The sequence below is a fragment of the Neopsephotus bourkii genome, unplaced genomic scaffold, assembly GCF_033783945.1.
Source record: "Neopsephotus bourkii isolate Nb327-2 ecotype Australia unplaced genomic scaffold, CSIRO-AGI_Nbou_v1 NB_363, whole genome shotgun sequence".
Classification (NCBI taxonomy): Eukaryota; Metazoa; Chordata; class Aves; order Psittaciformes; family Psittacidae; genus Neopsephotus; species Neopsephotus bourkii.
In genome coordinates this window covers 150,402-222,490 of record NW_026900869.1, presented here as the reverse complement: position 1 = coordinate 222,490, position 72,089 = coordinate 150,402, and the positions used below count along the sequence as shown (strand labels likewise).

The 72,089-nt window shown below is 40.9% G+C and overlaps 1 long non-coding RNA gene across 2 annotated transcripts; it reads right to left on the bottom strand.

Annotated features, from left to right (window-relative positions):
* Nucleotides 1-41,854: 41,854 nt before the first annotated feature.
* Nucleotides 41,855-54,054, bottom strand: LOC133209779 (uncharacterized). 2 transcript variants are annotated; one of them, XR_009724764.1, is made up of 2 exons: nucleotides 53,990-54,054; nucleotides 41,855-42,968 (listed from the first exon to the last, which is right to left on the bottom strand). It is a non-coding gene; the product is annotated as an uncharacterized LOC133209779 (long non-coding RNA). The 2 variants fall into 2 exon arrangements; XR_009724763.1 differs by having other exon boundaries at nucleotides 41,855-42,965.
* Nucleotides 54,055-72,089: the final 18,035 nt, after the last annotated feature.

Below are 72,089 nucleotides of genomic sequence, written 5' to 3'. Positions count from 1 at the left end.
TACTGATAAAAATATAGAAGTTTTGGTCATTTCTGCACCTAGCCACAGAGAAAATCAGCAACGCTGAGAATTTCATATGTTTTTGGTTAGCTTTTCCGGCTCATTCTTCTTATTAAAGTTCATTTTGAGGTTTGACTGAATCTCCTTTCGCCTCTGCTCTTTTGGTCCTCCCTCAAAATTTGGGTGGTTTGGGAAGCCTTTTCTTGGGAGCCCTTACTGATAGAGTGGTGGGACCTTTCCCAGGGTGGATGTAACACACAGACCTTCACCCCGCTCCTTTGGAGATCACACAGTGCCCTAGGGAAGCTAGAAGTGTATCAGTTGCTAGTGTCACATGTGGAAAGTAGAGCACAGGGTATAAATGCTAACATAAACATCCCTTAATATCAGCTGAATGTTTAATGCAAAATGCTTTAAAAGTTTTCATGTGATTTTTTTTTTTTTGCTGGTGGTTTTCTCCCCCCCCCTCCTTCTTTCTGACAAGGTCTGTTGATAATCTCCAGGAGAAGCAGAAATGAAGGGAGAAATGAAATTTTGCATGAAAAAACTTTCAAATTGCAGAATTGAATTTATATAAGATTTCCACTTCCTTTTAGGTTAAAACCCCTTTTAAACCAAGGAGCTCCACTGTCAGTACTGGATCCAAATTCAAATAATTTCAGCCTGGCCTAATTAGAAAAGAAGTCTCCAGGGCTGGTGTCAAGGGACCATTCAAAAGTCTAAGGACAGAGCCTATCCCTTCATCAGAAAACAAAGAGAAACCCTGAATATGCATGAAGATGGTCAGGAGCTTTCCCAAGCTCCCATTCCTCTCCTTGGGAAACCAGAAGGTATCAGCTTTAAATCTCGTTGGTGCATTTGTGAGACACAGGCAGTCATTGTACGCAAGACCCTCGGTATTAATCACCTCTAGATTTCCCTTTCCTCTTTCTAAAGAGGGGATTTTCTTTTTTTTAATGTCAATAAATAGTCCTGCCTGAGATTAGACGGTCAGGGACATAATGCCAGGAAAAAAGCTGAAATGTCCCAAACTGGAGGACTCTGACCTGTTTCCAGAGTCAGTGCTCTGTAGGTGCAGGTAACCACTGTGGTTTTGCCCCATATGCTACAAGCCCTGCTTTATGGCACAGCTGAAGAGAGTGATGGTCCCAGTGGTCGGAATATGCAAACAGCTCTAGATTAAAAGAAGCCAGATCACCTCCCAAACCAAATATTGAATTAGGTCTGGGATATTTTTTTTTTCCATCCCCTTTTTCATCTCACATTTGTGCTGCTCAAGTCTCAACTGTGTCACTGGCTTCTTTGTCCCCATGTCCTGCAAAAATACTGAGTATCTCAAGCTGTTGTTTGTGCTCAGATTTCTGGTCTGTTTTACCTGTAACATTAATTCAATATATCACCAACAAATAAGTTTCTGACTATAGACTGGTGAGTGCTTAAGTGTCTTTTGGACAGTCCTTCACAGTAACATTTACTTTGTGCTTGCTTAGTATGTTTTGACTCTATGTCTTGATGAGAATAGATGTTTCTCCTTGCTTATTTTTTTCACATGGCTGTAAATCACAGTCTCTCACATATCCGAGTGGTACCTACAGAGATTTTCATCCAGAAATTTGAGTCTAATCCTGCTCCTGCTGTCCATTTTACTGCCAACCAGAAGGAAGAATTATGTGACATGGGAAGAAAAAAAGAAAATTAAAATGTATTTGAACTTCCCAGAAATTGCAGACTTCTGTCTAAAGGGGGATGAAAGGGAGTGTTTCTTCTGATTACCAGAATTTATCCTGTGTATTCAGTAACTGAATTGTTAAGGATATCCAACCTGGGACAATATTATTTCACCTCGTTGTGATTTTCTTTGTTTTATGTTATTTATTTATTTTTTTCTTCATGGGACATGAATTCAAACTGGTCTTTTCAAATATGACAGCTCTGTGATGGGACATCATGTTCATACTACTGTATTTTAATATCCTTCTCAAAAATGCCATCTTCTACTCATTAAAGGTAGGTCAGTGAGTGAACCTAATAACATATTTGAGGAAACATAAGGAGCTGAAATATGCCCTTGGCTTTTCAGGAAACAGAGGTCTTTCAGACATGCCAGAGAAATGAGATTCTATTTTTCCAAGTCATCAGTTTTTTTTTTAAAGCAACCCAAAACGTGCATAATCATATTATAGGCAATCAGGGTGCTATTCAGCTACTATATCAAACAGGCATGTCATTAGCACACCGGGCTAATTGCTTGAGCTTTCCTTGACCTGGGACTTCAACATTAAGGCTCTGGGTGGCCAAGCGATTTTCATAATTTTGTCTGTACTCCATGAGTCTAGAGGAAATCAAGGTCTGTGATTGCTTTGGTAATTTTCCTTTCAGAACAGATTGCTTGATTTGACATTTTAAGTACAGTATCTTGTAACTTGCAGGCAGGGGAACCTTTCAAAGGAACTGCTGTGAGTGCAGTCTCCTGTTTTCCTTGCTAAAACACTCTTCTGTGTCTTTAGAAGACTTATCTTTGTGAGAACACAGCAGCAGATCATGAGAATTGAGTTGCCACAGAGATAAGGTCATGTTATGTAGAAATATGAGCTCCTTAACCTCTGATCTTTCCCCCCATTTCCAATTTTGTAACCTTTCGCTGCGTGTAGTTCACAGTGAAGTCAGGAGAAACGCCTGGATTCCTCTTGGTTTCTCTATCAAGAACAGGACAAATATGCTTTTTGAATATCCGCATTGTGCTGCATTACAAGTTTCTTACTGGCTTCTACCAAAGAAAAAGCTTCTTCCAAGTCCTCAGACATGATGATGACAGCCATCTAAAATATCTGCCATTCCTAAAGCCATGCTCAGAAGATAATTTAACTTCTGGCTAGCTCAGTAGCCAACACAGGCAGCTGCTGACATTTAAGCAGAAGTTTGGGATGGGATATTGTGAAATGGGTGCAATCCTGAAAACCAGGGAAGGGAGCAGAAGTCGACAGGAAACTTGAATTAAAAGGGGTGTTTTTTTAACCAGGACTTCAGCATGAAGTCCCAAGTCAGGGGAAAATCAGTGGAAGAGGTTGTGATAAGTATCGCACCTCTTCACACAAACCGATTTGAACCCAGTGCTGGATCGAGAGTTTCTGTTTTCCCCTAGCCACCTTAGCTCCCTGTGGTAGATGCAGAAAGGGAGGAAACCCCTTCCAGTTGGCTGACGCTAGGAAGGTGATTTGCAGAAGCAGAAGGAGTAGCTTGTCCCCAGGTTGAGAGTTGCTTCTACCCATCTAATATCTCTGCTAATATGGAGTTGACTAAGAAATAGGAAAAAAAGGCATGTGAACTGAAAACATATCTAACAGATACTTGGCTTTAAAATTACCTTGAGCAGCTCTTCAGCCGATCACCCTTTTTCCTGCTTTCCTCCCCCAAGCTCTGAGATTTTCCAGGGAAATGGGAAAGTTTGGATCCACACTACGAAATCTGAGGCTAGAACTAAATACATATAACACACATGAATCAAATTTTCACCTTTTTTTTTGTTTTTAAATTTCATTAGTAGAATAATTTTAATACCTGTTATAATCTGTTTCTTTTTTTTGATATTCCCTAAGAGGAATTAGATTGGAAACTGCACTGTGCAGACCCATATTTTGAAGTGATAGCATAGTAGGAGGAAAACTTTTCTCCTGAAAGCTTTGTATAAGTTGCTGGCTACAGAAAGATTGGTTCAGTGCTTAAAGCTGTATCATAAGGTCATACAAATACACTTACTGTATTGGATTAAATCTGAAACTTGTATTATAATGTTATACTGTTATTTCATAGCAATATTTTGAAATTCCTGATGTGATTCTTTGTGGTTTTACCAGTTTACTAATAACTTCTTGAAGAGGAAAAAGTGTTTCTAGGAACTTTCCATGAGTATACCTTGTATGGATTTAATTTTCATCAATGTTTTCAAAATATCACTAATGATTAATAATGATTAATACCCTGTGGTGTTCCTTGAATCAGGAATTTTCTGAACTAATTTGTAGAGTGCAACACTGGAAAAGGTGTGCATATTGATCCAACGAAGTGTGAAGTGGGCATATTAAAAGTTTAGCAGAGATTTAATTACAGCTGGACCACTCCAAAGAACTGAATGCCAGGAATGACCATAGGAAAGTTTATACTATGTTACAGGAAACACAAAAACTAGAAAAATTAATGAGAGTACAGCAAAGATGACTGGATGCACAAAAGACTTTGTGACACAGACTGTGAGGAGAAATATTACATCATTTGCATGGTTACTTCCCCTATATACATGAGTTTAACTGGCAGCTATATTGGACCTGTGACCCTGACTAGGGGTACAGGGATGGGTATCACACTGTGGTCATCTGTTAGCATGTGTGCACAGCTGTTATGTGAGCATCCCTGGTGCAGGTGGAGGTGAGCCATAGCGGTGCCTCATTCAGTGTTGCAGTGCCTGAAAGATGTACAGAGATGCAGAGAGGCAAGTCTCCCCAATCCTGCTTCTCAGTATAAATATGTGCTTCAGATATTTAGTTCAGCTGGTTCAAATGAGCCATGGCACTATCAGTTATTTGGTCTTTTATCCCATGAGAGGCTCAGGTTGCGCATAGTGAGAACGGTTTATCCTTTGGTCTAACAGGATAATCTTACAGCTCAAGCAATAAAATCTTGCAGAGCTGGATCCAGAGGTATAAGAGGTCTCCAGCTCTCAACTGGAGCTCTCTTTTATGCAGAAGGATATAAAACCAAGCACGTGTTTGCTGTGCCTTGGCAAAGGGAACACACTCTCTTCTCCAGGCGACATGTGAGTCTGCTGCTCTTGCCACTATCGTAGACAGTCATCTTCTCTGTAGGAAGAATGGATTTAATTATATCACAGTTTCCAGTTTTATTAATGCTCAAACAATACAAGCATTAAAGTGAAATAATATGCCAAGTACTGTAGAGGCCACTGAAACGTTTCCTGTTATTGTGTTGTAATGGAGATTGCAGTAACACAGAGCTGTTCCAAACGACTGCAGCAGAAAATGTCTCTAACCCTCTCCAAGATCCGCAGCTCAGCAGAGCTCTCAGGATTATCACTCTTGACAATAGAGTTTCTAGGAATTAACATCTGAGGTGGCAAAGAATTTGCCTAGGAGGACTGGGCATGGCTTAGGCACTTCCTTGCTTTCTGCAAGCCTTGCCAATGAAAAGCAGACCTCATCTGACAGGGCTGAGAGCTGCCTCTGATGAAGGGCAACAACATTCCCTACCCACAGAGAAATGACTTCGCTGATGAACAGAAATTATTGACAAATATAGGATACAGAAAAGCCACTACTGTTACGAGATACCTCAGCTGGGTGGCAAATTTCTAGTAGGAATTGGCAATTTTACCCACTTTCATGAAGCAGCCGTGCTCCCAACGCAACAGCATTACTAAAGAGAAGAATGACATATAGCAGAGCCTGTTATTCCCAGCAGTGTTCTTGGAAGACGAAACCAGCAATCCATATGACATTCCTATGAATTTTTATACCAGCTCACAGAATTCTTTATTCCATATGAAATGAGCAAGTTTGTGTATAGCTGTTTAAAATCTACTGGCTGTCACTGCTGGATTCATATGTGCACCCTTTCCGGAGGACGCTTTCTGAAAGACCAGTATCCTTTTAGTGTAGGTGTGGAACCACCCATAAGGTGGATCCTTACCATCAAATCATCTCCAAAGTAGGGGCCATGCTAATGAGAGATGCAGATGCATTTCACTGACTCCAATGGCAAAGCTCCATGAGGATAGGATTTCCTGAATTGCGATTTAAACAAATTCACACACAAAATGTTTAACAGAAAAAAACATCTCTTCTACATTTTAGTCCTATTCTTCTACCAGCCTTCAATCTTAACTTAATCTCTGCCTCCTATCTAACCTTCTTTATTCATCCACCTTTACTGCAATGAAAATGAATCATTCAATCATTTCAGTTCAATATATTGTTCTGGAACAAATTCAGGGAGACATCTATGAAGATTGTTTCCTTCCATTTGACATCGATTGGTTTCTATGTGCACACTCGTGATGGTTTTCCAAGCAATATAAATTCAGTTAGAATAAATTGCAAACCTTTGACTATAGCACTGGAATACAAGTGGAAATTACAATGTTCTCATCTATTTACATGGAGACTATATAAATAATGAGTCAGCGGTTGCTTTATCATGAATTGCCTAGGCTACCTGCAAATCCTCTGGGTTTTTTTTGATTTGCTGTCACTACTTTAGCTGACAGGCTCTAGGGATGGGTTAAACCATAACTTCATAGAGTGAAGACCCCAGTGACAAACAGAAACTGAGCTGATTACAAAAAGGGGGCAGCTTGAAAACTTTTATTAATAATTTCATTTTGCAATAGTTAGCCCTTCGTCATGTGGTAAATGATGTCTGGTCTATACTAGTGAATTTGCTATCACAGGAGAAAACAGCAAAGGGCTCAGGTTATATGCTTATTATAGCATGTTCTAGTTAAAAGATGCTTTGGAATAGTTGGAGTAAAACCAGACACCTGAGACATCCCAGGGTCCTTGGACACTTTCAGAATATCAGTAATCTACACTTCATCAGCCTGGGGAGATGATGGGATGTTTTGTGCACCTGGGAAAATTGGTGATGGGCTGTATAAAATTTGTTTTCTGTAATAAAAGTAATTTAATTGCCTGCAAGCTGAGGTGCATCTCATTTTTGCCATTTCCCTTCTTGTCCTGAAGTACTGCAGAAATGTTGTCTATGGAAAAACTGTGAAGAGTTAAGCACTCAAGCACTGAAAACAGGGTGGGGATCTATCCTGTTGCTGGATTTTTGCAAGTTGTGGGTAGTACAGGAATTAACTCCACAAAATACACGTTTGCAAATGAGTAAGACTGTATCTTTATGTCTTCAGTAAGTACAAAGAATTAATTTCTCAAAATTGTCTTTCCTTCCAGCTGGACACTAACACAGATTATGTAGTCAGTGCTGCACTTCAGGACAGAAAGAATTGGAAGTAAAATCAACTACAGACAAAACTGGCAGAAAATGAGATAGGCAAGCACATGGGCAATAGAAATCACATGTAAGAAAAAGGGGGAATAATCGTGAAAGAGAGCCAGACTGCATACAGTAGTCTTAGTGTTTGCACTGGTTAAACCCCTTTTATCTCACATTCATAAACACAGGCTCTCTACATGATATAAAACACATTTAGCTGTCATTGAAATGCTGTGATTTATGGAACAGGGCTGTCCCTAAGAGGGTAACAACACTTGGTGCTTATTTTGGCAGGTGCACTAATTCAAACTGCTGAGCAGCTCAAAGAACAGCTAATGCTAATGACAAAAGGTTAATGATTTTCTTTTTCTTTTTTTAATATATATATATATATTGGAAATATTTGTTCAGTTTCGGCACTGCTTCATATACGACCCCAGCTCTATCCAAGCAGATGTCAGCTCACGCTGCATCTGGCAAAGGCAGCATTTGAAGAAAATATTATTCTAGTTTCAAACATGACTAAATAGCCATCAACAGTGCTGGGCTAATGAAGAGATATCTACAGACCTTTGCCTTTCCTTTATGTTTGCATTTAATAGGTGATAAATGATGATCGATTTCCTCAGTAAATCAGAAGTGACATGTCCAATAATAAAATTAGCATTAAATATTTTCACTTGACTATCTATTTGTCTGTCAGTTCTGGCTCAAGTTTTTAATTTCTCCATGATCCTCTAATGCACCTGTTACTTGAGGTTCTTCTGGCTTAACAAATGTGTAGACTTGTCTGTAACATCTTAAATGAACCTATGCTCTCTGCTGCTTGCTAACTCTGTAAGTTACCCCACGACATATAAGTGTTTGTGGTCATGTTTAGAAAGATGGAAACGTGTATAGTCAAGTCCTGAACCTATTTTCTGATTGCTGAAAGCAGGACAGAAAATAATGGCTGTCCAAGCCTCCCATCAATGCTGTGTCCCTGTTACACCCTGTCTAAGCCAAAGCTTTCCATAGGAACAGCAGCATCCTCTGCACGTATCATATTTATTGGTGCAGGAGATACCTGGGGTTCAGATAATCCATCCTGGAGACCAACAGCAGGAGTGAAACAGGGATTTTACCCTTTCCAAAACTGTTTTCAAAATTATGGGATATAGTTTGGCATGGTGTCTGAAGCTGACCTGTGAGGGTCTGAGCACTGAGATGCCCACTCTGACCTTCCCATGACATGGAAAAACAGAGCTAAATCAGGTAGCCCTGACCATGGTCTGGGGATCAAGAGGGAGGAAGAGGACACATTCCTGGGCAGTATGTCAGCCATTCATTAAGCCACATGTCTGGACCAGGTTTTGCGGGGTACAATCATCTTTCACTTCCTGCTTTATGTTGATAATGAAGAACATCAAACATCTGCCCATCTGCCCTGGGAGCAAATAGGTGTAGGAGAAAGCACTAGGAACTCTGCTTAGGACTTACTGGGCACAGCACTGTGAGAATTAGAAAAAGAAAATAAGAGGTTTTAAACCATTTTAAGAGCTTCAGAGAACAGATTCCTTAAGATGTAATGCTTTATTATCACTGTCAGCACGTGAATGCTCACAGGAGTCCTGTGCTCAAACACAACAAGGCCAGTCATTTGCCACAGGACAAAAAATCTCAGGCGCAACACTATCAAAAGCGGCAGAAAAGTCCAACAATAACAACAAAGCAGCAAAATCCTGGGCCAGCAGTGAAAAGTAGGTCATTTTGAACTCATCCAAGAGCCGTATCTCCACAAGGAACTGGACAGAAGCCAGAAAGACATTTGTCAAATTAATCATGGGGAATTGGGTGCCTGTACCCCTCCCTGCCCTCCTCATTAACCTTTGGCATAAAAGCAGGTTCGAGACAGACTTCTAATAAGTGTGATTTTTCCTAGATAGTCCAATATTATTATTATTATCCAAACCACAGAGTTACTCACAGTGAGGGCCACGTCCCCCTTGCTCAGCCAAGTTATCTCTGATACGGGGAGGGGAACTGGGGAATTGGTTACACCACTGACTCTTCTGGCTCTTGCTATAGCTCAACACATGCAAAACTGCTTAAAGTTCATCTCTGGTCCCAGCTGGACCATGCTGAGGACTAGCAGAGGATAAGAGTGTCTGTTCACATCATGAACCAAACCTGTCTCAGGACTTGTTTAGAGCTGGAAAGCCATACAAGCAATTTCAGCTGGAAACTCCCTACAAGCAATTGCAAGTGCTTGGTAAACGTCTCATGCCAGGAAAATTCTCTGCCAGAAAAATTGTGTTACATTATCCCTTTTCAACGCTCTTTGAATAAGCTTATATCTGCATTAGGAAAAGCAGAACTGAACAAAAAGTCCCTGAGATTTAATGAGTAGGTGATCAGAAATCTCAAGTCCAGCAGCTATTTACTAGAAAGGAAAGAGGAAACCTGGAAAGCATTAGGGACAGAAAGACCACCAGACATGAAAAATGGTATTTTTAATACTGAAGTTATCAGTAGAAGAGATCCATAAAGTTTACAAGGAGAGTTTTAGCAGTAATATCACAGCAGGAGTTGATAAGTAAAATGTGTGTAAATTTAACATTTTTTTCCTCCAGCACAGGTCTGTATTTCCCTCCCACCAAAGTCAAGGGTTCTTTTGGCTTTACTTAATTTTTTTTTGAAGGATTCCTCCCTGAGAAAGATGAGTAGATGATAAAATAGGTAAGAGGATGACTAAAGCACTGGATGAAAAAATGGATTATGGGCATGAAGTGTAATACCTGGTAATGCTGGAGAATACGGATGCCTAGAAAAGAAAAAGGCTGACCATTTTACTCAAGAGCAAAGAGAAGGATGGAAATCTGGATACTGTAAGTGAGGCTTGATCCAGGAATCAAAATCCATAAAACACATTAGTTCTAGGGTGAACATAATAAGGAGTAGAGTCCAGGTTAGCCAAATATCTGTGGCTCCAATAGAAGCCTTTAGGAAAATATGCAGCCACTAAGCCATTTTTATTCAGTGTCTTCTAGACATAAAATACTCTTTTAGCTGTTTAAGGCTAGTTTTATACTCCCACACCTCCTGACCTGCCTTACAGGGCTGAGTCAGGAGCAAAACAGAATAATGAAAATTGCCACCTGCTTTTGCAGCCCCTGTGGCCCCAGTACCAGCTGGTTTTCACTGGGGACATTTCTTCCAGCTTGTCCATCTAGGTAAGAAAACCTGTGCCATTGAATTCATTCTGTGTTAAAAAGAAATAAAGAGAAGGAAAAGAAAAAAAAAAAGAGTGGTTTTCATGAAGCTTTTTGCATGGAAAATCCTGGAGTGAAGTGTTTGTTGCCTCTTTGAAGGCAGATACATCACTAAGTCGCTGTAACTAATAATCGTGTGATATTGAAAGACTGCAGAATTTACTGGTGCAGTGGGATTACTTTTGTTAAAGCAATAATGCTTCATTTGTTCTTATGACAGAGCTTTACAACAGTTACACAGGCAAGTCTTTAACATCCATCAACATTACTGTCTGGATTGTATTATCTAGGAAATCCCAGAGTCACTAGCCTACAGGTTGAATTAGCTGCAAATTCATTTCAGATTAGAATCCCTTTTGTAAATGCTGCAGTCACTCAGGCAATACCTCGGAGAAAGCAGGGGGATGTTATTGAATTTTGTGTTAATAACTCTTTCCAAGCCTTCAGTTTTTGGGTTTTTTTTTGGTAACCGCTGCTTCTTGAAAAGCATTAAGGCATTAAAGCTGACTTTAAAATTAAAGCAGCAAACACTTTTCCAAAGAAAACCTTCCTCTGTATCCTTCCTGCAGGAATTAAAACCTTTCAAATACAATTTGTAGTGTATCTGTCCCTCATTTCAGGTGTTTCAATAATACATCAGCATACGGAGCCACAGCAAATCACCCAACGATTCATTTCATTTTTTGGACATGCTTCTTCACTGGCTTTCTCAAGAAAGCTTTGCCCAGGAGCATTCTTTGTACACCTTAGCTAGACTTCACCTTGCAATGCATGGAGGAGTGCAACTGTTCTTTCCTCCGCAGGGTGAAAAGATCTCAGGAGGGATGAGATGATCTTTTCCCTTCTGACATACACAGTTCTTTGCACCATAAAAACATGTTTTGGAGGGACCTTGCTTTTTTAGACATTGCTGCAGTGCATATGAGAATTAAACCAAGAATAAGGGTCTTCTTGTAGTCTTTCTGGTGTAAATGTAGAAGTATTTTGCTGATCAGATCTGGATTTCCCCTGGGTTGCATTTGGATCTCTCTTGAATTTGCTTGTAAGTCGTATTCCAGCAAAGAAGCCTGCAGGCAGAAAAGAGTGTATGTGAGAATGCTTGAAGAGAGTGAAGTTTGAACTCCAAACCACAAATATTTACAATAGGATCCTGATTCAGAGGATTACACTGAGCCAACCTCAGGGCAGAGCCACCACCAGGATTGCTCAAATGTCACCTACAACGTTTGAATTTCAAATCATCGTTGACAAACTCTTCTCAGGCAATCCTCAGGCTGGTGTATTTTTGGCTAATAATTTTGAACAAAGGCTTTTACTTGAAAATTCACTTTTGCCCATGTTACTCATGTGGATTGCTTGCTTGGCATCTTGTTACAGACAGAACAGTGACATCCAAATTCAGGAGCAGATCCTTACCTTTGAGGTTCTTCTTAAGGTATCCCTTCTGTGCTAGACAGCTAGAGCTTGGTTTAGATGCCCCATTAAAGTCTGTGTTGAAAAAATCTAGACTTTTGATTCTTTAAATTTCTAACCTGCTATGTTAACATTTTTTATGTCACGTAAACTGCTGCTCTCAGAGAAAAAAAGGAAAACAAACTTCTCTCTTATTTAGAAATTAGTTTAAAGCTTTTTGGAACAATTTTAAGTGAAGAAATAATTTTTAATGTGCAAGAAACTATTGAAGCATCTGTTTAACTCGAAACCTTTGCTGAAGCTCCACTCCATTCTCTCCAGGGCTGTAGACATCATATGGGGAAATATGGGTGAAATCACTATTTTTCCTACCAAAAATTAATTCTATTTTTCTTAAGAGCAGGTTTTATTTATCCTGCAGATTTCCTTCCACAAAAAGCATTTTTCCCCCTGATTTGGTACGTGCATGTTTCAGGTGAAGCACCCTGTTTTCTGGGGACATAAAGCACCTATTCCCGCTCAAGACAGGGAGGTCTTTGCAACTGACCCCTCTCCCAAGACACACACACTTGCAGACACAGAAATAGTGGCTAGTTTAGCCTGTCATTCTCTGCAGCCAAAACCTCACCTCTGTTCACTGGGGTCTTTACATAACCTGACCTCCAGAAGCCAATTACATCTGTTTTCTTTGTGCTCATGTGTTTCTAGTATTGACACCAACTTCGCTTTCAACAAAGGGTGGGTTCCCATGAACTCCGTCCTTTATTACCAGATGGTTCTTATTAGAGATTAACCAATAAAAAATGAGTAATACAGTCAGCAGTGTGTTCCTACATGTAGCACTTTTCCATGTGTTTCAATTTACCAATCAACCAATAAAGCCCTGCCCTCCAATGAACTGCATTCCATACCTCACATTTTTTGCTTATTTTGATAAATGTAGCTTTTCATAGATAAAAAGGGCAAGAATCTGGCTAACACTGTCTACTGTTAGCTGGAACATTGATGTTGGTTAGATGAATTAGGGAATGCTACTTGATCTTTTCTCTGACAGCTTACTATGCCTTGGTTCCTGGGCTTCTAAAATTTCTCTTGCAAAGCTCCTTGTCACTGTGCTTAGTTAAAACTTGTAAAAAAATTAACGAACCCAATTTCAGGCTTGTTTTGCTTATTTCCGTCAGCACCGAGCAGTCAAGGGAGATTTTGAAAGGATACATTCTCTTTGCTGCTGTTTCAGAGATTTCTGCAAGCTAAAATTCTTTATCTAGCATTATGTGCAGTATTAAAGGGTTCAAACCTGAAAACAGCAGTTCATAAAATGGGTCATTTCTAGAACAAACTTTTGGGAGGGAAAGTACAAAAAAGCAAACAGCAGCTTAATGGATTCCTCAGTGACAGAATCCAGGTGCACTATTGTGAGGTTATTCTTTGCACCCTATCTCCTCTCCAGAAAACCCTTACGCGTGTACTTTATATTGAGCATTAAAACCCCTGCACTCAAGCCAGCAAATAGGTGACATGCTTAAAAATAAGCACATGCATAACTGTTCATTAATTTTCATTGTTTAACAGGACTAATTGAAGCTCTGTTGCGTCTCTGGTGTCAGTGGAGAAAGATCATGATCCTCCCTGGGATCAGGCATGCAAGCAATATCATCAGGACTCTCTTGCATTTCACAGGCAGAAGAGCTTTTAACATAACAATGCTGAAGTGTTAAATCTACAAAGTTTTATTTCGACTCCTTTGGTATGTTCTGAAATTTTAATTTCAGCAAGTTAGTTTTCTCATTGGCAGAGTTTTAATAAAAATGCGCCCTACTTGTACCAAACTGTAGTCCATGAAGGACTCTCCCACCCATAAAGCAATCCAGGTGGCATGAATGTTATAGACCTTTTAATACTCCTAAATAGACCTTCCCTTTGACACCGAATTCTGAACTTGGCTTCATTATCACTTTTCAGCAGGAGAATGAAAATACAGTAAATCTTTCTATTAAACCAAGCTGCTGAAAGGGGAACTTTATTGTTTTAAGGTAGTTCAAAGTAAGCTCAAAAACTCCCTGTGGAAGCAGGCAGGAACTCCTTAAACCCCCCTAAGGTATAAATGTGCTAACTCAATGCCTCAGTGCCTCTGACTCCTTAGCTACCATTTTCCCATTGCAAGAAGGGAAGGTTGACCCTGTAGGTGCACATGATCCAGAAAGTCACTGGAAGTTCATCATGTAAGATATGGAAACCTGACCTTGATGCCACCCAGCTATCAGCAAACCTGGGATTTCACAGTAGAGGTATCTTAATTCTGTTAGATCTTCAGAACTCAAGACACACAAAAACACAAGCCATGTGCTCTCAAATGACAATCAAACTAACAGTTACAAACCCTCACTCAGTCTTTAAGACATGAGCGCTTTGCACCTAAATGTGTTCTACAACAGTTAACTACAACTTCAGAAAGCGTTCATCGGAAAATATAACTGAGAAACAAATTAAATACATTCAATGGTGCCTTGAGCTTTTTATTTTCCTTTGGGTATTTTAAGAGGAAGTGCCAGTCCTGTTGGACTTAAGGACAAAACTTTTACTTCCAAGCAAGCCCCAGAAAAGCAGGGAAAGGTGTGGATTTATGTCCCTACAATTATCCTATATAAATCACAGTGTAGACATTCATTCCAAAATAAGAGAATTTTGGCTCTGCCTAATGCACTCCCTTGAACTGTCAGCCTTGAAGATGAGATTCACTTGCTGTCTTCTCTTCCATTGCCTCCTCCTAAGGCATAAAATACTATTTCTAAGCGTTTTCCTTTAGGGAGCACAGCCTGATTCCCAGCTGTTGATAAAATACATAACGAAAGCCAAGATCCTCATAGGACATAACAGATGATGAACCTATTGCAACTTCTGCAGGCAGTGAGTTCCCCTGCTGCTTATGGGGTAAAGCAAGCAAGATTGGTCCATCTCTCTGGTGCTTTTCAGAGGCAGGTGATATGTTCTAGGAATCAAATTCTTCATTTCTAGTTGCAATTAAGGGAAGAGGTCAAGAATGAGCTATTTCCCATCCAATACTCTTTCCAGTGCAATCCTCAATGGTGAAATTGCATCCTGTGCCCAGAGTGTTGCTGCAGCTTTCCATGAACCATGCGCTTCCAGCTCCCTCGCAAGCGTGCTGAAGCACTGTGCCATGGCTTCCTCCAACCCACAAGAGTAGTTTAACTTAAGTGCAGCAGTTATGTGGCAAATACATTCCATTTAATAATTGATTAAGTCTTATGTGAAAAATAGAGAGTACTGCACAAGATTCATTTCCAGAAAGGGATTTTTTTTAATAATTGGAATTAGATTCTGGGCTGGAGAGAAAGCTGGGAATGGCTGATAACATTTTGACAATGATGAGTGAGGCTTTAGGAAATAAATACAGCCAGGATTATTGAAGTCTTTTCAGCAGCAAAGCCTCCAATTCAGTGGAAGCATATGAAAAAATATTTGCCTTTTTCAAGTCACCTAATCACTCTGGAAAGCTGGCAGAAGTTCAAGTGATGTACACTTAAAATGTCAGGCTAAATTATAGTTTTTGACCTTTAGAATGTGCTGTAAAGAATAATTCATTTGTGTTTTTAAGCTGAAAAAATTTTGGACCTTAAGCTTCTTCCCGTATTACCTCTTTTTGTTCTTTATGTCAAGGAAGTAATGAAATAAATAAATAGATGAATAACAGGCAAATCAGAGGAGAAAATGAAGTGACCCCACATTTTCTAGAGATCAGCAAATATGAAGGAAGGAGAAGGAAATGAAGGGAGAAGGAAAAAGGGGCAAAGTTCTGCCCACAACGCTTAGGACGTGAAATAAGTCCCAGGTAAATCCACAGCACAACAAAGTGCTTCAGGATACCCTCGACTTCCAGAATAAATCTTTTCCATTTCAGTCCATGAAATCTAAGCATCTTGCTGAACTGGTCTGGGAGAGGTAGTCAGTTTAATAAACTCTTATCAAGGGTACAGAATAGGAGTATTATTCAATGAGTTGGTTCATGTCCTAAGGGATGTTAACACCCTCTCTTTGAACAGAACTAAACACTTTAAAATGTTGTTTAAATCAGGTAGTTCTGAATTAGTGTGAGCTGTTACTCAGCAGTGGTGGGGGAAAATATTGATAACACATTCACATGTTTGCTCAGAGCTGCACAGTGACTCTTTTCATCATTTTTCAGTACCTCCTGTGAATGGATCCTGGTACCTCCTTCCCTTTCCTAACCACTTCGCTTGCTTCAGCCTTTATTCCAATTTCTTCCAGTTGCAGGAATATGCATGCTTCTACTTGCCTACAGCTGAGGCACACACATCTCTATCTGAGGTCCTTCATTGCTACAGTCCAATCTGTACTACTACCTGAATTCAAACACCCATCCAATGGCTTGGTGGTGTCTGCTGAAGTGCTATATCTTCCACAGAAAGCACCTAAACTGGTACCAGTGCTACCTCACTTTTTTTGGCTTCCTGTTGCAGTCATTGCTTCACATTCCACTCTTTGTACTTTCCCCACAATCCCTGGTCCTGAAAAACCGTGTCAACCACAAAGACTTTCATTCCTGATCACTTCCATTACACACCCTTGGTTGTGGCAACTGTTTGTTGTCATTGTTATCCAACCTTGTTCTTCCCCACAAAGGGAACAGAATTAAATGAAATGCTTCATTTCCAGTTTCAATTTATTTAGCTTTTTACTCCAGCCATTGGAATTCAGCTGTCCTCTCTCAGCCAGATTAAAGAGGCCTTTAATATATGTTATTTTTCCTTGGTGAAAATACTTATGTGCTGTAATCAAGACTCTGTTTGATCTTTTTAACAAACTAAACAGACCAATTTCCTTAAGTATATCCCTATGAGACCCCTCCTATATTTTAAACAAACACTTTTTAATAGGAAAGCTGCTTTTTTGTGAAGCAGCCTGCTCTACTTTCAACACCCATTCAAGACTCTCAATATATGCTCTCCAAAATACTAACCCAAATGCCCAAAAAGACATTTTGAGGCTAGATTGCCTCAGCTGCTCTCCATCCTTTCTGCCTTCAAGCTGAAGAGATGCTATCTGGCAATGGAGTTTTGGGCAATGAAGTCATTGCACACCCTTTTGGGATTCGCGAGATGGGACTAATTGTAGATGTGCGCACCCTTTGAGTTTTCATCAGCCCTGATGCCCATGATGGCCACTGCTTCCCCAGCTGCCCCACTGGATGTGCCACTGGAGGTACACACCCTGTGCATCCCCAACTTAGGGGTCACCAGCATCCACCACCCACAGTCCTGCAAGGAAGGACAGCACAAAACACCGACACAGCACAGACTGTGTCACCCTGGAAGCGGTGTCACTCCTTCACACCGATCAACAGCAGGGTCCTGTGACAGCTATAAAGAAAGAGAGAAGGAAAAGCCCTGGCGCCGCCAGGGTTTGTGTAGGGTCACCCCACAGCTGTGTGCCCGAGATGCTGGTGGGGTCCCTGGTCCCAGATAGGCTGTGGGGGCTGTGGGGCAGGCTGAGGATGAAGTGCGGGGGAAGCGGAGGGCTAGCAGAAAATAAATCACAACGCCTTGGTGCTGTCATTCTCTGCCCCAACTGGTTTCGACAAACAAAACTTCACTGTCCACTGACAAGAACAAATAAACCGAGTCAGGAGAGACTGAAATTCACAGGGGATCTAAAATATTTACCTTGATACCTTATAAGGCTAATAACCACTTTGCTGCTTTACAGCCACTGACAGAAGGAAAAAACCCCACAACCAAACAAAAAATCAAAACAAACCAAAATCCTACCTAGAATGTTTGGGGCTTTTGACTAGTCCAACCTGTCCTGGCAAAAGCATCAAAGCAGGATTAGAACAAGGTTTTAATTATACACGCTTTCCTCCATCTCCCCCTCCCCTTTCCCGTTCTCCCCTTCAAATCTCTTGTGTTTGATTGTGGAGATCAGTGGAGTCAGCCAGATATCGAGGCTAATATAAATGATTTCATTCAAGCTCCTCCACCAAAGACACAACGAGCATTTTAAAAGCTGCAGTGCCTGTTCACCAAGCTGCTTTCTTTCATATTCTTGCAAACCATGTTTTTCAAAATTACCTGTAAGAGTCAGAAACTCATGCATGCCAACTGCTCCAGACAAATAAATAACCCACCCTGGGAGGAAATATCCGTCATCTCCTGGATATCAAATAAATCTTGCTCCCCAGTGTTTAGTTGGGTTCTGTACTGGTTTTGGCCAGTGCTCCTCAGCAATAAAGTAATGGTAAATAAAAATACTGGATACATTCGCTTATTTAGTGAGTATAAAACAAGCAAATGCTACAGTAGGGAATAACTAAATTTCTTTGCTTTTTTTCCTTGGCTGCACAATTACATCAAGGCTTTAAGTAGACAGTTGAAATAGCTTGAATTTAAGTTCTTGAAGCAGCGGTGTGATAGATTTGCGTCATCTGTGAATTGGACACAGTGGGTTAATTGTAGCACTGACACACCAGGGATTACTTACTTGTGTTGATCAAAGGAAACTCATCCAAAATGGGTGAGGCTGGAAGAGATTTAAATCGTGGATGGGTCTGACAGTTCAGGCTGATCTCAGCGGAAGAAACTGGGTGTTTCACTGTGCTGTGTATTAGGCAAATATTCAAATACGGAGCCTTATGCTGAACTCCGGATTTTACAGTTGGGGTCATATTCTCCATTAAAAGGAAGTAAAAGACTTTAATTTACTGGGGGTTCAGCTCGGATTACAAACTCAAAACTAGCTTTGCCAAAATGCCATTTTCTTTAAAGATAATTTCCCTCCACTTCCGCACCAAACTGGTTTGGTATCATGTTCATGAGGATGAGGAAAAGGAAAAATCCTGTCTGAATAGTCCTTTCAGTGTCAGGTGACCCTGTTTTCTACAGCCACAAAGTATGCCTGATTAATAAAGGGTGAAAAATATGCCAATTTGAAGCACAAAGCCAAAATCAGAATTAAATAAATCTTTTGGTTTGCTGTTTCTCAGACCTCTCATGTATTTTTTTAAATCAAGTTTCTTCCTCATGTAGTCTCTCCTATTATTTTAAACTGTGCGTGACTTATAGATGTGCTGGACTACCTTCACCCTGAGCGTGAAATCGTGGATTATAGGGCTACTGTACATGGATTTATTGCTAAAAGTACCAGCTCTGCCTATGTATCCTGTTTTCATTAGCAGTTAAAAAGAAGCAATTGCGTGTGTGTGTAAACACATTTAAGAAAACCCACTTATTTTCCTTCTTTGTTTTTATTTTCTTTCTTAATCAGAGATTAAAGTTTTGGTTGGCTTCCCATCCCCAAGTCTCTGTAGATTCACTATAAACCGCTGCCAGCATGCTGGAGGTTTGTTACTGCCGTTTGTCATTACCAGTCATCCCAGATTAGAAGAATACCCTCCCACGTGTCTTGAAGGCGCCCAGCCCAAGGGTCTTAATTAACACCACAGTAATGGGCTGGGCAACCACATATTTTTCCCACTTCATGATTTTCAAATGCTCGACTTCTCAGCCTAATGACATGACCATAGTACATTTAATCCATTTTCTTTCTGCAGGAGGACAGTTTTTTAGATGGCATTCTCTTACATAAAGGATAATGCTCCTCCCACTCCTGTCCTCTCCCTTCCAGCCACTTGTGTTTATGTTGGTGCTGTTGATTACACCCTTAAATCCTAAATCCAGGTTTTTGGGGGTGTGTGTGAAGGATGGCTTTCAAATTTCTACCTTTATGAATACAATGAGCAGCAAATAATGATATTATTAAAAATAACAATAATTAAATTGTGTATTAATGGTGAAGGCAGAAAGGATCATGAGGCTAACTATATTTTTAGGGCAATAGAAGACTTACAGTTTTTTATTTAACTAAGTCACTATTGTACATCTTGAATACACGGTATTACTGGAGTAGGCAGCAAAGTCAAGAATTAACCAAGGGGAGTACCTGCATAACAGCTTGTTTGGGGCATGAGGTTTTACTGCTGTCAGTACAGCACACTCACCTACAGGTTGCATGGGAACAAGTGATACTGAACACACACCCCCTCCCTCCCCAAAAAAAACCCAACTCAAACAGGATTCCTAGATTTAAAAAGGATGGAAAATATTTTGTTAAATAATTTTATTTTGGAAAATAATTTTTTAGCAAGAGATGCTCTGGGAGGAAATTCCTCTGGGGAAATTTTAAGAACAATTTTTCTTTTGTTTTCTTTTTCTTTGGTCTGCATCTGCAATGGAAAACACTGTCACTGGAAGATGGCATCTGTGCTAGCCCCAAATGTCAAGCTGAAAGGTAAAGAATGTGCCTCTAATTCCAGCAAAAGGCCTCAGTGAAAAGGAGATGTTTTCATTTCCCCTGAAGTTTATAGGGTGTATTTCATCCCCAGTCCACAGGCCATTAGGGGTCATTCCACAAGCCCATTCTTTAAATTTATGATCATTGGCTGGTATCTGTTACATGAGGGCTGAAAGCCAACCTTCTCTCTCTGGAGGCTCACGGTGTGAACATCTCCCAAGGAAGGCATTGCCAGTGGCCTCAGGAGCACCCATCTGCCTTTAGTATTTCATTTTCCTCTACTAATTTATTTCCCTTCAAACCTGTTGGGAAGGCTGTAATATTGTTCACTGAGAAGGTTGGGAAGCCAAAGGGGACAAAATGTTCTGGGGCAGCTGGCGAAGGGTGAAGTGGGGACAGAGCAGCCCTGTTGCACTAAAGAAATAGGACCAAAACAGATTCTGCAAGAGTCATCAGGAGGAAATGCAATAGATCATGCTCAGTGCCAGATATCACTTCCAGCAGAGAGAAATGATAGTTTGTATTGTAGAAATCTTACAGGTTACTTTAGGAAGCCTTAGGAAGTGACAGGGTGTTTAATAATGACAGCTTATCATATGATTAATATAGATGAATTGCTGGAGTATGACCTGCATTTACAGAAAACCCATAGCATGATGGGCAGACTGCCCATCTATGTCACTGCGTTTCATGTGTCTACAGAACAACATTCCTTGGGGGCAGCTTTTGGGTCATGTAAAATATTACTGAGGACCATCAGAAGAAAAATTCCAGGATCTGGTATATAGGATATTTGGGTATTTGCTGCTGCTGCCAAACAGTACCACTGGCTGCTCACAGACAAACAGGGACACTTGGCCTGTGATGAAGATCTGGGTGAAATTTAACCTACAAAGGGGTTAAATTTAAAACCAAGTCCATGTCTTCTTTGAAGCCTGCCTGGCCCTTTCCTTTGTATCCTTTTGGTTTTCCACTGATAGGGCCCTTGGGAGCAGGGGGTTAGGGCTCTGCCAGGTCCATGGCCCTGTGATGGAGGCAGGGGCCAACTCATTGTTTGCATGGTCCAACTGGGAACCATCTTTCAGTTTTCCCTGACAAGGTTCCAAGCAGCCTTCTGCAGACACAAGGAGGAAAACAGTCCAGTGGTGCAATTTGTCCATCAGTGCAACCGGTTATTAAGTCATCCATTGCGCACACTGCTCCTCCTCCCTTGCTGTCATGTCACTGCTAGTTTTCATGCCTCTAATTTGTCATTCCCAAGGAGGCTGAGAATGCTGGAGAGTGGGGACTTGCTTACTTTTGGGGTTTTCTTGTCTATTTTCACCCCAAAGCATTTCTGCCATCGCCACTTCCTCTGGGAAATACCACCTCACTCGTTTTTGTGTGCCAAATAAAGCTGGATCTAGCTGTGTTGGCTTACACTGCCCTGATCAACCAGCTGTAAGAAAGCAGCATCTAGAAGCAAACTACTTTGTTGTAACAGAGATAGCCAGAGACAGTCAATAAGAGGAAGTCTGGATGCCTTTGCTGCCCCAGAGTTTGCTTCCATTATGTACAGCTTCAGATCACTGGTCTGAAAAAGGGCCTAAGTCTCAGAAGAATTATGTTTCTGCTACCAACATTAAAAGATAAAACAATAATTCTACCTAATTCTCTTTTACCCTTTTTAGTCTATTAATATATCCATCTAGGTACACACTGCACCCATCTTTTTAGATTCCCTGATTTCCCACAGTTTGGAATGGGAGGTAGATAATTTGACTTTACAATGCATACTTTTGCTGTAACAGACCCTCATCCTACAAACACTCATGGGAGCTTGAATTTAAGTATGTATTTGAGGGAAGAATTGAAGCAGAAATTATACAGTCTCAATGGCAGTCTTTATCCCTCATACTTAGCCTAAAACAAGCAAGAAGGTCAAAGTGACTAACGGCAACATACATTTTCTAATAGCTCTGCAACATGTCATCATCAATTAAAAAAGCTGAGTGACATTTTACAGGGACTTTTTTGGCAAAAATATCTGGATGATTGATAGTTTGAAAATGCTACATTTGATATGCCCCCTTCCATGATTTTAAGGAACAGCAAATGTCTTAAGATATGAATAAACTCTTTGCATAAATTGAAAAAACCCAGACAATTAAATAGCAGGATCACATCCTGAATGGATTTCTAAGGCTAAAATCAGTGCTTGAGAAACAGTCCAAAATTCCATGATCATTTACCAAACGGCTGGAGCTTCAGACATCTGGAATTTAAAACATTTAGCTTCTCTTCTCCATAAATTTTAGCCACCTCAAGGTCTTTCTGCCACAACTACAACTTTCCTGACATGTTTTAGTGCTTGAGGTTAAAAATCACACTTTACCTCAGCTCTGTCAGGGTCAGATTTGTGGAGGGTAATTCTGTTGGACAAGATATCTTTGAGATTGCTTAAAAATCTGTCACTTGGGGAAGAAATAAGGCGTTTTCACAGTCCCTTTGAAGAAGAAGCTGTTTAAGTGAACAAAAAGGGCTGTCTCAGCTTGCAACTGGGGAAAATAAAAGTACATCTAAATTACCTAAACAGCATCTCAGATCTTTGCAATACGGCATTGCTTTGCAGCCAGATTAAGTGAGTTGATTAGAATCCTTGCCAGGGTTAAGACCAATCACACAGTCTTGAGCAAAAATTAGTGTGTAAGCCAATTTTCCCAGAAATCTCCAGAGACTAGCTTTAGGAATGATTCCGTTCTACTTAACAGTCCATGGCACATTTTCACAAAGCTTTAATGCGTGGCATTTCTTATTTCGACTGGTACAAAGCTCATCTATACATCTGTTAATGTGCGCAAAAGGTCTTTTACCAAAACCTTCTTTCCTTTCTTCAGGAGGTTTAAAGGTTAGAAGGGATGTCCTTGCTCCCACACCATGATAAATATGCCATTTTTGCATACGCCATTTTTTCAGTGCTTTGTGTGTTTCTCTTGTAAAGCTGCATCACTAAATTAAAGCAAGACAGTGAACCACTGGCATTTCAGTTTGTGGTTCAAACACCTGAGTTCTTAGCAGAAAAAAAAAGAAGCCCAGTCCCTAAGGAACAGGATTGGTCTTAAAGTAGCTGAGTTCCAAGAAAAACTTGAAGTGTGGTCTTTCTGTAGAGAAACCTTCTAAAATTATTGCCTCTGAGTCTGGTTAGGGTGAAATTTAGAGCTGCCATAAAATACGCCAGTGATGGTTGGAATAGTTTGTTCTTCCAGCATGTCTTGCAGATGGGACAAGACCAGAGATGTCCTTTATGCTTATCAAAATCTGCCTTTCTTAAAGAAGAAGAATCTTTTTCTTGGTTAGACAAAGTCTTGGGTGACATTGTCTAGTGTGAGGCATCCCTGCTCATGGCAGGGGGGTTGGAATTAGGTGATCTTAATGTCCTTTCCAACCCTAACTATTCTATGATGCCCTAATCTTGGTTGTTGTTTGGCTGTGTAGAGTTTCTTTAAACTCTCCCTTGTGTTTGCTGTGGTGTGGGATGCTTGCGAGCTGCAGCTGTTTGTGCCTTTTGTGGCCCTCTGACACTTTCTTATCCGAGAAGATGGACTATCCCAAGCAGATGCACACTGTCAAGAATGACAACTCTGTGGCAGAAGACCAACAGCCCTGGGCTGAGAAGCAATGGCCTAGCTGTTTGTTTATTTGATTCTGGCATGTCAATGAAGATGTATCAGATCTTGCTCCTACCCATTGTTTTCCTCGCTGGCCTTGGGAGTGAGAGCTTGCATGCATTGTATACGATGGCCCAAGCTAGGAGGTTTCAGGGAAGTTCACCGCATGCCTCCTCAACTCACAGAGATCCTCAGTTGCTTCTGAAGTCCTTGTGAAGTTGTGATGTTAACCTCAATGTCCTGGCCAAGTTCCAATGTAAGTAATTACAAGCTGCCTATCTTATTTCAGCCTCCTATGTCAACTACATGAAGTGTACTTTGGCTCTGACATTTTTTCTCCATTTTTCTCTCCAAAACAGTTGCACAGCACTGCTTTGTGGAATTACCCTTCTTCCTCCTATGATGGCTGTCCAGTTTGTGATGTAAACTTTGCCCTACAAAGAAACAAAGAACAACTAAGTCTCCCCAGATTCTCGCCATATATAATGCTCTTCAGACAGTGGAAACATGACTTCTCCACTAGTGCCTCGTGACAGAGGATGGATGGGACGGGAAGTTAGCTGCCCTGTTCCAACTATTTTCAGTTGATGGATGGCTCTGCAACACTGTTAGAAAAAGCCATCATTCAGAGCCCTCCCAAAAGTACATTAGAGCACATAGCTGCCTCCAAACAAGGGATCAGCAACCAGCCTTCTGCCACCAGATAACTTACACCAGATAAAATCTCTTCCCTACTCAATGGTGAATCACAGTGTTTGTGATGGCCATCTCAAATAAGCTATGTGTTTTATTTCCAGCCGGTGCTTGTTACTGTACACAGCAATGCACTGCAATGTGGCAAAGAGGTAAGCTGTCTTCTGAGTATTCAAAAAATTTAAATAAATGTTGCTTCTTGCTAACAAAGAAACTTTCTGCAACCTTTTCTGCTCTGCCAAGGTAACCTTGTCCTCCCTGCCACAAACCAGACCGTCAATCTGCCTTATCACAGCCTGATCATGCAGTGCTCTCAACTCCAGATTTCCCCCAGGTCTTAACATCTCTGACCCTTGGCCAGACAGTACAGGAAACACGTAATAAAAAGTTACTAGACCCACTCAGCACAGTAAACGCAGGGACATTTGTGCACCCTGAGAAAAACCACAGGCACAGCTGCCTAAAGCCAAGACATTTACTCTCTTTCTGATATTTATTATTCCTTTCTTCTAACCTGCTTCCTAGCTGCCATCTGTCTCTGAAGCAGGAGGAGTGCATTCCAGATTATCCCTGATGCTTAAAATGTGGAAAGACAGTGACACAAATGGCAAACTGTGTGCTCAGAGGTCATGGACTTTTCTGCTCATCTCTGGTGGGCGCCTAATTGCCTCCCACCCACTCCTGATTTTGCAGCATCTCCTAAGGTTTCTTTAAAAATAAGGAAATGTTGCTTCAGTCCCATTTCTAGTAAAAAAACCCCATCATCTTTATGTTATTATGCCAGGAGGGCTAAAAGTGGGTGATGTGGCAGGATTCAGTGCTGCTTGGGGATTTGGTGCCTCTGTCCTGTTGTGACAACCTATATCCAAGTACACTGAAGTCCTTGAGAGGTTTCTGTGATCATAGATCTTGTTTCTACTTCATTCACTTCTGCCCAACCCTTTTTTTCTGATTGATGTGAATCAGATCACCTGATACAATGTTAGTGAGGCACAAGTTTTGGTTGCAGGAAGGATAAATTTCTACTTCCAGTTTGGTCTCATTCTGAAAACCCAGATTGAGCAATTACAGTTGCACAGTTGAACATACCTAATTCGGGTGTGAAATAAGGTAGATGCACATGCACAAACGAATGAATGAATAAATAGCTTTCCAGCTGGGGCAGTCAGCTGTAGCTTTTTTGGGAATAGAAGTTTTCCTCTGCTTTATTTCTACCCAGAGTACCTTGGAAGTATGGCATTGGTGGGAGATCCTATAGGCAGGGCTGGTTAACGTGTTAATGTCTCTAAAGCTTCAACGTTGGAAATACAAATTTTCCAGTCATGGCCTTTAATGTGATTGTATGTTATTGCCATGTAAGGCAGTGTTTGGACTAGTAAGTGACTGTGTTTTGTTACAGAGGAAATAAGGAGTCTGAATCTTTCCTCTCCCACATCCAGGCACCCCCACCCCATCTCCCCATTACACTGGAGAGTCACTAAAGGCCATACACATGAAATCTTACACTGAACCTGCTTCCTTTTTCCACCACCATGTAATTTGCCACATCAATGCAGCTCCCACCCTAGGATCTGGAAATTCTGTATCCCTTTTCAGAGATGGCCCTTTGATTTTTCTTGGACCTGGCTGTGTTTTTAAGCCTTTCTAAGATAGCTGCACAGGAGCAGGAAATTCTGTAGACCCCACTCTGTCTCAGGAAGAGGAGATGGAGCCAAACTCCTATTAGCTCTTCCTTTTCACTTGCAGCCGTTTGGAAGAAAAAAAAGGAATAATTAGACACAAAAGAATCTCAGCGACAGGCATTTTCATTTAACTTCTTTACTCCTTTTCCATGTTCAGCACAAAACGTTTCCACACATGGTCAGTGCCCAGGCTGATAGCCGCTGGTAGGCAGGCAGAGGGTATGTCTCTGCAGAGCAGTGTGTGGGAAAGCAGAGTGATTGTTAGTTCTAGATAAGTTTTCAGCTCCAGTGCATGAATCAAATACCTGAATCAAATTATTATATGCAGCTGTGAAAATTGTGATCTTGAAATCTGATTACAATTCCCCCTCCCTGCCTCCCTCCAAAGGTCAGTGACAATATACAAAAGACCTTCGCTTCTCCAACGTAAATATTTCATGAAACAAAGATTACTTTCTCCATAGGCTCCGTGTTTCTCAGGGAAGGAGGCTGGACAGTGCCAGCAGAGAACAGAGCTCACGGGAGGGCAGGACAGAGACGTGCTGTTCTCTTGGCGATTGGTCACTGATTTTTGGAGATGTTTCTTTCCCTTGGCTGCTTGTCTCTCTCACCTCACTAACCATCTCAAGACAACTGGTGCTAATCCCTAAAGGATTGTGTTTTGTTTTGTTTTCTATCAAATAAACTTTTAATTTGACCGTGACCCTCTCTGTATCCATTTACAGTGCAGTGAGAGTCATGTAACTTTCTACTGTCAGAGTTTCACTTGTGCGTAAAAAAGCACCATCCTTTCCCTAGACAAGGTGTGTTGCAGCGACCTATATACAGAACACAGAGACCTTCTGCTCATTGTTTAACAACAGTGCATACTTCAGCAGTGTAGTGCAGGTTAAATTTTAGGGCTCCAGCCAACAACCCATTACAGAGGATGCAATCTGAAACAGATGGGTCCAGGTCATAATACTTAAGGTCCCTCACAGTGAGATCCAACCTTAGTTTGCATCTGAAGTCTTACTTATCCATTTACTGGAGTGAATGGATCTACTTGTTGGAGTAGAAGTGATTCACACAAGTAAAGTATTACAGAATTAGCCTTTAAAACATGTGTGGAGCTATAAACTGCACTAGATGCAAATGCTTTCCGTATGCAGAACATCTGCTACTGCTGGGCTTTCCAGGCGGTCTCTGCTGACAAAATGTCAGCTTGGTCTTCTGGTCATGCTCCTCTACCGGGAAGCTGGAGACCTGAGTTCAACCCTTTGCATGGCACAGATTTCTCGGGTGCTTTAGGGAACAGCAGTCAGTAAAGACAGGAGTGGAAGGCGGAAATTATGTTAGGGCGTGACTTGCTGAGGAATACACAGGAATGTGTTCACAGTATCACAGGGAACACAGCCTTCCTTTGTCACATCTTCCCCATGGCTGCCACCAGATGTGGGAGTGGTGGGACACAATGGGAATGTAGAGAAAGCCAGCACAACATAGCTTAGATGGGCATCTGCAGGACCTTAATCTGTAGACTCTGATGGCACATAGAGACCAGCCATGGAACACATAGGTAGTAAAGCAGCCTGATTTAACAGGGAAGAGAGGTACCACCTCCACTGCCCTCAGGGTTTTCTTGTTACAGGATGAAAGCCTGAAAGCTGCTTGTGAACTTGGGCCTTTGGATTGGCAATTTGCTGGGCTCTCTGCCAAGCCACGAGGCCAGATGTTCCTGACGTCGTTTGAAAACCACTGTCTCAGTCAGTAAACATCACATCAGTCCAAGCTCAAACCTGATTAAAGGAAACTTTGGATTTTCCACTTAATGAAGAAGGGGTGAAAGGTAGGAATGTACAAGAGATTGCTCTTAGCCAAGAGTGAATCAAGACAGTCAGTGTCTTTATTTGCCTGAGTACAACTACTGTATAACTTCAAACTTGGTGCAACTTCAATGTAATGTGGTCCCCAGCAAGTCTAAGAAATGTTGAGTTTCAGAGGATCCTCCCGGAGTTCATCTGGTTCCTGAGGCTTATAAAAACTCACATTTCTTAAGTTAAGAAACCTGGGCTGGAAAATTTAATCAGAATAAGCTGTCTGTGGGAAATTCCTGCTCCTTATAGCTTCCATTCCTGATGCTACTAAGATAACTGCCTTCTTCACTGTGGTGTGACGTCTACTTGGAGTCTTAAAGCATGCCAAAGAAAGGTGTCCAAGCATTTTAGAATGACAGAAGGATTAAATGCTGTTTCTCTTTTGAAAACCTAAATAAAACTATAGGTAGCTTTGCTCAATTTTTCCTTCCTCCAACTCTTCATCCTCTGCCTGTATCAGAATGGCAGAGGCTGGAAATCCATTTGTGAGAGCATTGTTTTAAAATGATGTTGTTGAGGAAGGCTCCAATTGTGTTTTTTCTCCTATTATGACACAAAGTCTTCTGAAGATGCTGCCTGTGAGGACATGTGTGCATATTCACGTAACAGTCCCAGCAGCAGTAAATGAGAGTGTTTGCAAATAGTATAGGTTCAAGCTAATCTGAGACATTTTCTGCAACTCTATTGCAAGCATTCAGTTCCTAAAAGGCATTTTTTGGTGTTGTTTTAAAGTGCATTTACAAATATATCCTACACCTAGCAATTCAGAAATAGAACTTTGTTTCTGAAAGACCATTAAGAAAGCTTTCCAGCTCGTTGCTGGGATGACAGCCCGTGGAGGGGAAGTGGATTGTTAATGTTAATACCACACTGACGATCTGGATGGACTTACTATGTTATAAGATGTAGGGCTTGGGTACAGATTTATGATATCTGATCCCAGAGCTTGAACTGGGTCCAGCATGCCCAGCAAATCTAATACATGTCACTCCCAGAGGTCTACAAAAGTGGCTAAGAGTAGGGAAGCTTATATGTCAGCCCAGTATCATTGCACTGCCTACCCTCCTAGCAGCACTTTGCCTTTTTATTTTGTTGGAAATTAAACTTAAAAGCCTGAAAGCTTTTGTCCAGTGCAAAGTGCCCAGAATATAAAATAAAAACAGTTATCTGAATTTTCATGTATGCTCAGTCCAGTTTGCACACTCAGGTGAGATACCAGTGCAGGCTTGGTTACAACAACTGCTTGATGACAGGAAGAAATGTTTTACTATGAGAAATATGAAGAAATTAAGAAGAAATTCTTTCCTGTGAGGGTGCTGAGGCTCTGACACAGGGTGCCCAGAGAAGCTGTGGTTGCCCCAGCCCTAGCAGTGTTCAAGGCCAGATTGGACAGGGGTTGGAACAACCTGCTCTAGTGGAAGGTGTCCCTGCTCATGGCAGTGGGTTGGAACTGGACGAACTTTAAGGTCCTTTACAACCCAAACCATTATAGGGTTCTATGATTCTATGACAGCTTAGACCATATCAAAAGAACTTCAGTATTTGATGGGCAAAGTCTTCAAGAAGCAAGTAGCTGGGAAGGGAATAGTTTCCATTTACTGTGCACTCAGCTGAACTACTCTTTCCTGATTTTCCCTTATCCATGAGCAATGAGACGTGATGATTAACTGGCTTTTAACGCATGCCTCAGGTGCAAAGGAGAATGATTGCAACCACCTGAGAAGTGTGTTAATGTCTGGTAATAAACTGATAGAAGAACTCTCCCACAGGAGGTCTGAGAGAGAGGGAGAAAAGGGGAAGTATTGCTAAGTGCTGCAGGGGCTCAGGGTGCTGCCTGGATCTGAGGAGCCCTATGCAAAGCACCCATTATCCACCAAGCTGCTGTGGGTCAAAGAGGCTGCTGGGGCACAAAACAAAGGCAGATCATGGGGTCCTACCCACCTCATTGTGTGAAATCAAAGGGGATATGAAGCTTGGAAGCTCCTGGTGCAAAGCCCCGGTTTCAAGTTGTGACAGCCGAGGATGTGGCTCTCAGCTGAAAAGGCATATGGTTGTATAGGTTTGTGAAAGAAATAAGTCTTCGAAGAATTGACTTAGCAGAAAGGCAAGGGATGGGAGCAGATGGAGGGATGACTTGGCAAGGGTTTGGGAAGAGCAAGCAAAAAGACTAGTCCTTGCCCCTGGGGAAATCCAGCTTCTGACAACAGGTTGTGTGTGAAAAAGCAGCCAAAATATGGACTTAAAGGGCTAAAAAATGCAAGTGAATTTCAACCGTTTTCAAGGCTGGTGAGATGGTCATGCACATGTGGCTGTGTCTGCACAGCCATGCAGGCTGAGTTAGTTATTGTTATGGGGAAAAATCCAGTACCTTGGGGTTTTTTTGTTTGTTTGTTGTTTTTTTTTTTTTTTTATTATTATTTTCTTGCAATGGAGTAAAACTCCTCCAGTACAAGAGCTCCATAAATGGAGATATTAGGTAAACTACTGAGTGTAAAAGTGAGCTTTTATACTTTATACTTGAACAGATCTCATGGAAGCTGTAGGCAATTCCAAGGTGAGAATTCACATATCTAATGTCAGATAGACCAGTAATGTACATGAGCCTGTGCTGATATGTATTAACTGCTTTAACAGTAGAGCACAGACATAATTTATCTCACTTCCATTTTACTGCATGTGATGTGAAAAATCTGGGTCCTAAATGAAGTAGTAAAGCAGATGAAATCAGATCAACTACTTGGTGAGAGTTAAAAATGACTGTAGGAACATTCAGAGGCATTCAACAAGCCATTAAATGCTTTTGTTCCTGGCAGCCCCTAATGGCCAACCAGATAGTAGAGGAATAATTTATTGAACTACTTTGTCCTCCACATGCACATGTGTGATATAAACAAAGAGATAATAAACAGCAGCTGGGAATCCCTTTTTCATGCAAAAGAGAACTTGTTTGAAATTTTTCTTGCTCCCAACTGTAAAAATGTTTACTTTTTTTCAGGACTGGACAATAGCGTTCGTATCACAAAACAATGTTAATCATCCTGAGTGACGGCACCGAGACAGAGAGATGAAAAAAGGGTGGAAGCTCGAGCCATTTGAGATGGTTTAAACCAATCACTTGAAATCAGACAATGTCAGTTCAGTTTACTACACATTTTTATGTAAGTAGTCAACGCTGCTATTAACAGCTGGACTTCAAAGTTCAGATGGAGCAGGAGTCTTGAGGTCTGCGCAGTGTTACTCTTTTCCCCCTCCCATCCATGTAGTCATTAACAAGAGTTGGTTTACATGAACATCAAGTGCTGATAAGGATGTCTGAGTATTGACACAGAAATTGCTCAGTAAAGAGAGCAATTTATAGGAAAGCCAAGTGTAAGACATTAGTCATGCACTATTAGGGGACAGCTAAGTTTTACAGAAGGATCTTTTGAACTCACTTGGACTTGAACTTAATAAAAGCAAATTCCAAAGAGAGGCTTGTTTTATGTTAGCCAAATATAGTAAACCAACATTGGTCTGAAGGTAATAATAGCAATTCAATTAGCCTAATTCTACCTTCACTGGAAATAAAATTATTCTGAACAATCAAAACTTAATTGCAAGACTATAACTATTAAAGAATGTTGAAGATTGAAAAAGTGTTACTCTCTAATAATTTATCTGATGATAAATGAAAAATTACAAAATGATTGCTATTGCAGTGAAATAAGTGCAATAGTATTTATAATAGTAACAAATAGTAAAAAGTAATAGTATTTATGACAGAATTTAGTAGAAATAATAATAAAGAAATAGAATTTATGTAATAATAAAAGTGTATTTAATTTAATTGGCATCTTAAGGCAGAGGAGACAATCCCAAGAACTCTGACTGACACTATCTGATTTCTGTGGTGTCAGAAATCCTGTGGAAAATTTATTTAAAAATTATTTTCTACTGAGAAAAAAAGCAAAATAGAATTAAGGTCACATTTAATATTGAGATTTAAAACAAGCTGCAGTACTTTTTGCAGAACATGCTATCAGCTTGTAGAACTCATTGCCACAGGATTTTATGGACACCAGAAGTAAAAATTAATTTAAAACTAAGAAAAAACATGCATCAATGACTATTAAAGTCCAGATACAGATTCCAGAGCAGGAAACCCCATACCTGCTGGCTGCCAGAATCTGAGAAAGTCCAGAAGGGAAAGATCACTTAATATAATCTGCCCATTGCCATTTTTTTCTGAAGGTATCTGCTGGTCCCTGGTAGAACTGAGTCCCTAACAAACACATCTATTCTGACTTGGAAAGACAAGTTACAATTTTCTACCAATGGATGAGCATTAGATTTGCTTCTTCCAGGCTGTGAATAACAAATGTGGAGTTTGTACATTAAATAAGTGCAAGGAGGTTTCCCAGCATCCTGTACTGCAGGCTGGACTCATTTCTGTGATGATATTTACTCATACAAATACCAAAATCATCCATGAGTGTTTAAAAGAAAAAAAAAACTCCTTGGGTCTAAGCATGGATTTGGGAACAGGGGTGAGTTTTGGAATACAAGGGACCTCACATTGGGTACCACAGCATTGGGATGCTGCTTGCTCGATGCTGCTCTGTGCAGATGCTACCCAGGGATTGCTGCTGGTCGTGCTCCATATCCCTAAGGTACACTCGCACATGCCGGCTTGGATTTTCAGTGTGACAGCACCTGTTAATTGTCCAGTTAGGTATTACCTATTAAACATTTACTGCCTATTTCCTGTACATGTCTGGTGAGGCTAGCAGGAAATTTAGAACAAATTAAGCAGCAGCTGTAATCCCTCACACTTTCAATGTCCCCCGATATTATAAAATATCAGGAATGGATGTCACAAGCAACAGACACTTTTAAGGCAGTAAACCTTCACTGTGTCCCCAGCCTGGTCGGCACAGAAGGTTAAATTACTCAGCTGGTATCTCTCCGCTTACGCTCCCTGTCTCTCCACCCACACTTTTTGGTATGTTTGATGGGGCTCTTTCATCCCCCCCACTGTTCCCACACAATTTCACATGTGGTCTGAGTGGGGCACTTCCTGCCGTTAAAAAAAGCAAAACCAAGACCCCTGCAGAAACAGCCTGCATGCAGAACACCCAAGTTGACAGAGTGTGAGAGAGAAGGACTAATCCATACCAGATGAGCAACAGCAATAGCCCTACTGAGCCAGGCCAAACACAGAGCAGAAGACAGAACAATCCTTTTCTTCCCCCTCTCTCCCTGCTCCCTCTTCAAGTGGACACTTCAAAACACTAGGAAAATATTCCAGGGAGCATGCCCCTAACTTTAAACCGATATTGTTTGGGTTAAGTTGCCTACCATGCAATGTTCTTTCTTCACTTTCAAAATAAACCGTAGGAAGCATTAATGCAAATACTATATAAACACATTCATTCCTACATTTTAAAATCTGCCCCAGCGCTCAGGCTTTAGTTGCTGTTTAATTTGATGCGAGAACCAGATGTATCTTGAAATTACAGATCTTCACAACCTTCTTACATGTAAACAGGAGGAAATCTGATCCGTATCTGAGACAGCCTCCAGAAAGCAGGCTATCGAACCCAGCTCTTTTGGATGTGCTTTTGGATATGCTTATCATCACTTTTATTTCATTCTAATCTTGAATTATTAAACTGAAGAAAGGAAGTGCACAGGAGTCACATTTTTTTGGACAAAGCTCAGTAACAGCTTTCAGATTGTTTTTTCTGATAGTAGGTAATTAGTTGGAACCTGTTAAATATTTTTTTTTTTATATCAGAAAATGAGAATTATAAAGTTAACCCATGTGTTCAGTAAAAGACGGCAAAAAGAGCAACCTGAAATTTAAAACAAGGGATGTGTTCTTAAATAATATTAAGCAAGTTTTGAATAAATAAAAAAGCACAAAATGAATACATTTATTGACAGATATAATTATAATTATTCTAATATCAAGTTAATCTTTCAACTGTCTCTCTAAAGAACATTGTTCAACCTAAGGTAATTTTGAATTCATTGAAAACAGATCTTCTGTCTTTGTCAAAACACTCTGGTTTTTAAAAATTTAATTTTTTATCTAATATCTTCAAACCTGGACTATTTTTTGCAGCCCCAAAGTGTCACATTTTTAGTATAAGACTTTACGACAAAAAATTCACAAATGCAGCGGAAAAGGATCAACAGAAATTTTTTGAGAAAGTAATTTTTTAATTACTTGAAACAAAATCCACCACGTTCCCACAATATGTTATAAATTAGGTGCTTAGCTGGGGATTTGAAAATTCATTTCTTTGCTTGCAGATTGAGGTGTAGTTTCAAAGCAAGTTTTCCTTGTTCCTCCCCACAGGCACAATGGATGAGCTCTAACATCCGTCCTGGGTGCTGATGCCTTGGCCTTTGGCCACTTGGGGCTCCCCAGAACCTCAGAGGAGCATCTCAGTGTCTCACCTGGACCCTGCTGTGGATATGAATGAGATGCTAAGTAACAACGTGGACCTCCACGAGGTCTTGCCTTTTCTGAACACCACCCTGTGTAAAGAGAATTCAGGTCTCTGCATCCTAACCCACAATGTAGAGAGAGTTGTGAAGGATGCACCATCCCATTATTTTGCTACATTGAGAACTGAATAAAATCCTGACCTGCTTTGAAGAAAATGAGTCCCCAGTTTCTGTAGTAGCTCAGGATTTCACCTCCCCTTTGGGCAAAAACCCAGCCTCCAGATGAGGCACTTATCTCTTCATCCCTCATAGGTTTTTACTTCTAGGAGGCTGAATCTATTCTGATTACTCTTGGCTATGCCAAAAGTAATGTGTTCTCACAGTCACCAAAAAAAGCTAAACAAAGCCTGTTGGGTCACATATCCACTTTTATAAGAAGTGTCTGAATATATATTTACACAATACTACACCCGATGACAGCTCCAGAGCTATTACACTCTAACAAGCAAACACTTCACATTAGAGCTCAGCTTCATTGTATGTTCGCCGCAACAGGCACAGTAATGACCAAAAATCCGCTTTCCCTTTCACTTTCCTTTTGTACTTATGGCCAAAAAGGAGTATGCAAATTCCCTAAAGGAAGATCAAAAATGGAAGGAAAACATTATCCATGTGTAACAATGACTGGGAGATGGTGTCAGCGTGCTGTCTCCCCCCTGCTCCCCATCATTTGGGGATACAAATCAATCTCTTCTGTGCTTGTAGTATCAATGCTCATGGCAGAGCAGTCATGAGCTATTCTTGCTGTCTCAGTGCTGGCATCTCATGACTTTGCAGAGCAACATTATGTCATCTCTCCTTTTCCTTGGAACTCTCTTCCCTCCTTTGGACCCCCCTTTGGATGTGGGTTTTCATGCCTGACTGTGGGAATGGCAGCTACAGGAATGTACCTGCTGAACCTGCTTAAAGGCCCATCGAAGTCATGTCTATTGAACAGCAGAGGTTAACAACCTCTGTCCAAAACAAGTGGCCTCTTTGGGTGACTTGGTCATCCAATTGTCTGTCATCCAGGGTCTGGAGGTAAGAGCAACAGCTAGCGTGGGGAGACTAAACAGAACAATTGGAGAAGATGAGACTGGTCCCTGCATGAAGGAAAACAGTACATGTTCACTGATATCAATTTTATACCCACAAAGGAACATTTTGATTTATTCATTTCCCCATAACCATGATGCAATAGGAGCCATGCTGTTAATGCTGAAGAACTGCTTCAAAAAATGCTGGGTTAAAAAGTATAGGTATGCAGACTAATATAACTTCCCTGTATAAACGTTGCCCCAGGGAAAGTGCCTTGGTCTGGGAGAAAGAGGAGACGGTCCTGTATGTATGCTCCTTACAGGACTGGTCTACATGGAGGAAAACCTGTAAAATCTGTGGTTCCTGGTCGAGTGAATAATGTCGCACAAGTAACAATGGCCAGAAGGCTGAAATCTCCAGGCAGGCATCATCACTGAAATTTTTCCACTTGTTAATGAAGAAAACTTTTTTCTGTATCTTCTCTTTCTCACCTCGTTTCCTCAAATGCAAGTGTTCTCTTTTTCCTGAAAGCCCTGAAGACACCACTGTGATTACAGTTGTGCTTCAATATATGATTCACCAATACAGGAGGCATACTTACGACCAGATCTTTCATTATAGATTTTAATGTACAAAGGTTTAATCTCCAAGTTTTGAGATTATTTGAGTATATAAATCACTCACACAAATGAGAGCAGATTTGTACCTCAAAACCAAAGCACTAAAACCCTAGCCAGCTAAATATTACATATGTGTATACATACCTTGGGTCCCACTTCTCTTACCATTGTTTATTGTGCTATCCTACTTTTATGTAAAGAAGGAAAAAGTTCACTGGCAGTTGGTCTCCCCTATGAACAAAACCCCTATTCTACATTTTTAAAGCCTGCAGCTGAATAAACGAGAGAACCTGGCCTTTCTTTACAGGCAGGGGCTGTCAATATTATATGATGTTGGAGAAACACAGGGAGAAGTGAGGCAAGGAATGAAACACCAAGATTTTCTGTTTCAAATACCAAATGTCTGAAGCCAGTGTTAGGCTGTGCCAACACACTGAGGAATGAGTGAAATGTGAAACATGATCTCCCTAAGACGCTGGAAGACATAGAGGCTGGATTCTCAGAGTGTTGCTATTAAAAGCCCATTTGAAATGCTGTGTTCTCCTTTGGGAGGAGAACAAGCAAAAAGAGTTTGCTGGTAAAGATTACATTTAATTCCATGTTTAGGATGCCTGGGCAGAATATCAGAAGAAACAATATATTCTTGGTGTTTCTGCCTTGTTGGGCTTGCTGCAAGATTCTGTTGTTGTTATTGGTTCTTGGGGCAGGGGGTTGCCTTTCTCCCTTGGGTGCATGAATGGCTGAAACGTCATTAGTTGCAATAATTAATCTTTGCTTCTGTGCAGTTTCGAGAAGCAGTGGCTTTATTGAATAGCCTTCTATTTAAATGTAAGCCAGATGCCGTTCTCGTAGCCATCACAAACACAAACTATTAGTTTTAGTTCAGGTCACGGCCAGTTTAGTTATTTGAACTTCTCTAAATGGTTGTGCCTCCCAGCCCTATTGCTCAGCGAGGCTGAGGCACTGAGTCTAAATAAGGCAGAAGATGATTGTTTTTTAAACCAAACTTTAAAACCTGCAGAGAGCCACATTAGTAAGACCAAGCAAAAGAGATGAATTTTTCAACTAAGTTGTACCAAGATACTAACCTTGTTTTTTGTCATCTCATGTTTTCTCTCAGCACCAGTATTTGCAGTACATTTGCACAGGTGGAGCTTGTCTTTTTGTTACACATATTCCCTCTGAAGACAGAACAACGTTTTTTTGGTGAGCTGGCTTACCCTACGTGAGCAAAGCCCACTCAGCTGAGGACCATACAGATACTTTACTGCATTTACACTCACATATTACATAGACACTCCTTAGAACCCTTCTTATGGCTCCATATCTGACATGCACATACCTGATGCTAGTCAATAAAAACAGTTCACTTGGTCAATGGCGTGCTCCAGCAGCTCTGGATCAAGCTTGGTTGGTGGGGTGAAGACACACAGGCTCTGCCATCCTCTGAGACCTTCAGTGAGAGGCAAACTTGGTCTGCAAAGAGCATCAGCTCCAGCCAGATCCAGCCAAGTTGTGGGTGATATCTGCAGGACAATTGCAGTGCAGTTGAGATGTGCTCTGTGACGGTGGTATCCACAAAAAGGTCAGGGTCTGCTGGGCATCAGGCTAGTGCAGCAACTCAGATTTCATGAAGCAGAGGCCTTGTGTCACTCTATCCACAAGCTTTTCTTCATGTGTCTGGATATTGTCATCTAAGGAATGACATAAAGGAACTCCTTCCTTGCATTTTGCCAATACAGGCTTGCAGTGAAGCAGCATGCACAGAGGATCTGGCTCTGGAATCGGCAGAGCTCTAAGCATATACAATATTTTCCAATTTCCTGGTGGGTTCCATGTACTGCAAAGAGAGTTTAACTTTTTAACTAGATCATTAAAAGTGTTGGCAAGATGGTGTTGGTCATGTCACTGAGCTGGTTGCTGCATCACTGTAATTGCTATTAATCAATAGCATCTTGGAGCTGTTTTGCTCAGCTAACAGGTTCCAAATGACTTGATGCTTAAGTGAAAACAAAGAGACTTTTTTTTTCTGTGCATCTTCTTTTCACTCTTTGTACTGCATATTAAAAATCTACTTTCTGGATCCTGCTATCAGATAATCTGGGTATAATTAATGCCTGAGAACATTTGTTTCCTGCCTTACTTTTACAAGAAGGAAGTGCGATATTCAGATTTTCTTTCATTAAAATAAAAAAAGAAAATATATTAGGTTTTAAAGTCAATAATTGCTGGAGTAGTAGCTACATGGATGTCTAATTCTGCGAAGAATGAGAAGAAAAGGAAGCCCAGGGACTTTATCCCCAAAGCAGATCAAAATCCAAGTGTTCAAACAGTAACTTAATTGCTGTAACCCATTATTGAGATGAAGTGATTTCATCCTTGCTGTCCTGTGAAACAAGACTCCCAGATACTGCATGGGGAAGAACAGATGGAGGGGTGTCAAGAGTGATAAAAAGCTCCCAAGTAACAAATAGGTTAACAGAAAAGAATGGCGCCATGCATATCATAAAAACCCTGCTAGGCTTCTCATGTTCAGATAAATCTTAATTTTGTAATAGGATAACATCGGAGCCCCCTGCTTTGGGTTTCACAAGTGATTAGATCACTGATGTATGGGGCAGCGAATGCGACAAGGGGTGATGGAACATCACTGGAAGGCCTTAAATGACCTCTGCTACCATCTTTTTGATATAATGAGAGAAGCCTAGCTAGATTGTGCAGGATTGCTTTTATTTTACTGTTAATTTAGTGGTGGCCTTGTTCCAAGATGAGTTTAACTGAAAACAATTGCTGAAGCCTGTGCAAGAAGACCTGATGGAAGGCCTGGAGGGATGAACAACCCATCAGGATTCTGGAGCATCAGCTCTTGTTGTTTGATGTTTCCCCAGAATGATGCTGTCCACCTCTAGGCATGGCAGGGTGAGGGAAGGACTTTGTCAGACCCAGCCCGGGAGAGATGTCAAAAGTTAAAAGACCAGTCAGTGTGGATTTCCGCATCATTCCTGAGCAGGAAAAACATCATCTTCCTGCTTCTATCGGAGGGGAGTATCATGCTGATTTCAGCATTTGCAGTACCTTTCATTTGTTTCACATCCCACTTTCATCCCATTGCAAGAGCGACGCCTTTTCTCAAATGAAAAAGCCTCTCAAGATGGTAATATATAGACAAGTGAGGCCTCCCTTTAACAAGTGACAAAAACATTGAGCTTCATTTTGGGCAAGGCACCCACCTATTCATCTTTCTTCATGCTGTTCCTTTTAACACTGAAAATACCCCCAAGCTCTTGAAAACCTCAAGGTATATTGGCAACGCAGAGGTCAGTAACTTGATCTTAGCGCTAAAAAGACACTAACAGATCTTGAGGGTAAAGGAAAGCTCGTTAATGATTTTAGCAGATGAACCGGGGGTGGGGGGGAAGGGTCAGCTGGTAAATCCCATACTACCCTACAAAAGATAACCTTTGACTTCTCCTAACTCTCTGAACTGCACTGCCAGCAAACCCCTGCATCCTTGTGGGACCAATAAATCCTTGGGTGTTCATATCAGAGATCCTATATCCCGGCTGTAAAACATGAGAATCCCAAAACAGCCCAGTAGTTAAAAGTCATTGCTGATAAACCCGCCGGGCTTCGTTTTCCAGCAGGCTGGGATGTGACACTGAACTCCTTTTATTCAGAGAGGAAAAAATCCATTTATGAACTGGAATTGCAAAATAACCAAAACAACACATCTGTAGGCCAAGAGCTGCCCTCAGATATGTGCCGGCAGCTTGTGAAGTCAATGAGCATCGGGAGTGTTTATCTGAGGGCAGGGTTTGGCAGTGAGCCCCCTCTCTCCATTTATTCAGGCACGGAGCACACTTCTGAAGGCAACTGGCCCCATCCATGCCTGAGCGTCCCTCAGAAAATGAATTCTATTTAAAAGAAAATAAAGACTTGAAGCAAGTGGTGTTTGGGTTAGGAAAATCTAAAGATACTGCTATTTTTACTTTGAGGAGCAGGCAGCATCCGTAGGGAGCATGGGATGTTGCTGTTTGGAAATCTGTGTTTAAAATGTGTTTCCCTTCCCAGAATGAAGCTGTGATGTGATGAAACTGTTCCGACCAGGGAATGCTTTAACGCCAATAGCACAATCTTTCTTTCACAGGATGGTGAAAGTCCTTCTTCAGCCTCTGGATGGCTTTTGCCAGGAGCTGAAAAGCCAGTCTGAGACAGGGACCTTCCTCTTAGTCTTGGTTGCTCTCATCCCAGTCTGCCTATGACTTCGAGGGGTGAATTGCTCTGCCTTAGCTGACCTCTCTTTAAAACAAACCTCAATCCCTTCTCTTTCTGAACTGCAAACATCCATTCTCTGGGGTTTGGTGGACAATATGCAAAATAATGCAAGGGCATTTCCACATTCATGTTTGTGGTGAATGTTTGGTTCATGACCGCTGACCAGATGTGCCCAGAGGAGCAGGGAATGTGGACTCAAGCCCTAACTGGTTTCTAGATGGAGCGCAACAAGACTGATGTGGGGAGCTTTGATAGCAGGCGGTTAGACTTAGCAGTCAGAAGGTCTCTTCAGCCTTGTGTCCTCTACTTGCATTTGGGGTTTTGCACTCATTTGGTTGGATTGAAAACACACACACACAAACCCAGTTATGTGCATGGAAAAGAGAGTGTGTGATGTGGTCTTGCAGGTAATATTGCATGATTATGAGGTAATATTTATCTCCTGCCTTATATAAATATGTGAATATAACAGTGAAATAATTACTGCTGTGGAGAACATTCCTATTCACTAGGTCGATCTTTTCTTTCACCTTTACTAATGTATATACTTACTCCAGTCAACTGACTTTCTTTTTTTTTTAACCAAATAGAAATTTTAGAGTACAAAAAAAAGTTTGACAAAGGAAAATAAGAGGTAATAACTGGTAATTTCAAATGTCTTAGTTGGTTTCTATCAGTCTTTTCATACAGCTACTTCTGGCCTGGAAGATCGCCTCAGTTTCACCAAATTAGCCTTACCAGATCACCAGTGGTACTGCTTGTGGAACAGGGAAAATAAAAATTTTATTCAGCATTACACTATTCACTAATGATGGTAATGAAGAATCATGCTTTATATCATATAAACATACCAGATTCTTGTCCATCTAATATTTTCCAATTATTTTTCTTTCCATTTTCCTGATGATCATCAATGTATGAACTAAAATTAAATGAAGACATTGAAGGAGAGAATAAGTATGAAGTTCAAGGGTCATGAGTATTTGCTCTTGGACTGAACCTGAAAGGAAATCTTCCATAAAGAAGCTTTTCCTCAAAGGCCAATAGGAAGATAACAGGAGCATTAAGATGGAAGATAGGATACCTATAAAAGTTATGTTTCAAAAGAAGGATGTGGGAAGAAGGGGAAGTAGGGAAGGAAATGGTATTTTAAACAGTATTAAAGTAAGAAGCAAGTTTCCTAATTCTGAAAATCTTAATTAGTCCCCTTTTAAAAGCTAAGCAAACTAGATTAATCCCAAAATATTGCATTAAATTTGCCACACTTTTTGCCCTACTATTTGTGTGGGTAGGAGTTTCACAAAAGACCTCAGTAATAATAATCATAAAACAAGGACAGCAGCCTTACTCAGTGAACAACCCATCAGTAATAAACTGGAGTGTGTAGCTTAGAGCAACACTCCAATAACAAATTAGTTAGTGTGCATGGCCCAGCGCCGAAGGACAACCCAACAATAACAAACCAGTGTGTGCAACCCAAAGCACTCAAGAGCAACCCAACAATAACAAACCAGTTTGCATGCCTGATGGGAGAAAAGAAATTCAGCAAGGAAACAGATTTCAGTCTGAATTTTCCAAGGGGTTATTATTATTAACAACAGAGACTTCAGCCATTAATGTTTAAATTAAGAATAATACCTTCTGGAGCACAATCCTGCTCCCATTGGCTTTAATGGGACTAGGAATGGACCCAAAGTACCCTTAAGGGGTTTAGGCAGTGAGGAGAGCAAAATTTCACCTGTAACTAATGAGCCCACCATGGCAAATGGAATTTTTGTTCATCTCCGCTGGATAATGTGAGCTGGTCTTTGTGGGGAGATGGAAACTGTTTAAGTCCTGGCATCACGACTGTGCTTGTGGTAACCTGCTCTCAGATGCTACTGAGTTGGACTAGGGTTAGATCATCTAAAGCAAGGATGCCTTTTCACCTCACTGTTTTTCTACCATGATGAAATTCCCAGACGGGTCCTCAGATGGGATAAAAGAAGGCTACATCCTCTACTCAGACAACATAAATCATGCCTTATTGCACGAACCCCCTTCCAGCATTCCTTCGCAAACACACACACACCCCATTATATACATTATGGTGTAAATATATTATGGTTACTTTTTCAAGTCCAAATCCATCATCTGGGCCTCCTTGTGCAGAAACCTTCTGCGTCAAAGCTAGCTCCCCCACACTCCACTGAGCAGTATCTGCTTCCTGAGGTCCTGAGCACAGCCCCAAAAGCTCAGACCCAGCCAGACTCTTCGAACATCACAGCTTGAGCTCATCTCTGACACAGTTTATACCTCCCAGATGCAAGCTTATGGAAACTGCAGACATTTATCAGAACTGTTCTTTAGCAGAAGGCATGGTTACTTGGAGACAGGGTGAAATCCAGCCTGAAATATGTTCTTTAATAAGTGAAGATATTATTTATTCCCTTGCTGCCTTTCTTTTTTTTTTTTTTTGGTGAGAATAAGACCAGCTCCATCCTTTTCCCTAGAAGCATGTCTCAAAAATAGCCCCTGTTGTCAGTCTGGGGTCCATGGGTAACAGGCTGGACAGAGTCACTTAGAGAAACAGGAGCAGATCCAGCATCCCGTGACTGTGCTCCATCAAACACAGCTATTCTGTCTTGATATCTTCTATCCAAGGGAGCTGGGAAAGCACCTTCATAAAGAAGATGTTCTGCTGATGAGAAAGACAGGAAGAGATATTAGTAAGGCAAGGCAAATGCTATAGAGATCATCTGAGAGCTTTCTTTTTCCCCTTGAAAGACATAATCCCTAATGTTATAAACTGTGGTTTGGCTCCCACGTCAATTTTGCCCACCGATTACTGCAGAGTGAGTCTTGATTCGGACCAGTTTAACTGGAACCAGAATGCAGCTGAAGGTGCTTGGAAATTACTTTCAATCATCAGCACTCCAGAGACCTGGCTGGGAATGTAGCAAATAGATCAAGGAAATTAAAAGGAACATTGGGGTCGCTACTAGAGGTCAGGAGAGAAAAAGAAGAGTTGACCCTGATTAATCAGAAACACGATGCTGTTGAGAAGAGAAAATATTTTGGGGGTTAGACTGCTGGCAAACAACAGCAAAATACCAACAAATGCCATTGGCTGGATTTTTCCCTTCCAACCAAACCAGAGGAAATTCCTGAACTGACAATGAACACGAACAATGAGTGAGTCAGTACCCTCAATGCCAGAAATTCTCTGGATTTCCTAGCCAGACTGATGTCTTTGGAAGGTCATAGTGATACAGAGATGCATTTCTGTAAAACTTGGGGGTTGAAGATAAGCCAAGCCAAGGCACAGATAATGAACACAGAAATATTCCAACTACTCGTAAAACCTCACATCTTTGGTGAGAGGAAAGACACATTTTCTCCTTCATTCTTTCCTAAATTGATTGCTCATGTATAGCAATTATCTTGCTATTAGTTTTATATAAAATGTGCTCAGATGCTGTCTCTGGTGGTGAAACTGTAAACCACCTAAAAAGAGAAGTGGGAGGATAATGTAAAGAAATCCTGACTATAAATGCTTTTAACCTATCTACTCTGATTCCAAGATTTTTTTGTTTTGTAAAATGGGGTCCTGGCAACCCTTGACACCAAAAATGTTCTTTTTTGTCAAGAATACCTTTGCCCTGCTGTGCTATGTCCTGGGATCATTCATGCTTACCTCTAATAATCACCAACATGATTGTAGATAGAGTGGCAGAGCATAGAGCTAGTCTCAAAAGCAAACCAAGTACAATCACGTATAAAAATAAGTCTAATCTGTGCAATTGGCATAAGGTCACAAAATTCAGCCTGCTAGTTGCTTCTGTTGAGTTTGGGCAGACCAGTTTACCTTCTGGACTTGAGGATGGCAGATATGTGTTGACATACTGTCACCAGCTCACTGAGTGCTCTGTAGGTGATGTAAGCCCAGGAAATGAGGCAGAAGCAGGCAGCCAGAGGAGAATGTGATCTTTAAATCCTAATGGGAGTCTGTCCTCAGGGCAAAACATTACTTTTTTATCATATGTTACTCATCTGTTTACTTGCTATTAATTTAAATAGAAAACTTTTAATGCTACCCATGGGACATGTTTTTCCCCCTGATAGCTGTAAAGTCCCTAAAATCCCAGTTCCCAGTTCTGATCTCACACTGTTAATACCATTAACACACACGATAGGTAAAGGCTTTGGAGATATCCAGACACAAAAAAATATATACACAATGTGACATTATTGCTACAAATCTCACTACTTTCATCAAGTATCAATGGAGAAGTGACCTCCTTGCGATGCAAACACAGCCAGAAACCACAGTCTCAAGGCCCTCTTTCAAACTGAAATTTCCTAATCTCACACTACTGTACCAAACACACAAATATGCAACAATGGATGGAAAGAAAATGAAGCTTCTCTGTATGACCATTGGATTAGAAAGGAATGGTTGGAAAACCTAAATTATAGTAGAAGAACATTCCAGCTTAGGGAGTTGATGACTCTGGAGCTCAGCTTTGCTCCTGTGGTTTACAGTACCACCAGACTGGATAACCTTGCACTGAAACAGCTTCATCCGCATTATCTGCCTGTTATTTTCCTCCACCATAATCAGAGCAGCTACTGTTGTTGTTAGATAAAGATGAAAAGTTAACCTGGGAAAAACAAGGTAGTTTTATTTTTATTGTTTGTTTATATCTAAAATTTCAAAGGGTACAGTGGGAGCAGAAGATATCCTCTGGAACATGCTGTCAGGAACTGAGAGTTGATACAGATGTATTGATTTAATCAGCCTGTATGACACCATTTATTTATGCAAAACATCTGTGACAAAAATGTGGTACTTTGAAGGCACAGTGATATGCGCCTGGTCTCGTCTTGCACATGAAAATGTGTGATAAGAGCATCCACATAGCTTGGAATGGTCGATTTCAGGGTGTATTTGCTTTACGTACCACCTAATTCATGTTATGCAGGGTAGCTCAATGCCCAGAGAGACTATAAAAGCTTTTTCAAAGACTGCAGTAAATTTTAGATATTAATTTGAAATTGCAATCCAGCACACCAGATTGCAATGGGCAAAGAAGTGGGGAAGCACAAATGTTAACAGAAAATGAAAAAAAAACAAAGAATGTATTTTTTTTTTCTGGTATCCATTAGATACAAATTAAAGAGTTTTTTAATCCATGGGAAGGCAAAGCTTGTCTGCAAATTTAAGAGATTGCATGATTGAAAAGAATATGGATTTGTCATCTCTTAAACACAGCATGAGAAAATATTTGGAGTTCATATGTTCACTAGCAAAAGTTTACATGATAAATCAGTAGCTTGAGTGCTTCCAGAATACTAGTACATATGAATGTGTTGAAACTATTGTTTCTGTTGTCTTTTTAATGCTACTGGGAAGCTTTTTGTGGTAAAGCAATAGCTATTGCCAGCTACATTATTACAGTCTCAGTCGAACATCTGCAATTACTATGGAGTAAACGGTTCGCATCCCATATAAATATAAAAAAAATGAGGAACAGATTTCACTATTATTCTCTCTCTCTGCGAATTCTGTGACATTTTTTATTGTTTAATCGTGCCTGGGCAGTTTAAAGGTCTGGGAGAAAAAGAAGCCAAAGTGCTCATACTAGTGATGGCTAAACATCAAAAAAAAAAAAAAAAAAAAGAAAAAAAAAAAAAGAAGAATTTGGTGGTTCAGAAAAATGTCAGAAGGGTTCAGACGATTATCAGAAATCCATGGAAACTCTCTCTAGAAATCAGATTTTATTGGATTCCCCTTCTCTATCTTGTTCAGGTGCTGATTCTACCTTTCCATGTACTTCACAGCCTGGCACTCTTGTGTTTCAATGTCCCATGACTGTGCCACTACAGCCACCCACTCTTAACAGCATCATCCATCACCCCACTTCTTACATTTTCGTTCTCACACCCTGTTCCTCAGAGCTGGGAGGACATCCTACCATAAATACCCGTCCAGCTAACTTATTTCCTTGCTTCAAAGCTCTCCTTTAACATTTTGTTTCTGCCACAGTGCCTAGAAAGAACAATAAAATCCATAAAAAAATTGGGCTTCCTGGAGGGAGGAAATAATTTTGCCAATATTTCTGACTAATACTGACTTGCCTCTTAGTCTGTGCAGGCTGTCTTAGAAGGAAGGCCTTCAGTGAGGTTGCTCAGACAGCAAAGGGCATTAAGTACACTAAAAATTAATCTTTCACTGTATTTTAAGTGTCTTTAGGATTGGCTCTGTTGCAGAAGGTGGACCTTGTGGTGAAGACCTGATCCTGACGGGGTTGGCTTGGGCCATCCAGTGAGAGACGTGGTGCTTGCACTCACTTCTTCTGGCACAGTGTGGCTTTGAGGCAAGGCTTAATTTGTGGGAAAGCCCGAGCCAAGGGTGGATTCCAGCCTTTAAAAACATATAGGAAAAACCTGCTTTTATGGTAGTGCCAGTTTGTGTGTTTCTTCGGCATTGCCATCACAACCCTGGATAGACATTAGACAGCAAGCCCTCGATGTGACGCAGTAAACCCTGATTCCATACTGGATATTTCTAATGCCAGAAACTACTCCAGAAGTAGCCAGTGCAGGCCTTAAAAGGCACAGGATTTCCCAAATGGTTTCACATCTTCAAAGCACTATGTAAACAGGAGCTAATTAAACTTTAATGAATTTCTTGACAGGTAAAAGGTTTTCATTTTGCTTTTAGCTAATGCTCATTCATCGCCAATGGAAATCACCTAAGACCCCAACCAAAACACTCTCAGGGTAAACAGAGTCTGCTTTTCTGCTTATATTTAGCTAAAAGCCGAGTGAACACATTTTTTGCAAACATATTTACTTATCCTTTTTTAAAAAAAATAAAATTCCTTTTTCTTTCACTGCACAAAGATGAATAAATAGCAAGCTGGAATGAAATGACAGAATATATGTAAAACAGAGGGGAAAGGTTAAACACCAAAGTGAAACCGGGCACTAAAACAAAAGTCCATTCTCAGGGTGTAAACAAAGTGTCCGATCCTTTCATCAAAAGTGTTTACAGCTTATTTTTGTAACATGAGTCTAAGTGGATAATGCAGCACACAGCATGGGTCGATGCATAAATACGTTCCTGTTTGTGATTTTAAAAATCATAACATTCTTTGAAATATGAAAATCCTGAGTCTTGATACAATCCATATTATTGAATTGATGCCAGCTACCTATATGTATTTGATTAGCTTGCAGCAATCTAAGGATGTGATAAAGACCTGTCTTAAGAGCACTGTAAGGTGATAATGAAATGACACAAACTGTGCAGTGATTCAAAAAGGTGCTGAGTGTTTCCTCCTTCCATGCTCAAGCTTCAGTGGAAATGCTCAGTCTTCAGGTTCTTTGGAAAATTAAGCTATTTAAGAGCAAGGAGGAGATGATTTTCAGAAGCAAACAGTGACTTAGAAAATTAAGGATCTTGAAATAAGATCTTGATCATGCTGACATTAGCAAGGAAAAGTCCTGATGCCTGGAGGAGCTCCAAAGCTTCATCTGCCCATCTGCTTTTTCTATCCAGCATTTCAGTGCTGAGAACCTTCTATCAGTTGTTTACAGCCAAAATCAAATAGTAGTACAACAGGTTTGCTGATGACCTCTTCTTCAACCTGCTGCACAGTTTCTGTTGGAATAGAAACCCCCAAGGACACCTCAATTACATGGTCTTATGCCCTGCAAGAAACACAGCACACTATGGCCTGTGCTGTAGTGTAGAAGTACTTGCTCTCAGATTCCTGCAATGGAAGTGGTTTTGTGGCAGAAACACGGGCACAAATGCCAGGTAGAAAGTCCATGTTACATTGCCTCCTGCCAGCTTGAAACAGCTTCCAGTAGGAGAGTAAGGCCACATGGTCAAGTGGATATATCCCAGTACGTATAGATTCCACCTGTGGTTTATGTGTACCACAAAGACAACATGGGAATTGGTGCCTACATTTGAGCACCTTGCTAGGAATTCTGGTCAGCAACCACTTCAAGAAAACCAGACCTGCACCAGCTTGCCCTGTATCACCTTATGTTTGTGCTGAGAATGTAAATGATGCTTCTTCCGTCTTTTATTGCACTTGTGTTCTCCCAAGTACAGCGCATCGGTGCTGTGTTCTGGCAGGAATTCCTGAGAAGTATTCTGAAATCCTTCAAGTATTCTGAAAGCCTTAAGCTCTCAGAAACCCACTTTCGTCTGTGGCTGAGAGCTTTCTGGATACACTCTCTGCATTTTTAATAACAAGGCCATTGGCAGAGCCTTCTAAAATTGTTGGTCTCCTGCACTAGAAAACAAAGAAAGCCAAACCCTTTCCACTGATTTTGCTGTCAATTGTTCTTCCTTCACTTTGCCACAGGAAGCATTAGAAGCCAATGTCTTTAACAACTGGGATCCAAGCAGCTTTCTCACATCTCCTCAATGTTTTGTTCAGACCAATTTATACAGAAAGTTTTACAAATTCTGATTAAGTTTACCATTAGGAACAGTTCCTGGGTTTTATTCAACATTTTCCATTTTTTAATTTAATCTGATGTCTCCTAAATTTCTTGTTATACCAATCAGAAAATGTCTTTCTTTTCCTAGTGGTTTACAGCCCTCATATACATGCAGACAGTTATCATAACCTCTCTTAGTCACAATTTGGCCAACTTACACATATTTAGACCTTCTAATCTTTTCTTATAAGCCAGTCCCCTTTGGCTCTCCATCATTTTTATTAGTTGTTGGTTGAGTTTTTTTTTTGTTTTCTTTCTCCGTTTCCCCTTCTCTGAGCTGTCTCTGTATTGTTGATATCTTGCTGACATTTTCTGAATTGATTAGCGTTCAAGAAACTACACTATTTACACACTTTGGAATACTGTTATCTCTCAGGCTGATTAAGCTTCATCTGTCTCTTTATGAAACCCCCATAGTGACAAGTTTTTCATTGCCATTTCATTCAGCCAGCAGAGATCAAATGTGCTGCCCACTTGGTGGTCACATACAGGTACCCCTACATGCATGTAGGTTCTTTCTGGTAGACATGACTTAGCCTGAGTTACTGAGGAATTCATTCAGCTCCAGTGTCATTCACAAGTGTTCCTTATCTATCTGCATTGCTGTATTTTCCAGTTTATTAATGAAGAAATTAATTATTTTCCTCTCCAGCCATAACATCATTCATGTCCTCAAACCTGACATGTTGAAATTTATCTTGGTTTCTAGTATTTCAGCCAATGCAGAGACCACAGGCAAGTACTTACATCCAGGCAAGGCTGAGTCAATCTTTCAATCAAGATTTTACGAGACTATCAAATGTTTCACTAAAATATAGTTTTATTTGCCCAGAACCCAACATAACTATTTTAAAATTCCTGGCCAGGCAATTGGAAGTTGGAGTAGCTGGTCACAAGAGTGTCAATACCTCTTATGGAGGTCTTCTGCTAGTTTAGAGCCAAAAGTAATGCTTTTAAGCTAGCTTTCCTCCCTGCTAAAACACTCTGAGCTCCAACTGCTGTGTTAGCACACCAAAGTTTAGTCATAGAGGAAAATCTGAGCATATCTCCTTGACAGGGCAGATGCACCATTGCTCCCTTGATACACAGATGTAAAGCCAAAGTGAGCCTAGACACCACACTAACCTTGTTTGTCTCCTGCTGTGTATTATCTAAGTCAGCTTGTCTCTTGGTTGCTCTGCTACAGGAACCTGACTTCAAGACACCGAAGGAGTTGATGTCCACCTGTGTGGATATACCCCTAAAGCACCTGTGGGTTGCTTGGGGTCATCTTAGCCCAGTACAAAGGAAAATAGGAACTGGAAAAAGAGAACTCCAAGACCTGAAGCTACTACACACCAACTTGTCATCACCTGACTTAATAGTTAACAGTATTGTTGGATTTAAGAGAGAACATAAGGAATGCATTTGTCTGGAATTACTTATCACTTCGAAGCTGAGGCTCACAAGATATGAACAACTTTAACAGGTCTGACTGGAAGTCGATGCCAAATAACCTCCTATCTGCAACAGTAGCAAGAGCCCAGGAAAGAGTACAAATGTAGGTCAGCTCTACAGTGATGCTTCCCTAAAATGCTTGCCCAACCTACAGTGGTTTCTGGCTCTGCCGCTTTCTGAACCAGACATGGAGCCTTTCTGTTTAATACAAAACCCAGATGGATTTTAAAAACCTCCAATGAGTTTTTCTTTCATGAATGTATCCAGTAAACTTTTAGCACTCCCTGTATCCTGTGGCAAGGAATTCCACAAGATGACTAAGCATGGTGTCGAGAAGGATTGCTCCTTTTTGGTTTAAACTGCCAGCTACCAGCTTCATTTCATGCTTCTGAGTTTTGTGTTAGAAGGAAAAAACAGTGAACAGCTGCTTGCTATTCTATCCTTGTCATTCATAATTCCTGAGAACTCCATCATATCCTCTCAGTCATCATCTTTTCTGGCTGAAGAAACCTAGTCTATTTAATCGTTCTCACACTGAAGCCTTAGTCTTTAATTATCCTTGGCGCCATGCTCCAAGACTCTTCCAGTTTGACTAGTTCCTTCAGGAGCTGGAAGATTTCAGGTATTTCAGGTGGAGATGCACAAAAGATTTATCAAATATCACTTTTTTTTTAAATATTGTCAATTTTTTTGTTGTAATTTCTAACATTTACTTTGCTTTATGAGAGATACAACTTGAATCTATTTCATAGTACAAAAACTTTTGTGCATTTCTGTTATAGCTTTAAATCTCCTCAACGATTAGAGTTAGTTTAGACTATAACAGAGTTAAAGTTTAGATTAGATGATTTCCAGGACCCTCCTCCCACATGTACATCCCTTGACATTTATCTACCCTGAATTTTACCTGATGTTTTATCACTCAACCATGTACTTGCAGATGGATTTTTGGCATCTCATCACAGCCAGCCTTCATCTTCAGCTCCTGAATAATTTGGTACTGCCAGCAGCATGTTCTCACCAGTCTGGCTCCATTCTCATATTATGACTTCTATTTTTCCTAGGATTGATATTAGATCCCAATCTATCTGTCAAGCGGAGTGACCCATACAGATCTATAGCATTGCTGACTGCTGAAATGCCTTGGAAAGGATCTTTCCCTGCTAGGATGAATGATGTGGGAAGAGCAGCAGAAAGAAATTTCCTCTTATTCCTGGAAATAAATGACAATTGTTCTTAAAGTCTGCAGACGTCTGGCTATTACATCATCTGAGCCTCTGGTGTTTCTAGCTAACAATCACTAACAAAGGAGATGCATTTCCTTCAAGGAATTTCACCAGTTACACATCTGATTTTAATTCTTGTTGGGTCAAAACAAGAATAGGAATAAGTGACATTTTCAGTTTATGTTTACTTTTTCCCAGACCACAAAACCTCCATTGACTATGAAACTTAAATTTACTGCATAACAAATGCCTACTTTCGTCATAAGTTAATAAAGTTGTTTCATAAATAACAGCACGAGAAGCTACAAATGCCAGCTTAAGGAAAAGAAAATACAAGCAGCATCCAGTTTTAATCTGATTCTTTATTAAATATTTATCACTGTATCTGAGAACTGAAGAAATTTTCTTCTCCCCAGTTGATCATTCTGAGATGTTGAAGGTGGCAGAGATGTCAAAAGGGATATCTTGTGCCTCCTGGGAGTCATAAATTCCATGTTGAGACTGCAATTTGGTTCTTTGCTCCTATTTCCCAATCCCTGAGACAGGGAGGATGTTTCTTTGCTCACTTACATGGGAGAAAGTGTTAATTTAGAAAGTGCAGTGGGAAACATAGAAACCCGGCTCAGCTGTAGCCTTATCCTGGCTTGGTAGCTATAAATAAAATGAGCCAGGAGGAAATCCTTGGCTCTGGGTGGCAGTCTGCAGCCCCATAGCATCTGAGCCACAGGGACAGTCCCTGAGATCCAGGCACTGCTCAGACTCATGTTTCCACTCACCCCACCCTGTGCATCAATCATGGTAGGTTTTCTTGATGGGCAGAAACCCTAGCTGAGCAAATATGCATGTTGGGCCAGGAAAGGGAATAAAATGCAATGTTGATTACTATCTAAATATTACCCCCTTTGAAGTGAGCAGGTCTGTGTTTGGGGAGGATTGAATACTCTTTTCTCACAGTTTGAGGCACATCATGAGTTATTTTGTGTTCTTGCTGCTGTGAACATTATTTCATTACAGCCTATTGCAAAGGGCTAAATAAGGTGAAGGGCAGGGGAAGGTGTTAGGATACAGACGCCCTATGGTCAACAGCTTGCTGTCCAGTTGAAACATGCCTATGCTAGAGCACAACACGGCCATGAGCTGTCTTCCAGTACAACTGTTTGATGTGGAGGGCAGGAAGGACAGGCTGCCTCACTGTCCCATTCTGCACTGCCCGTCTCCAGGCAGCACCACAGGGGTCATAGAATCGTAGAATCATAGAATCATAGACTAGGGTGGGATAACTGTTCAGGGAAAAATCTGTCTGCAGGCACCATGCTTTGTTGCTCCTTTATTGAGTTTGAGAAGCTGAGATCTGAGCTTTATTCCAGACTGAGAAGTCTTTATTCCTTTCTTTCCTCACTCTCCATCGAACAAAGAGTAAAGTAATAAAGGACCACACAACGAATCTGGTCAATGTTGTATTCAATCTCTGCTGCACAATGCACTGTGTCCTGTACTTAAGTGGTGAATTTTGGAGGTAAACCACCCTTTTTCTACCATTTACTCAAATCCTCTTCTTTTTCCCTAAGAATCTGTTAGAGGGTAAAGTCAGTGGGTGTCGGTGTCATTCAGGATCAGGCTGGACAAGCAGGGAACTTCTATGTCAGTGCTTTTCAGGGTTTTACCACATTTGGATGTAGTGTAGAATCAGGGATCTGGGATGAATTGTTCTTTCACATCTTCTTTTTGTGCCACTGAGATATAAATGAGAAAGCATCAGCTTGCAGTACCTTCACAGACGTGTTAAGTAATACACAATAGAGGTCCTTTCAGCAAACTGTCAGAAGGAAAAGACTTCACCGGGAGCAGGAAAGGATAGGTTGCCCCTCTCCTGAATTTGGTAGATTGGGTTTTACATCTGCTCCCCAACTTATTACAACCTCATTTATCTGCTTCATCCTCATTTCCTGTCCTTACTTTGCTGCAAACAGTGGCTGTGATAAGGCACACATAAGCATAAGGGTCTTCAGCCTCTCCAGGGGCACTGAAACTGCAATAATGCTAGTGCTGAGGAAAGTTTCTGAGAGTTTAAGGGTTCTGGCAGGGACTGTAACAGAAAGGAGAGAAGCTTTCAGCTCATGAAGGGACCATTTTCTTAACCACAGATAAATCACATATTTGGCATTTTCAGAGTTGCCACCCTTTAGAGGGAACAACATATGACTGGCTGTGTCATGATCAAGTGTAATGGAGAGCAAAAGGAAGATAATGGACATATCTATGGCTCTAAGCCTGCAGTAAGCATTTCCATGCCATGCTGAAGACTTGGGCTGCTATGCCCTCAGGAGAGCTAATGAAAGATATGTTTTTTATGACCTGAGATAATTTTTGTTTGAATATGAAAATCCAGAGATAAAAAGGTCTTTCTTTACAAATGTTGGAGCAGACAGGATGCAAACTCAGTCCCCAAGCAAAAAAAGATTTCTGTACTAGGGTGGGAGCTGAGTGAAAAGTCAGCGTTACTGGTTGTGTTATTGGGAATGTTCAACCACACCTTGCCCATGATGCTTCTGACTTCTTCTGCACTCTTTGCCACTGTGAGCTTGGGAATTATGCTTGCATAAACCAATAGAAAGGTCATAAATTAAGTAGAAACCTACTTTTCACCTATCCTGTACAAACTTCATCCTCAGCCATCTCTTCAAAAGACCTTCTGGGGTGGCCCACACAACTTGAATTGTTATAGGGCACAGATTCAGCAGTCAGGGAGAGGAGTGCTGCACTGCCAGCTCCCTGTGCACAAACAGTGATAAGACACTCCATGTTCTCCCAGCTGTCCAGGTTGGCAAAGGCCTGAAGCCTTCTGGGCTCATAAATGGTGCTATATCTATAGCATGTACAAAGAAGTGCACCCACTGATTCTGTTTTGGGGCATTTAAACAGAAGTCATGTTTTTAAAGCTTTTTGTCAGAAAAATGATCTAAAGGAGGTTCCTTATACCAATGAAACTAATGAAACTCCATAACAGGAGCCTTCCTCAATTATTCCTACATACTGGGACAACAAATGTGTCTTGCTGGGAGCCTTGTCACTTCTTTCCATGTAGAAATAAGGAAAAGGTTGAGAACTGAGGTTGTGAATCCCTGCTGTACCCCTCTAAAGTAATAATAGCAGCATCAGTAATAGCTCTTAAATCAGGAGGACTTACTGCAGCTTTATCCCATGGGGCTTGCATGACAGCATTTAGCGTTCACGGGAATGACATGTTCCCAGCAAGAACATTCTCATTTGCATTATGGCAGGACTTGGAGACCTAAGTTAGATTTTAAGTGTTCAGCAAACCTGATGTGACAACATAGTCCTTGTTTCCATAGTGTGTTTAGTTTAAGCTAACCCTTTTCAGAGCCTCCTCCCTGTTCCAAATAAGAAAAGGCATGTGCAACGCGACAGCGAGGAATAAAAGTCAAAAAGCACTTGAACCTTCATTGACTCCAGAATTCCTGTAAGCTCATAGATTTCTCTGCTTTCTAATAAAGGTAATGAGATTTCAGGTTACACCGTTAAATATCAGAATGTGGAATTAACTAACTTTCATATGAGTAACATCATTGTCTGTTTTTTAAAAATAATAAAGTCTGAGTCAAGTTAAAAAAATTGTTATGTTTTTCCATGCAAACTCAAAGCCAAAGCACAGCATTTTATTAACAAATGGGTGAGAAATAAGCTGACACGTGCTATGTTAGCCACAAAGCCAGGGTAAGTCCAAAGTCTATGGAGGAAGATATCATTATCAAACCAAACTACATTCTCCAACTATGGTCTAAACTATTCCATGGGTAATTATTCCTGATTTTAGAAAATGATAAAATCCATGTTCTTATGCAAGTACAGCCTCCAATTTGTAAGGAGTCCAGCATTCAGATCCAAATCCCTCTACAGCAGATAGAAATGACTCATTAACTTCATCTTGGCTTGGATCTGTCAGCTATCTGGAAAACTCCTTAAAACAATGATGTGATTTTACACATGTACGATATACAGAATTAATCTCAGTGTTTTATTTGTATACATGGGTAGGTAAGAGTTGAAAAGTAAGTAAACTGATCTGTTCCCAGGAGACAGAAAAATAAGGAGAAAACTACATCCTAATAGAAATTAACTCTCCTTGTGGGATGGATATTTCAAAACAGAGGACTGACTTAATGCACTTAACGATTTTAGGATCACAGATACCAAAAGAAATAACAGGACTTTACTTTTAATTTAGCTATATACTTTTAAAAATACTTTCCCTAATTATAAAGCAGTTCTTAGGGGTGTGAACTGTGCATATTAGTTATACATAGAGGAAAGATAATGTACTATATTCATTAAAACAACCAGAAAATATTATTCAGCTTAAAGAAATAATTCAATGTGTTTTCTTTGTGTTCATCTTGAAGGTTACTAACAATCATTTTAACTACAGGTAATTATAAGTAAGATTATTTTTTCTAGGTCTTGTGGTTGTTTGGGGTTTTTTAAAATAAAATAGGAAATTAAGATATACATCTTTTACTGCAAGAATTATACCATTAAATATAATAATACTGTACACATTACAGACAACTAAAACTAGGTTTATAATAAAATAAACGCAATAAGTTTCTGCTTTTCATAAATGTGATTTAACATAGAAAAGTGTTTTCACTATTAATGACTTTTTTAAAAAGTATTATGTTGTAATTTTAAAATTGAACAAATATCTGCAACCCTGACAGTAATATAATTCCTTTACTAGTGTTTGCATCACTATAACATACAGGCTGTTAACGTTATTTTGCCAAGAGAACATTTTCTAATGTTCGATTTCTATATCGAAGCTGCTAATGTGTTCTATGATTTACGACTGATGTTGTTTTTCAGATCAGGAGTTCTGTGTTTCAGAGGAATATTTTGCAAATGATGTTATTCTGTTTTTAAATTCCAGTTCAATGTTAATGTATTTTTAAGGAGTAAAGTTAAAGAAATAGATCACATTTTTAAAAAACTATACAGCCTTGTATAGCAGTTTTCATGTACAGCCTAACATTCATCATCAGCTCCCTGCTGTTTTATAACCACTAATGTTATTATTGCCTTCTCTTTTTTCTAGGTAGAAATATTAATGAGATACCATTTCCCTGCTTTTGTAAAACCCTCTCTCATGTTGCTTCCTCAGTGGATAAAAACGCAAAAGTCGGTGAGTGCGAGACCACCACTGAAACCCCACACTCTGCCTTTCGGCTCTGTAAACTCACAAACCAAGCTTTACATTTCACCCTTGTTCCCTGGTTTTCCTTTAAGATGCACTGATTTCAGAAGCAAAAATTCTTCCCATCCCTCACTTTCACCATCAAAGGATCCAACGTGTTACGACTGAGGCAGATCGCAGAAAACCCCACAAACAAACAACCGGGCAAACTGATTAAACACCGACAAAAAAAGTTCTTAGACATCACATTTCCTGAGCTTTTTCCCCTCTCTCGCTGCACTACTTACTTGTAATTACGTCTGGGGCCATTCCTTCCTATTCCACAGGATAAACTGGAATATACTGCTCGACAGTTTTGTCTCTAGCTCTTTAAACACTAGAGACCTCATAAGCAAACAACCCTTTTTTTATGCCTGTTATGAAATTTTAATGATCTTCCAAGGCTCTCAAAATCAAACCAACTTTCTTCCCTCCCCCTGCCCCAACGACTTGGCTTCTTTATACCTTTTGTTTCAGAACTGTGCCCAAACTAAATATACTAAACCAGGAGGGAACTACAGCTTTAAAATAGGGGTTAAAGCGGCCCTTGTTTTCTTGCGTCTCTTCCCATTCCTGGTAAACTGTGGGATTAACTTGGGGAGTGCTGGAAAAAGCAGGTTGGGGACTGGAAACTGGAGCAGAGATGCGGTCTCTGGACAGAAAGTCCTCAAAAGGGGTTTCATGGAGAGGATGAGAGTGCCAGCGCTGGTGTACGCCAAACAGCTTTGTGATGGATGTGTTTATCCTTAAAACTAAGGTCCCATTCAACGCTGCAATAGCCGGGTTCGGGAAGGCGGATGGCAGGAGAAGTGCGCTGGGCAAAGACGGGGTGTGTGTTAAGGCGCCTTGTTTAAGCAGTCCCTGATGTGCCAGCGCAACAGTTTATATTAAAGGTCATCTGTAGACCTTAAGGATCATCGTAAGGGATCGCAAAAGGGCTGTATTTTGCTGGGAGAGAGGACAAATTCTCATTGCAGCCTTCCCCACCTCTGGGCACAGATGAACTCAAAGGACCGCAATGTACTAACAGGGAAGGTATGAGGTGATGATAAATGCTGTAAAATAAGTAAAACGTCTGGTTAGTCCCTGGTGATGGAATGCATTTTCCCAGCTCAGTACTTGCCTAGAGATCATGGGTAGCGCCCTAAATTCTGCCAAATGAGTCTTTGCAGTTGTAGTCAATCCCCTTCACCCAAATACCTCCAATTTCATAGTATCTGTCTCCTCTATAGCACCTCCTGTTCCCAATCCTGCATTGCTCAGACATAGATGGAAATTACAGCCTATCTGAACATTCCCTAACTTATGCCAAGTGCTTTTAGCCAAAGCAGCCATTTGAAGAACTGGCTGGGAATCCTTAAAATGCTGTTTTGTACCCCTGGGACACAGCAAACCAGTCATTACGAGCAGGGTTAGCAGGTTGCAGACCAAATTGCTTCACTTCAAAATTGGATGGCTGAAGGGCACCAGCACAAAACGTGACCTGGCTGGAGGCTGGAGATAAATGTGACTGCAACAACCCATGGAGCCCTTTCTGCTTCCAAAGGCAGGTTTTGGAGAAGGGTGATGTGCCATATGGTGTGAGTAATAGAGATGTAAGGAGTGTGGTAGGAATTTCACAGCTTTCAAGAACGTTGTCCCAAAATGAGGAAATCTGACTAAACTGTGCTTGGTTCTAGAGCTAGATGATGTTTGGTGGCTGACCTTTCTCAATTTTATTGTCCTCATCAGTCCATCAGTATATGGATGGGGTAGAAGAGAAGAGGTAGCTATAAGAAAAGTCAAGGGAAAAAAATTGGGATAAGAAGGAGAGGAATTAAAAGTGATAGAATAGGTCATGGGTTGGAGATTGGGAACCTGGGGGATGTTCAAGATGCTCCAGCACATCCCTGTTGACAACAGCTTAGGGAGAGCAAATGCCACATCCCCATTCAGGGCAGAAGGGGCTGCACTTCCAAATTACCCCCAGTCCCCTTCATTTAGCATTTAACCCTCTGCAAGGACATAGTGCACAGCTGAGCTCTGCCTAGGGCTGGCCTGGGAAAGGGGTCTGGGTTAGGATTCGCATACATCAGTAACTCACTCCCACGGCCCTGGGCAGCATTGTTCTCTAAAAGCAGACATATTTCCTTCCAAGTAGCAGACATGGAAAGAAAAACACACAAAAACAAATCATCTCGTCCTTCCTTCCCCGGATGGCGAGAAGCCCGCTCCCGCTTGTCACTGAGGCTTGAGGTGGACGTGATCCCAGTCTGACAGAGAGATGGGGGAATGAAGACGTCTCTTTTCCCTGGAAAATCCACTCCTGAGAATGGCTGACCCTACCAAGTTCTCTCCTCACCCTCTCCTATGTGCATCTCCCTGCTACCATACCATTTTAGCACATTTCAAAGGCAGGCATGGGATACTAGGGGGTTTTCCATGTGACAAACTCCTTCTACTCTGTCAGGAAGGAACTGAAATAGCTCAGAGCTCTTCCAGGCTTCCCTAATATTCACCCAGTTCAGCTCCTTGCCTCTCTGTAAGGTCTGGAGCTTTCCCAATATCTTTTGGTGTTTAGGGGTTGCAAAGCTGTGGCTGGAATAAAATCATTGCAGAAAGAAGCAGAAACAGCCCTAGGCTATCGCTTCTCTCTTTTTGGGCTGCATCCAGTTCTTATGCTCTGGAGACATTGAGGCACTGGGTAAAGCTCTGAAGAGAAAAGGTTCTGGGCATTTTAAAGGGGATAAACCCCTCCTTTACAATAGGATCTCCACTACTTGTCACCCTGGCTCTGTTATCTGTCCTCAATCGGCTATTTTTTTAAGCTTTCCCTCCTCTCAAAATAGTCTGTAAATCATAACAGGCTAAAAACATGGCTGGGCATCTGTCCTGCCACTGGGGCTTTTGGCTGCTTTTAGACCATTAAATGGGCCTGGCTCTACACAACCTGACAAATATGAGGTGAACTTTACCCCAGGGTCTGCCACCTTCACACAACAAGGGCACATATTCCACAGCTGGGGAGCTGTTATTCGACTCGGACTGTACCACAGGTCAGAATTTATGACTTTGTTATTATTATGTTTGTGAGTTTTACAGCTACATGGGTCCCGCGGGAACCTGCAGCACTTTCACTTGGCCATGTCAGTCAGACATCCATAATGCACCAAAGAGGAAGCATTGAAAATGCTGGGAATATCCTGTCTAACACTGTCTCTCATCTCTCTGACCCTCAGGTAAGGGCCAGACTTTGTTTGCACCCAGCGTCGGAGGAAGCTGATAAAGGGCATAAGAGGAACATGGAGGGGGGAGTGAATGGCAATGAACACTCAGCAGCATTAATGCCAGACACCTCTGCTGCCCTGTTTGTTCCCTCTAATGACACATGTCCCAAATTTCCTGATCATAACAGTCATTATGTTGCGCTTGGTGTTTTATTGCCCTCTGATGTTGAGCCAGGAGCTTCACAATGGGAGTTAACCTGACGTTAATGAGTTTAACCACTCCAGTTCATCTGCTGACTCTTCAGAGTGCTAATGGCTTGGGGGGGAGTGGGGGGCACAGAGAGGTATTTTTATTCATGTAAACTGTGTAAACACATCACACTGCCCAGATTTCACTGTGAGACAGCAATGGCAATGAAGACAACTCAATAGCTTTGATTTTTGTCTCCTGGATGCCTGTGTTTTTTTAGGAATGATAATCACTGGTGGGGCAAAACATCTGGAATGGGAGCCTTTCCCTTGTATATGTGACAGATGGATGCCAGTGAACATCTGTCAGGCTTCCTTGTGGAAAATGTAGACTGAGCAAACTTCTCTGTTGCAATGTAGGTTATAAGGCTACTGACACGGTGGCATCTTTAGCTGGTACCCAGGATGAAAAAAACCCACTGAGCAGGACCAAGCTGTCCAGTGTTCGGCCCTCTATTCCCCCCGCAACAGCATGGCCCTTCCCCATCAAGCTGCCCTAACCATCAGAGGATCCTCACTCTTTAGAAAAGTCTAAAAATTCCCAAGTAGCAAATGACATTATCCCAGTGAACATCAGCATTTCCCACCATCCATAGCCAAGAGCTGAGAGTGGCTGTTTAATCATCTCCTTTGCTGGGGACATTTGGACCATCTGATGGAGAAGTTGTAGGCCAGGTCTGAAAGCTTTTCCTGAGCCACTGGCCTCTGAAGCCATAAAACACAAATGTCAAGCTATCCTGAGCATTTCCTCCTCTTTTCTTCCTTCCTTGCTCCCTCTTTTATCCTCTCCCAGGCAGGACAGCAACACCCAGGAGCCACGTCTCTAAACAGGCATCATATTAAAGGCAGCAATGGCACTGTATTTTACAAGACCCAGGGTTTGACATTCCTCACATTTGGACTCAGAAAATATTCAGGCAATGTCATCCTTTCATTGCCTATTTACCCTGGACAAAGAAGGGTGGGCAGATATGTGTAATTACCATGCAGATTCATATACCTCTGATTTGGGAACTCACCAACACAAGCTAACCTTGCAATTATACATCAAACTTAGAAAACAGGTATAATAATAAATGTACAATTCCATGTTATCCAACAATGTTAATAAGGAGAAACTTTCCAAACACTTTTCATTTTTTTTTCCTTCCTGTCTGAAAAAATGGTTCCCTTCCCCACCTGTCCACAGAATATATCATCTTAATTCAGCATACCTCAGCGCCTGCTGATCCCAGGGAACTGGATACCCAGAAGCAAAAACCAAACCAGGAGTTCTTTAACCTAATAAGGCAGTCAACACTACAAAGGCATCTACAATCCCTCTTTTTTTTTTTTTTTTCCTCTGGGGAGGCAGGTGCTTTCTATCCTTGAGGAGCCCAAACATTTGACATGGGACATGGCCACGACTTTGTGTTGTGCTTTTTCTTTGCTGCTGTGCATTTTTGCACTGTGGTACTTGCTGGCTTTTCCCCAGAGATGCTGAGGTCTTTGGCAGCAATTACCCAAGCATCTTAGGTGCTTGGGTTAATGCAACCACCACCACTTGCCTCCTGTCTGCAAATCCCTGACTTGGCCACCTGTGCAGAGGTTGACCCTACAAGCCTTCTGCTTGATGATCGGCCAAGCTGCATGCACCAGAAATGATGTGGAGCCATAAGGAGCTGGGACTGATCCTCTTGTCCCGTGTCACCACCTGCAAGTCCCCATCAGCACATGGGATCATGAGAGGGAGAAGAGCACCTAAGGATGGAACAATGCTGCTGCTAAACTGTCAATGGGAAGGATTTGCCAAGGAGCTGGGGTAGTCATGGTGGGAGAACAGAAGAGATGCAGCATCCCCAGAGCCTGCACGGTCTCCCACATGTGCCGGCAATTCACACTCAGGATTTTACGAGGTGAGAGGAGCTGCTGGAAGGCATTTTCCCCAGCTTGTTGGGGGGGACTAATGCAAAGCCCCCCTGGTGAAGACAGGCTCTGTAGCCCCAGGTGTGAAGGACAGTGGTCAGCAGTGTTCCTGGAGTCTTCCCCATGTCAGCCCGGAGAATGAGAACGGGAAAAAGGTCAGATGCTTTTGTGAGGAATGTAACATCTGCTTTATTAAGGAGAAGAAAAAAGAACAGACCTCTGCTCCATACGTAAATGCTTCTCTGCACTTGGAGAATTTCTCTCTGTCAGGAGCTTCTGAATAAGGGAGCCAAGAATTTAAAGAAAAAGAAGGAAGATAGAGATAAACTTCGGCTTCGATGCTCAGGCAGCGGTCGAGCGAATGTAATCTGCTTTTCTGGCACTCAGCAGAAAGAAAGTCAGAACAGAGCAGGAAGAAAAGAGGATCTGATTTCACATGTTTCATCTTAATGAGCCAAATATCGCACGTGCCTTTTGCAACAAGAAAATGCTCCGTAGGCCCTCAAGTGTCCGCATATGGATTTGTGTATATGTGTGATATACTGAAGCACTTCAGGGTAGAGCCTCATTGTACAAGCATAGCTCCCCGCTTGGGCACGTAAATTAATCCTTGTGGGCACTTGGATTTACACTTCACACTCTCAGCAAAATGTTATATATTTGTGTGCTGCACAAGGGGGAGTAAAAGACAGCGGGTTGCCTGGCAGTTTTGGGGTAACCTGGTGTTATTTCTGTTCTGGCACCCCATAGACCCACTCACATTTTTTCATTCCTCATTACATCCTGCGCAAATTCCTTCTGGTCTGAGAGTTTCCATTCTTGATCCCTGTCCAAAGGTGAGCGCTCGCTGCTGAAAGTTTGTTCTAAATTGATTTAACTATTTTTAAAAGTTACTCATTGCTGAATAAATATACCTTTCCCTCTGAAAATGTATTTCCCTGATTTTCTTCTCCAAAGGGAGAAGAAGTGATATAGTAAAACATTTTAGAAAGAATAGTCTGGTTGATACCAAGGGAGTTAAATGAAAGAGAAACAAAGAAAGCAAACAGGATATTTATGGCAACTCTAGAGAGTTCTCTATATGTAGACATTAAAAATAGCCCTCAAATGAACAATATTGGCTTTCTACTCTATCCTGAAATACAGAGGACAACCTTTGAAAGGCTCTTACACACATCCAAGGCTTGTGTGGGTAACTGTGGATTGGCAGGTGAAAAGAAATAATTCTGAGCACGTTCTTAACCCGCGTAAAGAAGCAGTTTGACTTGTGCACACACTGGGTAACACACGCTGTTTTGTTTTTATATGTAGCTTAATCATTCACTACACATTTCCTTGGAGAAAGTTTGCAGATCTTCAGAGGAAAGAAAAACGTAGCAAGATTAGGTGGCTCCTGTGCCTTTTCCTGCTTCAGATTTTAAGTTGCTATCCTTCCTTTTGGAAAAGCAGGTAAATAAAATAGTCCTAGAGAAAAAAAATACTTTAGTTTTATTTTGTAGATAAATGCAAGAGAAATAACATACTAGATTTATGTAGTTCGAAGTGTCTCTTAAAAACAACAAAAAATCACAATATTTTCCCAGTTTAGGCATAACTAATTTGCAGCTAATAGTTCTTGCTGCATTAACAATTTTCATCTACAGTAATTGTCTCCAAAAGGATCTTACATTGCCCAAATGTTCATTTTTCTGCCAGAAGAGTAAACTGCTGTTTCCCCTTTTTGTGCAAGATCTTGTCACTGATACAAGTTAAGGTCTTCCTCTGTTGGTCAGAAACATGCTGAAGGAAAGTATTGCCCAAGATATATCCTCCCTCAGACAGCTTTGTCCTTTCTGCTCTTTTCTCCAGCAAACATATCAAATACTGCTTTAGAAAGCTGGTTTAAACAAGTAACCCAGTGTTCCAGCATTCATTCTATTTTTCCAGCTGAATGTAAATTTTTTTTTAAAAAACATAAATGGCTTCATTAACATCAATTTGCGGATCTGTTAAGATGTAGGTGGTCCAATGCCTTAAATATGACTGTACATTTGTTCCACTCCACCACTCTGAAAAGCGCTTCAGCGGGGTACAACGTAAGGGATTACCATCCAACTTGTTTTCTTTCACCTTCTGTTTTCAAAAACAGCTGTGTCACAGATAGCCCTCCCGTCCCTTTGGTCCTCTGACCTCTTATTCTGCAATCCTCTTGGATTTCCTCCAGGGACGGCAAATATTCCCTCCACCTTCCCCCAGAATTGTGTGTTCTTTTAACCTTGGAACAATCTTTGGCCACTAAAAATAGACTCCCAACTCCAAACTTTGCCGTCTCTTCTTGTGCCACAACTGCGTTTTGACATTCCGTTCTCCTCGGTGGATCACATGCACGGTCCCTGCCTCCTTGCCTTGCACAGTATGTCACCAAAATCTCACACAGGAATTCCAATGACCAGACGGTTTTTTTTTTTTTTTTGACAAAATAAACCAAAACGGTGCACAAGGAAGATTTTTCATATGAAGAGAAACAGAGAAAAAAAAAGTCACAGAATTACAGACTCGTGGCAACTAGAAACAGAAAACTGATTGGGTCAGCCAGGCTGTTTCTTTGACAATTGAGGATAATCCCCTATGGCTGGTTTTAAATGTATGGCTGGTTAAAAAGCCCTAAATGAGAGACCTCTTAGCAGTATCTGAGAAGATTATTTGCAGCCCAAGTCTTTCCATCCCATCTTCATGAAAGGACTTGTGGTATTGAGACTTTCTCTATAAGAAATTTTTTGTTTGGTTGATTTTGTACAATTTTTTCTTTTTCCTATGAACACTTATAGAGTAATATCTGCCTTGTATTTTATCAAAAATAAGGTAATTAGGATATGTTAGCTTTCAGCTTCTCAACTTTCCATTGGTTTTGACTGTTCTTTATTCTAGTGATTTCTTTGAATATCCCAAAATCAGTCAACATTTTCCAGGTAACAAGGGACAGCAAGTAGTGAATTGACAACAGAAGAGCACTTACCTTCTTGATGTCATCCTCCACATACATCACAGTACCTGATTTTCCCTAATATTAACTTACGCTTGCAAAAAATTATTGGCTTGTTTGTCAGTAATATCTCAGGTTTTTGCCAGTGTTAGTATTTTTAGTGTTTTTTTTTTCCCTCTCATTGAATATTTGTCCTTTTGACTATCCTTTGCTGATTATTTGTTTGTTAATTTTTGTGAGTTGTATTTGTTATTTTCTTGTCACTTTCCTAATTCCTTAGATCAATAGAACAAGATAATAAGAACATCAGGTCTCATATGGGACTTCAGTTCTTGTACTGTGAGACATGGGAGAATGTGAGACATGGGAGACCTCTCTGTCCTTCACTGATTCATCTGTGACTGCAGAGCAGAGAGTTTGTCTTATCCTTCTAACATCAGTTGAGATGTGTGGCTGAAAAATGCTGTAAGTGTAAATCTTTTGCAATAAACCTATCATTTGAGCATTTCTTTATTTCTTCCAAAGGTAGCTCACAAACATCCTGTGGCACTCCTGAACTTTCTTGTCTCCATGTCCTCTGTTCACTCTCTGCTCTGCTTCAGTATGGTGTTTTGCAGAAACCCAGTCCCCGTCACAAACCCTGCCAAAGGACCTGCCAAAGGGTCTCTGTGAAGACTGTGCTTAAGTCTGCGTATATGACAGTCCCATTTCATTGTGCTGCTCTGAGGGCCATCCCATAGGCCACCTGTGAGCACAATCTTTTGCAGGATTCACAAATTACCCTTCAACCAAAACACACAGGAGCAAAGATGTTTATCTGTCTGTCTGAGGAGAAACTGATTTAATTTTTGCACTGTCTTAAGGTATCTATAAAGAGTATACATACAAAGGAATAACTACAAAGAAAATTAGTCAATGTAAGAATGACCCTCTGGATTTTCCAGGCTTGAGGCATGGAGAGAAGGTTAAATTGAGTTTCCAAGCTTTCCCCTTGCATCACTGTTATTGTGCCTTATGTACCGCATCTCTCCTTGAAACTACTCATTCTGAGTTCATCAACTGCTTGCATTTTGGAGAGGTAAAATACTTGTGTTATTCAGGAGCACCACAGTGAAAAAGAGAGTGAAGAAAAGCAGCTCTGAAAACGCAGAGCTCTGACAGGTTGGTGGTCTGGTGTGGTTAAGTGTTCTCTTTCTGGGTTTCCTTGCTGCTGGAAGAAAATCTGTGGGGCCAATGGCCCACAGCTCCAAGCAAAACCATTTGTATCAGAATCCCGGTAACACCATTTATCACTTTCATTTGAGAACTGTCCTCACAATCCCTGCTTGTTCCCGATCAATACTTCACTATGAATAAAAGTGAACAGAACAAATGGGAAAGATTTATTAACCCTACTGATATGTTAAAAGCATTCTGTCAAAGAATTTGAAAAATGCTTCTCATATTTAGTGCTCAGAGACAGAAAATCCCTTTTGAGAAAGGAAAGGTATGTAAAATACATCAATACCTCAGTGTGGAAATCCAGACCTGGCTCACTATGTACATTACCAATGAATAGGTATTATTGAAAACTGCATGTGGTTCTTAGCAGGGAGAGCAGCTCCACATAAGAATGAGAAAGCAATTGTCAGCACTCAAGGAGAAACACTGGTCACATCTTTAAGGGAGTTGAGAGAATGGGAGGCTTTAAGATGGTAAAACACAAGATTAATGGAATTGGGAGAAGCTGTTGACAGAATTTCTTGAGGGGAATGAAATTGGAAAGTGATACTTGTTGGGACGTGACCCTTGGAAACTTGCAGCAGTCTAAAGCTATATACAGATCTACTCACTGTAATAAAAGTATGGTCTAAAAAGAAATGAGTATTTGAACCGCATGTCAGAAAGTCACTGCTGGAGTGTGATTCCAAAAAGCACGTTGCAATGCAGTGAATGAATCACAGACCACAGGGTACATACGCTAAATGAATCCAACATGATGCACTGCACTACAGGGCAATCATCACCTTCAGCATTGTCATGAGAAAGCAATAACCAAATTCCATGTGCCACCTTCTTCCAAAGCATTTTTCAAAGGCTAGGCCAACATGCAGTGCAATTAGGGGTGTTTACAGAGGAAAGAATAACATCTCTAGCCAAATCACTTTCCAGTTTGTGACTTTGGAGTTTACTGGACTCGCATGAAAAAGAGAGGTAGCCTGCAGCCCAGGTCAGACTAATGTGCCACTACGAGGGTGGGGGAAGAAAAAAGAAATACACCAAATAACATACTAGTTTTGCATGCAGATGATATTCTGGTAATTACTTAGCAATGTTTGCAGCACAAAGGAAAGGAGAAAGGCAGTGCTCAAACATGAAGCAAGCTCATAGCCAGGAGTTTGAAGACAGGTCTTTTTTCTTCTGTGTCTGGCAAAGAGGCAAAGAGTTTTATTGGAAACAGACATAGTTTCCACTCTTTTGTCAACCCCAAATTAGAATGTTCTTCTGGAGAACATCTTTAATCAACTGGAACCTGATCAACCCACTTCATGGGTTGGGTTTGTCACTGGAACAATATAGTAACACCAGAGGCTTGTGAGCTGTGCTCCAGTTGGAGTCCTGACATTTAAGTTTCTAGATGGATTAAGCAATGCAGGTTTCTTCTGGGGGGTTGTTTTTTGAGTTTGATGTTTGTTTTGTTTTAATATAATTTCTGAATAAAGGGAAATGATTCAGGCTTTCTCCACAAAGAACCTTCAGCTTTGAAAATAGCTGACCATCCTCTGAATGGAAACACCCTCAGCTGTTGAGAGGATATTGGAGTGAACAGGCACAATGCTCACATAAAGACATTTGGTGGATGAATGGTCAAGATCTTGAGAGTGCCCAAGGAAAGCAGACCCTTCCAAGAGCAGATCCCTCTCCAGGGACACTGATGCAATACCTACTCGAAGTTAAGAAGCTATTTTGTAACTGAAGGGGCAGCATTCACCATTGATTGTAGGAGGTCTTCCCTGTGAGGTCTTCCAAACCCCTCGTGGCCATGTTGAACATACCCAGGCTGTGAAAGCCAAAACCATTTCAGGCAAATCGAGTACAGCAGTAGGAAAGTCAGCTGGAAACATACTTTTAAAAGATTTCACAACATCAAGTGAATGAAGTTTGGTCATTTCTTCCAAAGCACTAGCCTGGAATTATCAAAAATTATAGCTAGATGAAACATGTAAGGCATTTTACTGTATTTTACATATTTTTGTCCTCTTTGGGGAGTTTGGGCGGAGGATCAAGGGGAACATAGAAAAGATATGACTGCAAAATAGTCATCTTTCTTACAATGTCTTGCTTGGTTTCCTAAACATAGTGGCACTTGAACGCTTCACACTAAATGGCATTTTCTACTTCTTTTTTTTCACGTCAAACCCACAAGAATGTCTTTCCTGTCTGTTGCACTATAATCCAGCACCTAGGAATACTCAGCCAGCTGGATCATTTTTTGGGCAGCTTGTTCCAGTAAGTCCTTCAGAAAACAGATGTCAGGTCAAGCATTGGAAAGGCTAGAGAAGACCTCCCAGCCACCACAGGTAGAAGAGGTTGTTTAGAACAAAACAGAACAAAGCAAAGGTAGGATTTTGAGTGTGTGTGTTGGACAGGTAGGTCTGAATCTTGCAACACATTACATGTGATCTCTAACTCTCAGTATAGACTAGAAAAGTTGAAAAAAGAAACATCTGTATCATTTGAAGAACAGAGATGTGTTTTCTTGAAGGAGCTCAAGCTTCATTTTTGTGAGGGAAATAACAAGTGAAGGAGTAAAATGGTTAAGAGACAGAAATTGTCAATGGAGTATTAGATTTTCAAGTGGCTCTTCAATCTCCTATCACAGCTCCTGATCACTGAGGCAAAACAAATTAATATCAGCTTTCAAGGTCTTTCCTGAGAGAAGGGTGGGCTAATTTCACATAGTAAGTTGTCAAAGTTGGAGTGCAAACCTTCTTCCATCTGCTCTCCCCAGTTGCTGGGGGCTGCTATGGTTCCACACAAGGAAATGTTAATTACACAATCACACTGTGTTTTTTCCATACAACCCCCTACTTCATTCAAAGCCTTGTATGGAAAGTACAGCAGGAATGAATCCAGGCTGTGCCTCAAAACAGCCTAGTTTTTTGCAGGTCTTGCCTGTTTTTTTTCCTTTTTCCCAGTAGTTGGAAGGGGCATGAACTTGTAGCAATCAGATATTTAAAGGCTTTATAGAATGGGGCCAATTTAAGGTTGCTTGGGTATTTGGGATCCAAGCACTTCCTAATCTTCTCAGAGCCTGACTTTACAATTTAAACATTCCTTAAACGCTGATTTTAGATGTGCTGCAGAGTTAAAACAAGGCTGGCACTGTAGAAAACTGCAATTTTGTATTGTATAAAAAAAGACAAAGAAAAGGAGCAGTTATTTAGGATAATCTACAGGGATTATGCTGAGCAGTGAAAGTTAAGACTAACCGTAGTACTTAGCTGCTACCTTAAGACTTACAATGGAGTATTTATATAAAGTAGATGGACTTGGAAAATTTTAATTTTATGAAACAGTTCTACAATGATCCTATTACATGACAGGAAGATGTGCCATATCTTCATTTTCCTCCTTGGATAGGAATGTGTATGTAGTGCTTTGATCCCTCTGCTCCTTCTGACTTCCACATAAAAAGTGCTTTTCAAACCCTGGGCACCGAAAGTCCTACCCCATTCAGAGCCTGAAAAGACATCAGGATCAGGGTCTCTAAGATTTATGGGAGCAATTAATCAATCACCTCTACACTCTCAGTGAGCTGGGCTTGCATCAGCATTGCCTGCCAGGTTCAGCCAAACAAGTATTTGATCTGAATATGCTGCAGCAAAACCCAACATTTGTGTATGATTACCCAAATTACAAAGCCATTTTGTAATATGCCCATAACGAATTAAATGAAAAAATATGTACAATAATGAGGTCTTTATTTTCCAACTTTAATTTTCTATAGCAAATGAATGAATTGAATTATTTGGGTACCATACTCTCCAGTCCACCTTGCCCTAAACAAACTATGGAGTGACTGCAGAAATGAAGAGGTAATTAACTGGGAGCTAGCTCAACCAGCTGCTCTCTGTATTACTGAGGCACACTAAGCCTTTGGCAACTTGATTTGGTAACACCCCTCAGCAATTTTCAGCATGTCTTTTCTCAGAGTCTTTAATGTAGCCAAAACCCCAGGAATCCACAGGTTTTTAAATGATCAAATCCACAATTTTGCCTGCCTGTCATGTTCATGCTGCAGACTTAGCGGATCTCTTAGAATAAGGTTTACAGCATGTCTTCTGGATTTGATTAGAAGAAAATCTGTACTTAACTCCTCCACTTTTTCTGCCCTAGACCTGAGGAATGCAATATTGGCTTCTCCCTCAGCAACTCCCACATTTGTAGCAAATATTACTAAGCTGAGTTTCTATCTAAAGTGCATTATTTAAAATGTTCTTATTCCCACCTGAACATCATGGCATCTGTACCATTAAAAGTTTGTATGAATTCATATATATTACTATTAATGATATATATGTTTCATAGTTTGCCTAAAGCTTGGGAACTTATCATGCTGAAAACTTCACTGCCTTCCAGGCTGCATTCATCAAATTGATTTTGCACATTGAATAAAGAAGTGCTGATGGCAAATACCCTCCCTCCACGCAGAATATAAAATATGTATGATTAAGCAAAAAAGCTGTACTCATTTAAATTTATTTCTAGAGATTACCCAAGAGCTTTCCAATTTGTTTAGATATGCAATACAACAGAATACGTTCACTTTTATTACCTTTTTTTCTGGCACACATATAATGTAATAAAAAAAATACAAAACAAATTGATTTGGAACTCAAAATCAATGGCAAGTTTGTCCAGCCCTCTGGATTTTTTGTTTTTACTGTAGTCCATGAAGACTTTAACAAAGAACATCAATGCTCCAACAAATGAAAGCATGCAGCTTTCGATTAATGTTAAACCTCCTCTCAGCAAGTCGAAGCAATGTGTTTCTTGATTTCTGTGGCAATATATTTTGGTGGCTGTCATGTAATCAGAGTTTCAAGAACTTGTGTCATCCTCCATCCTAATATTTTACCTCTTACGTGATTGATCTTAATTAAACTTCAATAGTGAATCCCCTTATCATCGGTCGTGTAAATCATGTCTTATGTGCACAAAGAGCATGGGTGAGAAAACTTCCCACACAAAAGTTGCAGACATGTTGGTTGGGAAGGATTTCTTTGCTGTCTGCTGATAATAGCCACTGGAAGTGAGCGGAAGGGGTTGAGAGGTGATATTAGCAAAATGCAAACAGATAAGGGAAGAAAAATGGGATAGGTTTATCATTCCTGGCAGGGATTCAGTGTTCTGTGCTGCATGAGATGGTTCAGATTCCAGGGAAACTACTGCATAGGTGTAGACTGGCCTGAAAAAACAGACTTGGCATCTCTGATTTCAGTTTGCAGGGTATCCAGAATATCCGCTTTCTTTTTTTTCTTGCTGCAGATGAACTATCCAATGTGGGGTCCTGAAGTTGATTGAGGCTTTGGTAGCTCATCGCTCAAATTATGATTGCAAGGCTATGGGCACTGAAAAAAGATCTGAACACATCTGCAACTGAGCTGAGACGAAAATGGCTTTTTTTGTATTTTTCAGTTATTTTTGTGCACCAATGTTGTGGTTTAAGCCCAGCCGATAACCCAGAACCACGCAGCCTCTTGCTCACTCCCCCCCTTTCTTCCACCCCCACTCCCAGAGGGATCGGGAGGAGAATCGAAAGAATGTAACTCCCACAGTCCAGTGACTAAGGTATAACACAAACCACTGCTGCTACCACCAATAATAATAATGATAAGGGATATAACAAGGGAAGAGAATACAACCGCTCACCACCTTCCGACCGATACCCAGCCTGGCAGAGCAGTGATCTAACTCTTCCAGGTAACTGCCCCCAGTTTATATACTGGGCGTGATGTGCTGTGGTATGGAATACCTCTTTGGCTAGTTTGGCTGCTTTCTCCTGGCTTCCCCTCCT